The following is a 72,089-nucleotide window of genomic DNA, read 5'->3' on the forward strand; positions in this document are numbered from 1 at the left end:
TGCTACAGCCCCCCATCCTCCCACAGCCCCCCATCCTCCACACTGCTATACAGCCCCTCATCCTCCCACAGCCCCCCATCCTCACACAGCCCCCCATCCTCCCACAGCCCCCCATCCTCCACACTGCTGCAGCCCCCCCATCCTCCACACTGCTACAGCCCCCCATCCTCCCCTTCCCACACCGTCCTCCACACTCCTACAGTGCCTCCCACCCCTCTTCCATAATAAACCAGCACTTCCCCACCTTCATAGCATCCGCAACTGAAGCTGCAGCTCTCGACGGAGCGGCGGCGGGATCTCCTGCTGCTTACCGGTAGTAGCCGGGGCAGGGACACGTCCGTGACGTCGGGCGTGCATATGCGCAGACGTTTTAAAGCGACAGGGACAGGGGGGGTCCGCCAGTTGAGTACCCCTGGCCCTAGGTCTTATTTTCGGGGTAGGGTGTATTTTCGGGGAAACACAGTAGTAATAGTATAAAAATAATTATTAGACTAATAATAGTAATTATGATTATTGTTATTTGTATTACTTTTATTATCTGCTATTCATCTCTAAGATTAATCACTGATACATTATCTATATGAACGGAACTTTTTTATTCTGCGATATTATTAATCCCCTTGGAGAATAGATGTTTTGCCTGTGTCTATATGACAAACCTTCTCTACACGATTCCGTGGTTTCCTCATTGTCAAAGAAACAATTTATGCTATGTCATGACCACTAACTATTCCTCTCCAGATGCAGAAAGTGCCCCCTCGTCCTTTGGGGGGGTTTAACCTGGAACAGTTTTTCTCCATATTTTTTGTATGGGCCATTTATATACTTATATATGTTGATCATATCCGCCCTTAACGACAATGGACGTAAATGTACGTCATGGTGACGTGGTACTTAGCACACCATGACGTACATTTACGCGCCGCCATGATTGCGAGCACCGGAGCGGTGCTCGTGTCATGCCCGGCAGGTCCCGGCTGTTATCAGCAGCCAGGGATCCGCCGGTAATGGCGGACATCCGCGATCGCGCGGATGTCCACCATTAACCCCTAAGATGCCGTGATCAATACAAATCAGGGAATCTGCGGCAGTGCGGTACTTTGAATGGATGATTGGATCACCCGCAGCGCTGCCGCAGGGATCCGATCATCCAGCATGGCGGCCGGAGGTCCCCTCACCTGGCTCCGGCCGTCTCCCAGGGTCTTCTGCTCTGGTCTGAGATTGAGCAGACCAGAGCAGAAGATCACCGATAATACTGAGCAGTGCTATGTCCTATACATAGCACTGAACAGTATTAGCAATCAAATGATTGCAAAGAATAGTCCCCTATGGGGACATAAAAAGTGTAAAAAAAAAAAGTAAAAAAATGTAAAATAAAAAAGTTCAAAAAATTTGAAAAATCCCCTCCCCCAATAAAAAAGTTAAATGTCCGTTTTTCCCATTTTACCACCCAAAAAACATCCAAAAAATAGTTAATACACATATTTGGTATCGCCGTGTGAGTAAAAGTCTGAACTATTAAAATATATTGTTAATCATCCCGTACGGTGAACGGTGTAAACGTAAATTTTTTTTAAAAAGCCCCAAATTGCTGCTTTTTTGTCACATTTTATTCCAAAAAAAATTAATAAAAAATTAATAAAAAGTTAAACCTAAGCAAAATTGGTACTGATAAAAACTACAGATCACGGCGCAAAAAATTTGCCCTCATATCGCCCCATATACGGAAAAATGAGAAAGTTATAGGTGGTCAAAATAAGGCAATTTCGAACATACTAATTTTGTTAAAATGGTTTGAGATTTTTTTTAAGCGGTACAATTATAGAAAAGAATATAATCATGGGTATCATTTTATTCGTATTGACCCACAGAATAAAGAAAATATGTCATTGTTACCGGAAAGTGTACAGCGTGAAAACGGAACCTTCCAAAATTTGCTAAATTATGGTTTTCTTTTCACTTTTCCCACATAAATAACATTTATTTGGTTGCGCCGTACATTTTATGGTAAAATAAGTGATGTAATTACGAAGTACAATTGGTGACGAAAAAAAACAAGCCCTCATATGGGTCTGTGGATGGAAATATCCCATTTTACCCCCAAGCTGCAGGTTATTACTCCTTCATAGGACATGTAATGCTGCAGGTTATTATTTCCCCCCCAGGACCTATGAATCTGCAGGACATTACTTCCCCATAGGACATATGAAGCTGCAGTTTATTACTCCCCCTAGGCAGGGGTGTGCACAGACATTTTGGGGGGCAGGGGCTGAACTAAAAAGAAAAGGCCACTTGTTATAATTATTAATATAAATGCCCACATAATGATGCCAGACTGCTCATCAAAAGGGCATCAAAAGGGCATCAAAAGGGCATCAAAAGGGCAGGGGCTCAAGCCCCCTTACTAGTCAACCTGTACATGTCCCTGCCCCTAGGAGAGATGATGCTGCAGGATATTACTCCCTCTAGGACATATCATACTGCAGGTTATCACTCCCTCTAGGACATATCATACTGCAGGATATTACTCCCTCTAGGACATATCATACTGCAGGTTATTACTCCCTCTAGGACATATCATACTGCAGGATATTACTCCCTCTAGGACATATCATACTGCAGGTTATTACTCCCTCTAGGACATATCATACTGCAGGTTATTCTCCCCCCCCCCCCCCCAGGACATATGAAGCTGCATGTTATTACTCCCCTTTGACATATGATGCTGCAGATTATTACTCCCCTTTGACATATGATGCTGCAGGTTATTACTCCCTCTAGGATATATGAAGCTGCAGATTATTACTCCCTCTAGGATATATGAAGCTGCAGGTTATTACTCCCTCTAGGACATATGATGCTGCATGTTATTACTCCCCTTTGACATATGATGCTGCAGATTATTACTCCCCTTTGACATATGATGCTGCAGGCTATTACTCCCTCTAGGATATACGAAGCTGCAGATTATTACTCCCTCTAGGATATATGAAGCTGCAGGTTATTACTCCCTCTAGGACATATGATGCTGCAGGTTATTACCCAATCCAGGCCATATGATGCTGCAGATTATTACTCCCTCTAGGACATATAAAGCTGCAGGTTAGTACCCAATCCAGGACATATGAAGCTGCAGGTTATTTCTCCCTCTAGGACATATAAAGCTGCAGGTTAGTACCCAATCCAGGACATATGAAGCTGCAGATTATTACTCCCTCTAGGACATATGAAGCTGCAGGTTATTACTCCCTCTAGGACATATAAAGCTGCAGGTTAGTACCCAATCCAGGACATATGAAGCTGCAGGTTATTTCTCCCTCTAGGACATGAAGCTGCAGGTTATTACCCAATCCAGGACATATGAAGCTGCAGATTATTACTCCCTCTAGGACATATGAAGCTGCAGGTTATTACTCCCTCTAGGACATATGAAGCTGCAGGTTATTACTCTCTCTAGGACATATAAATCTGCAGGTTATTACCCAATCCAGGACATATGATGCTGCGGGTGCCTAATGTCTGTCCCTTCCTCTATGACAGTGTTTCCCAACCATTATGCTTCCAGCTGTTGCAAAACTACAACTCCCAGCATGCCCAGAGAGCTTTAGCAAACCAAAATTTTGGCTATCTCCAGTGACACTAATATATATATATATATATATATATATATATATATATATATATAATTTATGAACCTGACCCAGTATCCGCCCATGTAAAGGTGTGCACGTACAGAGGAGGAAACTATAGGAACCTCATGGTTATGGCTCTGGGCCAGGATACATATCTCCAGTCATCTATAAATACAGAGGAGCAGAGGGAAGAACATTCACAAGTCTCCAACATACAACTAAGTCAGGATGAGAACCGTGTGGACTCTGCTCATCCCTGCGCTCCTCCTGGGTCACCTCGTCTGTCTGCAAGGTATGTGCTCTATATACTGCTCCTATATATACTGCTCCTATATATACTCCTCCTGGGTCACCTCGTCTGTCTGCAAGGTATGTGCTCTATATACTGCTCCTATATATACTGCTCCTATATATACTCCTCCTGGGTCACCTCGTCTGTCTGCAAGGTATGTGCTCTATATACTGCTCCTATATATACTGCTCCTATATATACTCCTCCTGGGTCACCTCATCTGTCTGCAAGGTATGTGCTGTATATACTGCCCCTCCTGTATATATACTGCTCCTATATATACTCCTCCTGGGTCACCTCATCTGTCTACAAGGTATGTGCTCTATATACTGCCCCCCGTATATATACTGCTCCTATATATGCTCCTCCTGGGTCACCTCATCTGTCTGCAAGGTATGTGCTCTATATACTGCTCCTATATATACTCCTCCTGGGTCACCTCGTCTGTCTGCAAGGTATGTGCTCTATATACTGCTCCTATATATACTGCTCCTATATATACTCCTCCTGGGTCACCTCATCTGTCTGCAAGGTATGTGCTCTATATACTGCTCCTATATATACTGCTCCTATATATACTCCTCCTGGGTCACCTCATCTGTCTGCAAGGTATGTGCTCTATATACTGCCCCCCGGATATATACTGCTCCTATATATACTCCTCCTGGGTCACCTCGTCTGTCTGCAAGGTATGTGCTCTATATACTGCCCCCCGGATATATACTGCTCCTATATATACTCCTCCTGGGTCACCTCCTCTGTCTGCAAGGTATGTGCTGTATATACTACCCCTCCTGTATATATACTGCTCCTATATATACTCCTCCTGGGTCACCTCATCTGTCTGCAAGGTATGTGCTGTATATACTGCCCCTCCTGTATATATACTGCTCCTATATATACTCCTCCTGGGTCACCTCCTCTGTCTGCAAGGTATGTGCTGTATATACTGCCCCTCCTGTATATATACTGCTCCTATATATACTCCTCCTGGGTCACCTCCTCTGTCTGCAAGGTATGTGCTGTATATACTGCCCCTCCTGTATATATACTGCTCCTATATATACTCCTCCTGGATCACCTCCTCTGTCTGCAAGGTATGTGCTGTATATACTGCCCCTCCTGTATATATACTGCTCCTATATATACTCCTCCTGGGTCACCTCATCTGTCTGCAAGGTATGTGCTGTATATACTGCCCCTCCTGTATATATACTGCTCCTATATATACTCCTCCTGGGTCACCTCATCTTTCTACAAGGTATGTGCTCTATATACTGCCCCTCCTGTATATATACTGCTCCTATATATACTCCTCCTGGGTCACCTCATCTGTCTGCAAGGTATGTGCTGTATATACTGCCCCTCCTGTATATATACTGCATCTATATATACTCCTTCTGGGTCACCTCATCTGTCTGCAAGGTATGTGCTGTATATACTGCCCCTCTTGTATATATACTCCTCCTGGGTCACCTCATCTGTCTGCAAGGTATGTGCTGTATATACTGCTCCTCCTGTATATATACTGCTCCTGGGTCATCTCGTCTGTCTGCAAGGTATGTGCTGTATATACTGCCCCTCCTGTATATATACTCCTCCTGGGTCATCTCGTCTGTCTGCAAGGTACGTGCTGTATATACTGCCCCTCCTGTATATATACTGCTCCCATATATACTCCTCCTGGGTCACCTCCTCTGTCTGCAAGGTATGTGCTGTATATACTGCCCCTCCTGTATATATACTGCTCCTATATATACTCCTCCTGGGTCACCTCATCTGTCTGCAAGGTATGTGCTGTATATACTGCCCCTCCTGTATATATACTGCTCCCATATATACTCCTCCTGGGTCACCTCATCTGTCTGCAAGGTATGTGCTGTATATACTTCCCCTCCTGTATATATACTGCTCCTATATATACTCCTCCTGGGTCACCTCATCTTTCTACAAGGTATGTGCTCTATATACTGCCCCCTGTATATATACTGCTCCTATATATACTCCTCCTGGGTCACCTCATCTGTCTGCAAGGTATGTGCTCTATATACTGCTCCTATATATACTGCTCCTATATATACTCCTCCTGGGTCACCTCATCTGTCTACAAGGTATGTGCTCTATATACTGCCCCCTGTATATATATACTGCTTCTATATATACTCCTCCTGGGTCACCTCATCTGTCTGCAAGGTATGTGCTGTATATACTGCCCCTCCTGTATATATACTGCTCCTATATATACTCCTCCTGGGTCACCTCATCTGTCTACAAGGTATGTGCTCTATATACTGCCCCCTGTATATATACTGCTCCTATATATACTCCTCCTGGGTCACCTCATCTGTCTGCAAGGTATGTGCTGTATATACTGCCCCTCCTGTATATATATTGCTCCTATATATACTCCTTCTGGGTCACCTCATCTGTCTGCAAGGTATGTGCTGTATATACTGCCCCTCCTGTATATATACTGCTCCTATATATACTCCTCCTGGGTCACCTCATCTGTCTGCAAGGTATGTGCTGTACATACTGCTCCTCCTGTATATATACTGCTCCTATATATACTCCTCCTGGGTCACCTCGTCTGTCTGCAAGGTATGTGCTGTATATACTGCTCCTCCTGTATATATACTGCTCCTATATATACTCCTCCTGGGTCACCTCCTCTGTCTGCAAGGTATGTGCTGCATATACTGCCCCTCCTGTATATATACTGCTCCCATATATACTCCTCCTGGGTCACCTCATCTGTCTGCAAGGTACGTGCTGTATATACTGCCCCTCCTGTATATATACTCCTCCTGGGTCACCTCATGTGTCTGCAAGGTATGTGCTCTATATACTGCCCCTTCTGTATATATACTGCTCCTATATATACTCCTCCTGGGTCTCCTCATCTGTCTGCAAGGTATGTGCTGTATATACTGCCCCTTCTGTATATATACTGCTCCTATATATACTCCTCCTGGGTCACCTCATCTGTCTGCAAGGTATGTGCTGTATATACTGCCCCTCCTGTATATATACTCCTCCTGGGTCACCTCATGTGTCTGCAAGGTATGTGCTGTATATACTGCCCCTCCTGTATATATACTGCTCCTATATATACTCCTCCTGGGTCTCCTCATCTGTCTGCAAGGTATGTGCTGTATATACTGCCCCTCCTGTATATATACTGCTCCTATATATACTCCTCCTGGGTCACCTCATCTGTCTGCAAGGTATGTGCTGTATATACTGCCCCTCCTGTATATATACTCCTCCTGGGTCACCTCATGTGTCTGCAAGGTACATGCTGTATATACTTATATACTGCTTCTAGATATACTGCTCCATATATATATATATATATATATATATATATATATATATACACATTTTCTGCTCCATATTTGCTGATATGTATATTTCATGTATAAAAAATAGCCAAGAATGGTGTGAGCTCTACTGTATATTGTGCGATCAAGAGAGAAACCTGACAGACCCCATTAGAGTCAATAGGAAACATTGGGCACCATAAGAATATACATCATGTGACCAATCCAGGTCTGCCGTATGTGTGGTGGTCTGTGATAGAGCAAAACAACGGAAATAATACTACAAATGTGAATGGAGCTTAGGATAGAAAGATAGATATGTGGTAGCCCTTGGGGGGTGTTGGTAGTGGGGGCATTGTTTCGGTAGATGAGGGGTTAATGTTAACCCTATAGTTCGTGACGCCAGGCTGAGGGCTAGTATGCTGAGGTAATCCTCCGGCCTATCGCCGCCCTTCCCAGTAACGATAGGTGTATGTAATGAAATGACTGAAGGTCCACACTGTACTTGAACTTGAACTTGGGTAACTTTACTTAAGTGCTTGCTGTACATCCAATGAACAATAATAGTCTCAGGAATAGAGTCTTTATATAGCTCAATGACTGACAATTGTTGTGGACCTTGAGTGATATTAAAAGTCTCAGAATTGAGGGTAATTATTGCAGATCCGTCCGGATTTAGTGGATAGACAAGGTCCGGTGATCTTGCAGAGTGCGTGGGGATTGATACACTCAGTAATTAGAAGTTATCGGCCATTGCCGCAAGGTTCAGGACTTGACTCACTGATCTCAGCAGCGCAGATGCTTCTTTCTTGCTTGCACAGGAAACAGAGCGAACAAGAGAGCGAGAAGATGGCCGCCGCTCCCTTATATGGGCAGGGGGCGTGGCTAATCTGATTGGTCCGAACATCTGTCACTCATTGTTACAATGGGTGATGGGATTGACTACGTCACAAGGACCTCCAAAGGTCCTCAAGCAGAAATACCATAGAGTTCACCTAACCACGTGACCCGCAGGTCCTGCTACTCTATAGACAGGTAATTAACTATTTATAGGGCATTTATATAATATTTACATGCTTCCTAAGTAAGCTATTGGAGCAATAACCATCTGGATGAGAGGTGACTAGGGGTGAACTAGACCATGGGGACCCCGACGTCCTAGGGACTCTGGCTAAGGGGACCCACCCACGCAGGTACCGGATAGGATATGGTACCGAGACACCACAGATACATATGAGATTGATAGATAGATATGAGATAGATAGATAGATATGAGATAGATAGATATATGAGATAGATAGATATGAGATAGATAGATAGATATGAGATGATAGATAGATATGAGATAGATAGATAGATAGATATAAGATAGATATGAGATAGATAGATAGATAGATAGATAGATATGAGATAGATAGATATGAGATAGATAGATATGAGATAGATAGATATGAGATAGATAGATATGAGATAGATATGAGATAGATAGATAGATAGATAGATAGATATGAGATAGATAGATAGATAGATATGAGATAGATAGATAGATATGAGATAGATAGATAGATATGAGATAGATATATATGAGATAGATAGATATGAGATAGATATATATGAGATAGATAGATAGATATGAGATAGATAGGTAGATATGAGATAGATAGATAGATAGATAGATATGAGATATATATATATATATATATATATATATATATATATATATATATATATATGAGATAGATATCAGATAGATAGATATCAGATAGATAGATATTAGATAGATAGATAGATAAAAATGTAGATTTTATTCCATAACAGGTGTCAATACAGCAGCGACGTTTCAGTCAGCTCAACCTGACCTTTCTCAAGCAGTATATCCATAGTGTTAACCACATTTATATAGGGGTATCAATCACACCAGATACCAAATAGAATAAACAGCAATTAGTGAATAAAGTGCATCATAGTGCATAACCAAAGTGCATATAAAATATTCAATCACAAAAAATTAATCACACAATATATCAAAATTGTATACATAATTGTTAAAACCCACAAATATCATACAGTGCAAAAGATATTAAGATAAATGCTTAATCGCATTTAATTTAGACAAGTGATACACATGTGTAGAAAATAATAAAGATTAAAAAGGTGGGGGGAGTAAACACTCACCGGATGATCACATACTCAGCGCCATTACAGTAACTAGCGTGGGGTAATGCAGACTGCGCCTGCGTCACCTATTCAATGAGTGCTTGTCCATGTCTACGTAACTCAACCAATCGGTTACAGGCATTGTGGTTCCCACGGAGATGGGCGCAGCGTCACAGCACGCATGCGCACATCCCCATGAGTTCGACAGCGCCATCTTGAAAAAGGGAATGAAGCCTCCGTAATGCATATAGATGTACTAGTAAAAGAAATTTTTTTAATCTTTGTCTAGATAGATAGATAGATAGATAGATAGATATGAGATAGATAGATAGATAGATAGATATGAGATAGATAGATATGAGATAGATAGATAGATAGATAGATATGAGATAGATAGATAGATAGATAGATAGATATGAGATATATATGAGATAAATAGATAGATAGATATGAGATAGATAGATAGATAGATAGATAGATAGATAGATATGAGATAGATAGATGATAGATATGGGATAGATAGATAGTTATGAGATAGATAGATACATTTTGAGATAGATAGATATAGATAAACCATAAATATATAGATAGATTTGAGATAGATATATATAGATAGATATATAGATAGATATAAGATAGATATATAGATAGATTTGAGATAGAGATATAGATAGAAATATCGATAGATAGAGCCTCTTTTTTACACTTTTCACAGTGAAGTCAAACTGACATGTTATCTTGATTCTTTAGGGTGGTACAATTACAACAATACCCAGTTTGTATAATTTACGTTATGTTTTACTACTTTAAAAATTCAAAACTTTTTTTTACACTTTTTAATTTGAAGACTGGGAAAGGGGAGGGGGGGGGGGGAGGAATTTAAAATGTTATTATTAAGGGGTTAATTTATTGAGGGGTTAACACAATTGTGTTTTTTTGTTTTAGTCCCAATAGGGGACTTGTATGATTTATTATTAGATGGCTTATACATATCAATGCAGGACATATATATTGCATTGATCCATGCAATCCGTGTTCTATTGGTAGGGTCTGCCACAGACAGGCTCTATCTATAGGAGCAGATCGGCGGCCCACGGCAGCTCAGGTGAGCCCTGCGGCTGCCGGGACCATAAATCTCCTGGCAGCAATAGCGCCAAGGCAAGGAGATCAGACCGATAGCACCACCAAGGATACCTCTAACATGGATTTAAATGCCGCTGTCAACTTTGTCACCGGCATATAAAGTGTTAATAGCCGTCCGCTAAGTGATAATGGCTACATGTCAGGAGCCCGGTCTATACACCATAAGCAGCACAATCATGGGTCAGGAAGGGGTTAAATTCCTTGAGATGCTTCATCATAATTTGCAATGACAGGATAGAGTCTAAAGCCAAAATCGACTAGATGACTCCGTGAGTAGGGACCGTAATGAAAAGCACATGGTACAAGAATACACAGCAGCCTCACAGCAAACAGGGACTATTCCGGGACTGAAAAGGCCGAACATTTTATTGTATGTTTATTTTTACATTTATTTTTATTTATTTTTTATTATTAAATAAGAATAATAACAATAATAATAACTAAAATAATAATTATAATACAAGAAAAATAATTTAAAAAAAATATCACAATAATAATATAATCATAAGAAAAAGAAAAAGAATAACAACAGCAACAATAATTTTAATATCACAATAATAATTATAATAATAATATTATTATTATAAAAAAAAATCATAATATGTTATAATATTCTTCACATTATTTGATTCAAAAGTAAAAGAAGCGATCTGATTGGTTGCTATGGGAAGCCGCTCCCCTTTCCCTTCGCACAGGTTGTGATAAATCTCCCCCATTATACAGCATCTAGTGCAGAAATGTTCCTTCCGTTTTTGGGACCACACTATTAGGATAATAAACATGTATCCATTCAAATAAAGGGGTACTCCGGTGGAAAACTTTTTTTTTTTTTTTTTAAATCAACTGGTGCCAGAAAGTTAAACAGATTTGTAAATTACTTCTATTTAAAAATCTTAATCCTTCCAGTACTTATTAGCGGCTGCATATTACAAAGGAAATTATTTTCTTTTTGCAACACAGAGCTCTCTGCTGACATCATGAGCACAGTGCTCTCTGCTGACATCTCTGTCCATTTTAAGAACTTTCCAGAGTAGGAGAAAATCCCCAGCTACTCTGGACAGTTCCTAAAATGGACAGAGATGTCAGCAGAGAGCACTGTGCTCGTCATGTCACCAGAGAGCTCTGTGTTCCATCAAGAAAAGAATTTCCTCTGTAGTATTCAGCAACTAATAAATACTGGAAGGATTAAGATTTTTTTTATGGAAGTAATTTACATATCTGTTTACATTTCTGGCACCAGTTGATTTAAAAAAAGAAAAAAGTTTTCCACCGGAGTACCCCTTTAAAAGCTATATGCTGTTAAAGCAATACTCCGAGGTTCCCCGCACATATTATTGCTTGGAGTATTGGAGTATTGCTTTAATACTTGCGGCCCGCCGTCAATATGGACTCTAAGAAGGCGGCTGCAATGCCCCCCAGTGTGGGGACCCTAAAGGCGGAATCACTGTGGTGTAAAAGGTGAAATCTGCAGAAATCAAATTTAGACAGGACTGACCAGCTGGTCTAGGACCCGACCTGGGAAAGGGCCCACCGCTGCTATTGGGGATCCAGGACACCTGTTCAGAAGGCAAGAATATCCCCAAAGCGGCCATGGAGCAGATGAGAATAGCTCCAGCCGCCAACTTGACTCATCGAACCCCCGCGATCATGCTGCGGGTGGTCTGATGAGTCCCGCAAAGCTCTGCTAATACTTCAAATGCCGTGCTCACTTCATAGTCCGGATGAGATTAGGGATGTACATATATACGTCCTGGTGCACCTGTGTCCTCAAGGGGTTAAAAACACTTATTTAAAGGGGTAGTCCAGTGGTGAAAAACGTATCCCCTATCCTAAGGATAGGGGATAAGTTTGAGATCACGGGTGGTCCGACCGCTGAGGCCCCCTGCGATCTCTCTGTACGGGGCCCCGGCTCTCCGCCCAGATAGCGTGTGTCGACCTCCGCACGAAGCGGCGGCCGACACGCCCCCTCAATATATCTCTATGGCAGAGCCGGAGATTGCCGAAGGCAGCGCTTCGGCTCTGCCATAGAGTTGTATTGAGGGGGCGTGTCGGCCGCCGCTTCGTGTGGAGGTCGACACGCCCCCTTCCCGCGGGCTGTCGGGGCTCCGTACAGGAGATCGCAGGGGGCCCCAGCGGTCGGACCCCCGCGATCTGCAACTTATCCCCTATCCTTAGGATAGGGGATAAGTTGTTCACCACTGGACTACTCCTTTAAAAAATAAAAAGCATTCATAAACTGGGGTTAATAAACTGCAGTAGTGTCCTATGGCGCCTCTGTTTGCCTCATCCCTCAAATTTTTTTAATTTATTTTTTCCTATAAACACAATGCCTGATGTAAAGTAGTATCTGCCTGTCATCGGCTTTTAATTAATTTGTAAATTAATTACAGGCCATAAATAATGTGAGTGTGGACGCAGCCCTACAGGACATGTCAGGATGTGTTATCTGTATGATTCAGCTCAGGTAAAGTGGTTTCGCAGTAGTCGGTGATTTATTAGCTACAAAACTACAACTCCCAGCATGCACGGACAGCCGAAGGCTGTCCGGGCATGCTGGGAGTTGTAGTTTTGTAACAGCTGGAGGCACTCTTGTTGAGAAACACTGCTTGAAATGGAAGGTATATATGAGTTTCCAGGCCTCATCCCTTTATTAGGGCTCTTCCCTTTAAGGGGTACTCCGGTGTAAAACTTTTTTTTTTTTTTTTATAATCAACTGGTACCAGAAACTTAAACAGATTTGTTAATTACTTCTATTAAAAAAATCTTAATCCTTCCAGTACTTATTAGCAACTGAATCCTACAGAGGAAATTCTTTTCTTTTTGGAACACAGAGCTCTCTGCTGACATCACGAGCACAGTGCTCTCTGCTGACATCTCTGTCCATTTTAAAAACTGTCCAGAGTAGAAGAAAATCCCCATAGAAAACATATGCTGCTCTGGATAGTTCCTACAATGGACAGAGGTGTCAGCAGAGAGCACTGTGCTCGTGATGTCAGCAGAGAGCTCTGTGTTCCAAAAAGAAAAGAATTTCCTCTGTAGTATTCAGCAGCTAATAAGTACTGGAAGGATCAAGATTTTTTAATAGAAGTTATTTACAAATCTGTTTAACTTTCTGGAGCCAGTTGATAAAAAAAATAAAATAAAAAAAAATAAAAAGGGGAGGGGGGGGGGGTGCTAAACAACTTATCCCTTTTCAATAGGGTAGGGGATAAGATGTTAGATTGCGGGAATCCCGCCGCTGGGGACACCCGCGATCTCTCCTGCAGCACCCCCGTTTTTCAGATGCACAGAGCGAGGATCGGTCTGTGGCTGATGACGGGCGGTGCAGGGGACGGAGTATCGTGACATCACGTGATGTCTATGGGACTTGCATTTAGGGGGCGGGGCGTGACGTCATGAGGGGCGGAGCCACAACATCACATTACTCCGTCCCTGCATCGGCAGTCATCAGCCACAGAGCGATCCGTGCTCTGTGCAGCTGAACAACGGGGGTGCTGCAGGAGAGATTGCGGGGGTCCCCAGCGGCGGGATCCCCGCAATCTAACATCTTATCCCCTATCCTTTTGATAGGGGATAAGCTGTTTAGCACCAGAGTACCCCTTTAAGTCATACCTCTCAAACGTCTCGGTTCCGGCAGGACATTTCCGTTTTTGGGCTGTCCCGGTCCTGCCCCTGTGGTGGCATGCTGGGAGTTGTAGTTTTGCAACAGCTGAAGGCGCCCTGGTTGGGAAACAGTGCCTTAGCCTAAAGCAGTGCGTGTCTATGTATAATGAATAGGGGGAGATTTATCAAAGCCTGTGTAGAGGAAGAGTGGTGCAGTTGCCCATAGCAACCAATCAGATCGCTTCTTTCATATTTAACAAGGCCTCTGAAAAATGAAAATGAAAGTAGTGATCTGATTGGTTGCTATGGGCAACTCAGCAGCTTTTCCTCTGGACAGGTTTTGATAAATCTCCCCCTTTGTCTCTTAGAATGCGAGGAGAAAAAAAAACGAAAACGCAAAAAATCTAAATGATCCGTGTCCTCTAGGGATTAAAGAGATCGAAAAATTGGAGCAGAATTTGGCAGCAGAACCGATCCCCTTTCTGTAAGATAAATTCTCACAGTTAAAAAATAAGTTTAGATAATAAACTCCCAATGAGAACATTTCCCGTAATCTCCAGTGTCAGAAGCGATTCCTTATGTCAACATTCATTCACATCTCCTCTGCCAGGACTGAGGAAACCAGACGGAAGGTCCAGATAAACGTATCTCACCAGGTAGAGGCAAAAACACAAACATTAAAGGGGTACTCCAGGGGAAAACTTTTTTTTAAGTCAACTGGTGCCAGAAAGTTAAAGAGATTTGTAAATTATTTCTATAAAAAAATATGAATCCTTCCAATGCTTATCAGCTGCTGAATACTTCAGAGGAAATTCTTTTCTGTTTGGAACACAGAGCTATCTGTTGAATCACGAGCGCAGAGCTCTCTGCTGACACCTCTGTCCATTTTAAGAACTGTCCAGAGTAGGGGAAAATCCCCATAGAAAACATATGCTGCTCTGGACAGTTCCTAAAATGGACAGAGATGTCAACAGAGAGCTCTGTGTTCCAAAAAGAAAATAATTTCCTCTGTAGTATTCAGCAGCTAATTTGTACTGGAAGGATTAAGATAAGTAATTTACAAATCTGTTCAACTTTCTGGTACCAGTTGATTTAAAAAAAAAAAAGAAGTTTTGCAGCGGAGTACCCCTTTAAAGGAAAACTGTCACCAAGTTCCCCCATACTAATCCCAATACATAGTTAGGGTGAACAGGAGTCCATACAGGGGCCACTTACTTTTTTTATGCTTTTGTGTCGCCGCCACACCCCCTCCCATAGACTTGTATTGAGGGGGTGGGCTGTGACATTGCGAGAGGGCGGAGCTGTGACGTAACAATGCTCCGGCCCCTGTATTGCTCGTCATTACGCACAGAGGGAGTTTGCTCTGTGCAGTAATGATAGTGGGGTGCCGCAGCGGAGAGCCCGGGGGTCCCGAGTGGCGGGACCCCCGCAATCTCATATCTTTTCCCCTATCCTTTGGATAGGGGATAAGATGCTAGGGGCGGAGTTCCCCTTTAAGACAGCTTGGTGTCACCCATGTACGGCAAAAGTGAAAAATCCTTAATTGTGGGGGTAAACTGAAAAGGAAACTGTAAATATTGTTTATTTTTATTTTTACACAGTGCACTTTTTGGTTAAAAAAATGACGCATTCTCTTACTGTAGGTCAACGCATACTGTAGGTCAACGCATACTGTAGGTCAACGCAATTAAAACAATGCCCAATTTAGATTTCATTTTAGCATTTCCTTTTTTTCCTTACTTTGTTCTAAGAGGCATGACTTTTATTTTTCCATCCACAGTCCCATGTGAGGGGTTGTTTTCTGCACGACCAATTGTACTTTGTAATTACCGTATTTATCGGCGTATAACACGCACTTTTTAGGCTAAAATTTTTTGCCTAAAGTCTATGTGCGTGTTATACGCCGATATACCCCCAGGAAAGGCAGGGGGAGTGAGGCCGTCGCTGCCCGCTTTTCTCCCCCTGCCTTTCCTGGGGTCTAGAGCCCTGCTGCCGGCCCTTCTGTCCCCCTGGCTATCGGGGCCGCTGCCCGTTCTGTCCCCCTGACTATCGGTGCCGGCGCCCCATTGCCGGTGCCGATATCCAGGGGGAGAGAAGCGACGCCGACAGCCAGGTGGAGAGAAGGGGCAGCGGCACCCATTGCCGGCGCCGCTGCCTCGTTGCCTTCCCCCATCCCCGGTGGCATAATTACCTGTTGCCGGGGTCGGGTCCGCGCTGCTGCAGGCCTCCGGCGTGCGTCCCCCGCGTCGTTGCTATGCGCTGCACGGCGCGGCGCATGACGTCAGTGCGCCGCGCCGCCGCTTCTCTCCCCCTGGCTATCGGCGCCGCTGCCCGTTCTGTCCCCCTGACTATCGGTGCCGGCGCCCCATTGCCGGCGCCGGCACCGACAGAACGATAGCCAGGGGGAGAGAAGCGGCGGCAGCAGGGCTCTAGACCCCAGGAAAGGCAGGGGGAGAGAAGCGGGCAACGGTGACATATGTAGTGACATAGGGATATTATGATACCTATCTGTCTATCCTACAGGGTGGTATTTTATCCCTTATGTGTTGACATTGTTCTCTGTGATCTCTTCGCCCCGTAGTTTATACGTTTTGTGTTTTCTTTATGTTATTATTTATCTTGGCTGCTGATCACCTCAGTTTTCTGCTGCCCAATATTACTGTGCACCGTTGCCTCATTTTGCTTGATGTCCTGAACGGGATAAAGTTCAGATGATATTATCTCGTGCAGGTAAAACAAAAACATTACGGACTGGCTTATTTTGGGCCAATTTTGGGGAGTTTGTTTTTATAAATTAGTTTTTTACATTTGATATTTTGGCAGTTGTCAGACATCACCGCCCAAAATGAGGCAACGGTGCACTGTTGCCTCATTTGGGCGGTGATGTCTGACAACTGCCAAAATATCAAATGTAAAAAACGAATTTATAAAAACAAACTCCCCAAAATTGGCCCAAAATAAGCCAGTCCGTAATGTTTTTGTTTTACCTGCACGAGATAATATCATCTGAACTTTATCCCGTTCAGGACATCAAGCAAAATGAGGCAACGGTGCACAGTAATATTGGGCAGCAGAAAACTGAGGTGATCAGCAGCCAACATAAATAATAACATAAAGAAAAGACAAAACGTATAAACTACGGGGCGAAGAGATCACAGAGAACAATGTCAACACATAAGGGATAAAATACCACCCTGTAGGATAGACAGATAGGTATCATAATATCCCTATGTCACTACACTGACCACAATATGGCAACTGATAGAGATCAGTAAGCCGAGCCCGACGAATCTTGTATCGTTTAGAATGTTTGGGAAAAAGTGAATATTATATCGCCGAATATTAAAACTTTACCATTATCTTTATCATTAAAACTGAGCCTGGCCTCATTGCTAGCATAGGAGACGGGATGAGGAACACATGGTGTTTTGGTGTCATGTCAGCTTAGGATATGGAAATAACACTGAGATGATGTCTGAGTAGCCCAGAATACTTTGCAGCTAATAGCAAGATCACATGACCCCAAGGTTAGCCAATCATTGCTTGCAATATGTGACATACAGCTCCCAGGCCAATCAGGAGACAGCTAAGGGGTGGGTCTAAGAGACTAATAAGACCTCATGCACTGCATTGTGTCCGCCATCTTGGAGAGGAAGCTGTGCAGTGAGCAGCGCACAGAACTGTCTGTGGAACTACTGATCCCAGAAAGCCTTCACAAATACAATACAAAGCAATTTAAATAAAGCAGGGTAGGCTGACCTCAGGGACCTGCAATACTGTGTCCATTTGCTGCACTACAAATCCCAGCAGTGTCACTGCAGGACAAGACCATAAAAGCTATCCCACTACAATACAAAGGAGTACCCCAGCCATGTTCTCTGTCAGTAAGTATGTAGGTGGTAGTACCAGCACTGTGGGCACGACCTATTTGCCCAGGCCCAGTACAGGTAGCGGCAGCAACCAATTGCTGGTGGTAGTAGCAGCAGCTAACAGGTGCCTGGTGGTAGCACAGCAGCAAGCAAAAGTTGTCCACGTCTTTCAGAGGTTGTGTGGTTTTGGAGGATAATATTAGAAAGAAAATCCCGGCACTCGTTTGTTTTTCTGAAGAAGTGCTTTTTACTGTTTAAGATGCATAGATTTCATGTGTACAGTGTGTGTGTATGAAGCATGTACAGTATGTAATATGTACAGTATGTGTGTGTATGAAGCATGTACAGTATGTAATGTGTACAGTGTGTGTGTATGAAGCATGCATGTACAGTATGTAATGTGTACAGTGTGTTGTGTGTATGAAGCATGTATAGTATATAATGTGTACAGTGTGTGTGTATGATGCATGTACAGTATGTAATGTGTACAGTGTGTGTGTGTGTGTGTGTGTGTATGATGCATGTACATTATGTAATGTGTACAGTGTGTTGTGTGTATAATGCATGTACAATATGTAATGTGTACAGTGTGTGTGTGTGTGTATGATGCATGTAGAGTATGTAATGTGTACAGTATGTGTGTGTATGAAGCATGTAAAGTATGTAATGTGTACAGTGTGTGTGTTGTGTGTATGATGCATGTACAGTATGTAATGTGTACAGTATGTGTGTGTGTATGATGCATGTACAGTATGTAATGTGTACAGTATGTGTGTATGATGCATGTACAGTATGTAATGTGTACAGTGTGTTGTGTGTATGATGCATGTACAGTATGCAATGTGTACAGTATGTGTGTATGTATGATGCATGTACAGTATGCAATGTGTACAGTGTGTTGTGTGTGTATGATGCACGTACAGTATGTAATGTGTACAGTGTGTGTGTGTGTGTGTGTATGATGCATGTACAGTATTTAATGTGTACAGTGTGTGTGTTGTGTGTATGATGCATGTACAGTATGTAATGTGTACAGTACGTGTGTGTGTGTATGATGCATGTACAGTATGTAATGTGTACAGTATGTGTGTATGATGCATGTACAGTATGTAATGTGTACAGTATGTGTGTGTATGATGCATGTACAGTATGTAATGTGTACAGTGTATTGTGTGTGTATGATGCATGTACAGTATGTAATGTGTACAGTGTGTTGTGTGTATAATGCATGTACAATATGTAATGTGTACAGTGTGTGTGTGTATGATGCATGTAGAGTATGTAATGTGTACAGTATGTGTGTGTATGAAGCATGTAAAGTATGTAATGTGTACAGTGTGTGTGTTGTGTGTATGATGCATGTACAGTATGTAATGTGTACAGTATGTGTGTGTGTATGATGCATGTACAGTATGTAATGTGTACAGTATGTGTGTATGATGCATGTACAGTATGTAATGTGTACAGTGTGTTGTGTGTATGATGCATGTACAGTATGCAATGTGTACAGTATGTGTGTATGTATGATGCATGTACAGTATGTAATGTGTACAGTGTGTGTGTGTGTGTGTATGATGCATGTACAGTATTTAATGTGTACAGTGTGTGTGTTGTGTGTATGATGCATGTACAGTATGTAATGTGTACAGTACGTGTGTGTGTGTATGATGCATGTACAGTATGTAATGTGTACAGTATGTGTGTATGATGCATGTACAGTATGTAATGTGTGCAGTATGTGTGTGTATGATGCATGTACAGTATGTAATGTGTACAGTGTATTGTGTGTGTATGATGCATGTACAGTATGTAATGTGTACAGTATGTTGTGTGTATGATGCATGTACAGTATGTAATGTCTACAGTATGTGTGTGTGTATGATGCATGTACAGTATATAATGTGTACAGTGTGCTGTGTGTGTATGATGCATTTACAGTATGTAATGTGTACAGTATCTGTGTGTGTATGAAGCATGCACAGTATGTAATGTGTACAGTATCTGTGTGAATGAAGCATGTATAGTATGTAATGTGTACAGTGTGTGTGTGATGCATGTACAGTATGTAATGTGTACAGTGTAATGTAATGTGTAGTGTGTTGTGTGTGTATGAAGCATGCATGTACAGTATGTAATGTGTACAGTGTGTTGTGTGTGTATGAAGCATGCATGTACAGTATGTAATGTGTACAGTGTGTTGTGTTGAAGCATGCATGTACAGTATGTAATGTGTACAGTATCTGTGTGTGTATGAAGCATGCATGTACAGTATGTAATGTATACAGTGTGTTGTGTGTATATATAATCCATGCAGTGGCAGATCCAGGGGGGGGGGGGGGAAACGAGGCAATTGCCCCATCCCGTGCGTGCGCCCATTGGAAAGCAACACGGAGGAGCGGAGCAGCAAACAGGACATGCGCTGGCCAGCATGGTAAGTGACCAGCGGCACATCAGCTTCAGCGCTCCGACCACCGCTCCTCCAGTCCCAGGACCTACTGCTATGGTGGCCGGACCAGAGGAGCAGTGGTCGGAGAATTGAAGCAGGGCAGTAAACAGGCATACAGCCTCCAGCCATACACTGTATGGCTGGAGGCTGTATGTCTGTGGGGGAACATACTACACCTAATGTGGGGACTATACTGCACCTAATGTGGGGTAAACTATACTGCCAACCTAATGTGGAGAACTATACTGCACCTAATGTGGGAAACTATACTGCACCTAATGTGTGGGAACTGTACTGCATCTAATGTGGAGAACTATACTGCACCTAATGTGGGGAACTATACTGCACCTAATGTGGAGAACTATACTGCATCTAATGTGGGGAGAACTATACTGCACCTAATGTGGGGAACTATACTGCACCTAATGTGGGGAGAACTATACTGCACCTAATGTGGGGAGAACTATACTGCACCTAATGTGGGGAGAACTATACTGCACCTAATGTGGGGAGAACTACACTGCACCTAATGTGGGGGACTATACTGCACCTAATGTGGGGAGAACTATACTGCACCTAATGTGGGGGACTATACTGCACCCAATGTGGGTAGAACTATACTGCACCTAATGTTGGGGAACTATACTGCACCTAATGTGGAGAACTATACTGCACCTAACGTGGGGGAACTACAGCCTAATGTGGGGGGAACTATACTGCCCCTAATGTGGGGAACTATACTGCACCTAATGTGGGGAACTATACTGCCTAATGTGGGGAAACTATACTGCACCTAATGTGGGAAACTATACTGCACCTAATGTGGGGAACTATACTGCACCTAATGTGGGGAACTATACTGCCTAATGTGGGGGAACTATACTGCACCTAATGTGGGGAACTATACTGCCTAATGTGGGGGGAACTCTGCTGCACCTAATGTGGGGGGAACTCTGCTGCACCTAATGTGGGGGGAACTCTGCTGTACCTAATGTGGGGGGAACTCTGCTGTACCTAATGTGGGGGGAACTCTGCCGCACCTAACGTGGGGGGGAACTGTGCCACACCTAACGTGGGGGGGAACTGTGCCACACCTAACGTGGGGGGGAACTGTGCCGCACCTAACATGGAGGGAACTGTGCCGCACCTAACATGGAGGGAACTGTGCCGCACCTAACGTCGGGGGGACTGTGCCGCACCTAACGTGGGGGGGGACTGTGCCGCACCTAACGTGGGGGAACTGTGCTGCACCTAATGTGGGGGCCTAGTATAGACATTCGCTCACGTCGCGCTCCCAGCATTCAAGGGCCGGCGTTGCTACGTCCTGACGCCGGCCCTAGAGCGTGACGTGCGTGAACATCAGGGGGGGGGGGGGGCCTCCATGTCCATTTTGCTTGGGCCCCCAAATTTCTTCAAACGGCCCTGGCTGTAAGGCACCATGGTGGATATGCTCAGGGGGAGCAAAGACATCAGAAATTCATGCAAGTTTATTAGTGGGCGGGACGATGAGGAGTTTGCTGATGACGATGTAGTGTTGGACAGGGACCTGGTGAGGAGGAGGTGACGAGTTCAGAGCAGGAGGGTAGTGGTAGCCAAGAAGAGCAGAGCTGAGATAGGGCCAGAACGTCTGTCAAATGTACCAGAGGTAGGCCTGCTGGTATGATCAGCTCAGGAGTGGTGTTGAGCTTGAATCTTCGCAATTCGAATATTTATTGCAAATATGCTACTAGAGCATACTAGACTGGAGAGCGAATATTTGCCAATATGCAAATATCATCACTAAAATTAGATCAAAAGTGTGGGCACCCCAGGTAAAAATGTATATTAATGTGCATAAAGAAGCCAAGGAAAATGGAAAAATCTCCAAAAGGCATCAAATTACAGATTAGACATTCTTATAATATGTCAATAAAAGTTAGATTTTATTTCCATCATTTACACTTTCAAAATAACAGAAAACAAAAAAATGGCGTCTGCAAAAGTTTGGGCACCCTGCAGAATTTATAGCATGCACTGCCCCTTTGCAAAGCTTAGACCTGCCAGTGTCATGGATTGTTCTCAATCATCATCTGGGAAGACCAGGTGATGTCAATCTCAAAGGTTTTAAATGCCCAGACCCATCTGACCTTGCCCCAACAATCAGCCCCATGGGTTCTTCTAAGCAGTTGTCTAGAAATCTGAAACTGAAAATAGTTGACGCTCACAAAGCTGAAGAAGGCTATAAGAAGATATCAAAACATTTTCAGCTGTCAATATCCTCTGTTCGGAATGTAATTAAGAAATCGCAGTCATCAGGAACAGTGGAAGTTAAAGCAAGATCTGGAAAACCAAGAAAACCATCAGACAGAACAGCTTGCAGGATTGTGAGAAAAACAATTCAAAACCCACGTTTGACTGACCAATCCCTCCAGAAAGATCTGGCAGACACTGGAGTTGTGGTACATTATTCCACTGTAAAGAGATACGTGTACAAATATGGTCTTCATGGAAAAGTCATCAGAAGAAAACCTCTTCTACGTCCTCACCACAGAAATCAGTGTTTGAACTTTGCAAATGAACATATAGACAAGTCTGATGCATTTTGGAAACAAGTTCTGTGGACCGATGAGGTTAAAATTGAACTTTTTGGCCGGAATGAGCAAAGGTACGTTTGGAGAAAAAGGGGAACAGAATTAAATTAAATGAACCTCTGTCCAACTGTTAAGCATGGGGGTGGATCAATCATGCTTTGGGGTTGTATTGCAGCCAGTGGCACAGGGAACATCTCACGAGTAGAAGGAAAAATTGATTCAATAACATTTCAGCAAATTTTGGATGCTAACTTGATGCCATCTATGAAAAAGCTGAAGTTAAAGAGAGGATGGCTTCTACAAATGGATAATGATCCTAAGAACACCTCGAAATCCACGGGGATCACATCAAGAGCCGTGAACTGAAGGTTTGTCCATGGCCTTCACATCTCCTGACCTCAACATAATTGAAAATCTATGGATAGACCTTAAAAGAGCAGTGCGTGACAGGCAGCCCAGAAATCTCAAAGAACTGGAAGACTTTTGTAAGGAAGAATGGGCAAAGATACCTCAAACAAGAATTGAAAGACTCTTTGCTGGCTACAAAAAGCATTTACAAGCTGTGATACTTGCCAAAGGGGGCAGTACAAGATATTAACTCTGCAGGGTGCCCAAACTTTTGCAGATGCCATTTTTTTGTTTTCTGTTATTTTGAAAGTGTAAATGATGGAAATAAAATCCAACTTTTGTTGACATATTATAAGAATGTCTAATCTGTAATTTTATGCCCTTTGGAGATTTTTCCATCTTTCCTTGGCTTCTTTATGCACATTAACCCCTTCACGACGAGCGACGTACATGTACGGCGCCGCGAAGTGTCACTTTGCGTGCGGCGACGTACATGTACGTTGCGGGGTTCCGGGAGCGCCGCGTCACCGGTAGCGGTGATCGGGCCGGGATGACTGCTGTTATCTAACAGCAGGCATCCCGGCACATCACCGAGGGGGGTCCTGAGACCCCCCATGACCGCGATGCGTGCAAATCGCAGGTCAATTCAGACCTGCGATCTGCGCGATTCCGGGTCATACGGGTCACTGGTGACCCGGTGACCTGGAAAATAAGAGGGATCGTAGGTGTCCGAGACACCCTCGATCCCCCTAAAGGGATAGGAGTTTGGTGGCAGGGGTGCCACCCCTCCTATCCCTGCTATTGGTCGGCCGAGCGACCGACCGATAGCAGACCGGGGGAGGGGGGGTTAAAGTTCGGTAAAGTTCGGTCCCCCAGCTTTGCCCACCTATCGGTGTCCGGGCAAAACGGGGGAACCGTCCAGGGAAGGTCGGCGCCGAAGGTCCCTACCTGGATCCCGGATCCCGGATCGCGATCCTCCATGCGGGGATCCCCCACGTGCGTCGGCGGCTTCCGGGTCCTGCTAGGTGAGTTGTTGCCGAGCAACATCCGGAGGGCCAAAGTTTACAGTGGTCTCTAAACCGTGGCCCTCCAGATGTTGCAAAACTACAACTCCCAGCATGCCCAGACAGCTGTTTGCTGTGTGGGCATGCTGGGACTTGTAGTTTTGCAATATTTAGAGGGGTTCAGGTTGTAGATCACTAAGTGGTCTCAAACTGTAGCCCTCCAGATGTTACAAAACTACAACTCTCAGCATGCCCAGACAGCAGTTTGCTGTCTGGGCATGCTGCGAGTTGTAGTTTTGCAACATCTGGAGGGCCACAGTTTTGAGACCACTGGACAGTGATTTACAACTTGAACCCCTCTAAATCTTGCAAAACTACAACTCCCAGCATTCAGGAACAGCATAAGGCTGTCTTGGCATGCTGGGAGTTGTACTTGCGTGCCTCCAGCCATTGCATAACTACATCTCCCAGCATGCCCTTCCGCAATCAGTACATGCTGGGAGTTGCAGTTTTGCAACAGCTGGAGGCACACTGGTTGGAAAATACTGAGTTAGGTCATAGAACCTAACTCAAGGTTTTCCAGCCAGTGTGCCTCCAGCTGTTGCAAAACTACAACTCCCAGCATGCATGGTCTGTCAGTGCATGCTGGGAGTTGTAGTTTTGACCCCCCTCCCGTGTGAATGTACAGGCTACATTCACACTGGCGGCAGATTACAGTGAGTTCCCCGCTACAAATTTGAGCTGCGGCAAATTTTCCGCCGCAGCTCAAACTCCTAGCGGGAGACTCAGTGTAATCTGCCGCCAGTGTGAATGTAACCTAAAAACACTACACTACACTAACATAAAATAAAGAGTAAAACACTACATATACACACGTACACTGCCCCCCCACCACCCCCCTCCCCAATAAAAATGAAAAACGTATTGTATGGCAGTGTTTCTAAGATGGAGCCTCCAGCTGTTGCAAAACAAAAACTCCCAGCATTTCTGGACAGCAATTGACTGTCCAAGCATGCTGGGAGTTTAGCAACAGCTGGAGGCACCCTGTTTGGGAATCACTGACATAGAATACCCCTATGTCCACCCCTATGCAAGTCCCTAATTCAGGCCTCAAATGCGCATGGCGCTCTCACTTTGGAGCCCTGTTGTATTTCAAGGAAACAGTATAGGGTCACATATGGGGTATCGCCGTACTCGGGAGAAATTGCCTAACAAATTTTGGGGGGCTTTTTCTCCTTTTACCCCTTATGAAAAGGAACAGTTGGGATCTACACCAGCATGTTAGTGTAAAAAAATGAAAAATTTTACACTAACATGCTGGTGTTGCCCTATACTTTTCATTTTCACAAGAGGTAAAAGGGAAAAACGCCCCCCAAAATTTGTAACGCAATTTCTCCCGAGTACGGAGATACCCCATATGTGGGTGCAAAGTGCTCTGGGGGCGCACAACAAGGCCCAGAAGGGAGAGTGCGCCATGTACATTTGGGTGATTTGCACAGAGGTGGCTGATTGTTACAGCGGTTCTGACAAACGCAAAAAAAAAAAACACACCCACATGTGACCCCATTTTGAAAACTACACCCCTCACGGAATGTAATAAGGGGTGCCGTGAGAATTTACACCCCACAGGTGTCTGACGGATCTTTGGAACAGTGGTCCGTGAAAATGAAAAATTTTGCACAGCCCACTGTTCCAAAGATCTGACAGACACCAGTGGGGGGTAAATGCTCACTGTACCCCTCATTACATTCTGTGAGGGGTCTAGTTTCCAAAATGGTATGCCATGTGGGGGTTATTTTGCTGTTCTGGCACCATAGGGGCTTCCTAAATGCGACATGCCCCCCGAGCAAAATTTGCTCTCAAAAAGCCAAATATGACTCCTTCTCTTCTGAGCATTGTAGTTCGTCCGCAGTGCACTTCAGGTCCACTTATGGGGTACCTCCATACTCAGAAGAGATGGGGTTACCAATTTTGGGGGGTCTTTTCTGCTATTAACCATTTAAAAAATTTGAAACTTGGGGGGAAAACCAACATTTGTTTTTTTTTTTACATATGCAAAAGTCGTGAAACACCTGTGGGGTATTAAGGCTCACTTAATTCCTTGTTACCTCCCTCAAGGGGTCTAGTTTCCAAAATGGTATGCCATGTTTTTTTTTTTTTTTTGCTGTTCTGGCACCATAGGATCTTCCTAAATGCGACATGCCCCCAAAAACCATTTCAGAAAAACGTACTCTCTAAAATCCCCTTGTCGCTCCTTCCCTTCTGAGCCCTCTACTGCGCCCGCCGAACACTTTATATAGACATATGAGGTATGTGCTTACTCGAGAGAAATTGGGCTACAAATATAAGTATACATTTTCTCCTTTTACCCCTTGTAAAAATTCAAAAATTGGGTCTACAAGAACATGCGAGTGTAAAAAATGAAGATTTTGAATTTTCTCCTTCACTTTGCTGCTTTTCCTGTGAAACACCTAAAGGGTTAAAACATTTACTGAATGTAATTTTGAATACTTTGGGGGGTGCAGTTTTTATAATGGGGTCATTTATGGGGTATTTCTAATATGAAGACCCTTCAAATCCACTTCAAACCTGAACTGGTCCCTGAAAAATTGCGAGTTTGAAAATTTTGTGAAAAGTTGGAAAATTGCTGCTGAACTTTGAAGCCCTCTGGTGTCTTCCAAAAGTAAAAACTCGTCAATTTTATGATGCAAACATAAAGTAGACATATTGTATATGTGAATCCCAAAAAAAATTATTTGGAATATCCATTTTCCTTACAAGCAGAGAGCTTCAAAGTTAGAAAAATGCAAAATTTTTAATTTTTTCCTCAAATTTTGGGATTTTTCACCAAGAAAGGATGCAAGTTACCACAAAAATTTACCACTATGTTAAAGTAGAATATGTCACGAAAAAATAATCTCAGAATCAGAATGATAACTAAAAGCATTCCAGAGTTATTAATGTTTAAAATGACAGTGGTCAGATTTGCAAAAAAGGGCTTCGTCCTAGTGGTGAAAACGGGCTCCGTCCTTAAGGGGTTAATACAAATTTTTACCTGAGGTGCCCAAACTTTTGATCCCCACTGTAGATAGAGGACGATATTCCTGAATATGACATGACAATATTCAAAATGAAAAATGTCATAGACCCATTATCACTTCTGTATAGACCAAGAATATTAGGAGATATAGATAGATAGATATGAGATAGATAGGAGATAGATAGTTATGAGATAGATAGATAATATAGATAGATATGAGATAGATACATAGATAGATAGATAGATAGATATGAGATAAATAGATATGAGATAGATATGAGATAGATAGATATGAGATAGATAGATATGAGATGGATAGATATGCGATAGATAGATAGATAGATAGTAGTGTTGCTCGCGAATATTCGCAATACGAATCTTATTCGCGAATATCGCATATTCGCGAATTCGCGAATATTCGCAAATATAGCACTATATATTCGTAATGACGAATATTGTTTTTTTTTTTTGTTTTTTACATTTTTTCACAGTACACATCACAGTGATCATCCCTCTCTGCTTCCAGCTTGTGTGGTGTAAAGAAGGCTCTAATACTACCGTGTGAGACTGGTGCACGAATTTTCGCATATGCGAAAATGTACATATGCTAATTTTTCGCATGTGCGAATATTTACATATGCGAAAATAAAATGCGAATATCCGCGAATATATCACGAATATTCGTCCATATATTCGCGAATATTCGCAAATTCGAATATGGCCTATGCCGCTCAACTCTAATAGATAGTAGATAGATAGATAGATAGATAGATAGGAGATAGATAGATATGAGATAGATAGATAGATAGACACATAGATAGATAGATAGATAGATAGATAGATAGATAGATAGACAGGCTCGAGAAGAAAACTTTCCAGAGGAGGGGCACAGCCAGATGTTGATGTACATTGTGCCATCTCCTTTCTTCCGGCTCCTTCGACCTGTCTGCAGTTGCCAGAAGTGGTCGGAAAAGCCGAAGGCAGCCGAAGCGGGGAAGTTAAGCAATTTGTGTAACTCCTGTTGATGTTAATAGGAGTTAAGCGAAAAACATAGCCCCGTGGGCTGCTCTATTTACGTAACTCTGTGAGTCTCTGCCAGGTCACTTGTCCACCGTGCCCGAGTTGACTTGGAAGCCGAAGTTGTATTTTAGAATGACTGATGGAGTTGTCACAGTGTTTTGCTTCATAAGTTACCATTTATCAGCCCGTAAAATAAACACCGATGCCAAGTTTATCTTTCTAGAAGATATGGATACAGGCCGAGGGATAATTGGTTCCAGCTTTAGGTTTCTGTTTTGAGCACAGAACATGTCCAAAGAAATGAACTTGATTTTAGACTTTTGCCAACTATTTTAAAATAAACATAAATAATTTTAGATAAAAAAAAAAAAAGTAATTTATATTTTTCTATTCTTTTTGATTGTAGTGTCTGGAATCATAAAATGTGTAACAATATACCGTATTTCATACTCCAGTAAACATTAGTATGACCCAAAAGACCAGATGCCCAATTGACCTTTATAATCTGTTTATAGTCCTCTGATGGACTTGGAGATGATGATTGCAAAATTCCAGATGCCCTTCTGTAGTGTCCTGGAGACCCCTTTTTTACCTGCATAAATCTGTGTATTGGTTACTGTGAGGTAACTTGTAAAACTGTTTTATATATTGCATTGCCTTAGATATGATGTGAATGTAAAAGCTAAACTTTTGTATAATGCTGTGATGTGCTGATGCCTTGGTCACATCACATTCCCTAGCTATTTTCTATGCAGAGACTTCTATAAGGCTGTCAGAGAAGTCCGTAATCCAAACCTTTCTCCCTAGAGGTCTGGACCCAAACCAGTTCTGTCTAAGGGTGCGTTCACACTGAGTAATTCAAGAAGAATTTACTCGAGTAATTCCTCTTGAATTCTCCAAATATCGATAATTAACATCTGTTTTTTCATTGACTTCAATGTATTTTACTCTGCACTGTTCACACTGCGTAAATTCCGCTAGAAGAAAGAACATGTTCATTTTTCTTGCGGAATACAAGAGCAGAAGTTCATTGAAGTCAATGGTTAAAAAAATTCCGCTTGAAATCGTTTCCACGTGGAATTTATGCAAAATTCGTGTGGAAATTCTGCATGAAAAAATAAATAAATAAAAAGGGAAATTCCAATTGGTGGTTGTAGTCCAGCAAAAAAAAAAAACAGTTTCCTCCTATATTCCGTGTGGAAAATCTGTGCAGAATTCCGCGTTAATTCAGCGCGATTTTCACACAAATTTTGCACACAAAATTCGTAAATTCCATGGCGGAATTTTTACACGAGGATTCCTCTCCTATTACTCAGTGTGAACACACCCTAAGTCTGGCTTATGCCAGCAAAATGTAAGGCGATCACTGCACTGTAGGGAGGTTGGAGGGTTCGTCCACACTGTGAAGGCAAAATGCTCAAGTTTCCATCCCCAAGAAGGAGTATCATTTAGTCAGAGGAGAAGAAAGCAGGACAAGGGCCCCTCTGCTTACACTAATCTCTTTAAACAGAGCTGTTATTAGTTGAGTTAGATTGTGTTCGTCTATAATTTTGAGCACAGCAGGACAGGACTGCTCCAGTCATCTTTTTGCTATCAGCCAGTGACATTGGAGCAACTCCATGTAATGTTCCTCTTTAACCAACAAATGGCAAACAGAATTCAAGGGAAACTCCAGTTTGTAAAAACATTTCTGCTTTCCTGTGGTTAGGGAATAAGTGTCAGATCGAAAGGGGGTCCAACAGCTGGGACCCCTAGCAATCTCCAGAATGGGGCCAGTTTCACTTTTCTGAGCGTTCCGGCTCCCACTTTCCAAGACAAATTGTTCTCGTGAGTGATGACTCGCTCCACCAATCACCAGCTGAGGTGGGACCGGTGCGATCGGTGGCTTGTCACTGGCGACACTAGTTTTTCTTAGAAGGTAGGGGCCGGAGCGCCACGGGAGGTGAGTAAGGACCCATCCTTGAGATTGCAGGGGGTTGGACACCCCCGATCAAGCAATTATCCCTTATCCACAGGAGTTCTCCTTAAAGGGGTATTCCGGACTAAAACGTTTTATTTATTTATTTTTTTTTTTTTAATGAACTGGTGCCAGAAAGTTAAACAGATTTGTAAATTACTTCTAATAAAAAATCTTCCTCCTTTTAGTACTTTTTAGCAGCTGTATGCTACAGAGCAAATTCTTTACTTTTTGAATTCCTTTTTTGTGTTGTCCACAGTGCTCTCTGCTGACACCTCTGTCCGTGTCAGGAACTGTCCAGAGCAGCATAGGTTTGCTATGGGGATTTCCTCCTGCTCTGGACAGTTCCTTATACGGGCATCAGGTGTCAGTAGAGAGCACTGTGGAAAACAAAAAATATAATTTAAAAAATAAAGATTTTCCTCTGTAGCAAACAGCTGCTAAAAAGTCCTGAAAGGATAATTTTTTGTGTTGTCCACAGTGCTCTCTGCTGACACCTGATGCCCGAATCAGGAACTGTCCAGAGCAGGAGAAACTCCCCATAGCAAAACTATCCTGCTCTGGACAGTTCCTGACATGGACAGAGGTGTCAGCAGAGAGCACTGTGGACAACACAAAAAAGGAATTCAAAAAGTAAAGAATTTCCTCTGTAGCATACAGCTGCTAAAAAGTACTAAAAGGATTAAGATTTTTTTAATAGAAGTCATTTACAAATCTGTTTAACTTTCTGGCACCAGTTCATAAAAAAAAATAAAATAAAAAATTCACCGGTGTACCCCTTTAACCCCTTAAGGACGCAGGACGTAAATGTACGTCCTGGTGCGGTGGTACTTAACGCACCAGGACGTACATTTACATCCTGTGCATAACCGCGGGCATCGGAGCGATGCCCGTGTCATGCGCGGCTGATCCCAGGTGCTGATCGCAGCCAGGGACCCGCCGGCAATGGCCGACGCCCGCGATCTCGCGGGCGTCCGCCATTAACCCCTCAGGTGCCGGGATCAATACAGATCCCGGCATCTGCGGCAGTGCGCGATTTGAATGAATGATCGGACCGGGGATCAGATCATTCAGAACGCCGCACGGAAGTCCCCTCACCTTCCTCCGTCCGGCTCCCGGTGTCTCTTGCACTGGTCTGAGATAGAGCAGACCAGAGCAGAAGATGACCGATAATACTGATCTGTTCTATGTCCTATACATAGAACAGATCAGTATTAGCAATCATGGTATTGCTATGAATAGTCCCCTATGGGGACTATTCAAGTGTAAAAAAAATTAAAAAAAAATTTAAAAGTAAAAGTAAAAAAAAGTGAAAAATCCCCTCCCCCAATAAAAAGTAAAACGTCCGTTTTTTCCTATTTTTTTTTCCTATTTTACCCCCAAAAAGTGTAAAAAAATTTATAGACATATTTGGTATCGCCGCGTGCATAAATGTCCGAACTATTAAAATAAAATGTTAATGATCCCGTACGGTGAACGGCGTGAACGAAAAAAAAAAAAAAAGTCCAAAATTGCCACTTTTTAATACATTTTATTTAAAAAAAATTATAAAAAATGTATTAAAAGTTTTTTATATGCAAATGTGGTATAAAAAAAAAGTACAGATCATGGCGCAAAATATGAGCCCCCATACCGCCACTTATACGGAAAAATAAAAAAGTTAGAGGTCATCAAAATAAAGGGATTATAAACGTACTAATTTGGTTAAAAAGTTTGTGATTTTTTTTAAGCGCAACAATAATATAAAAGTATGTAATAATGGGTATCATTTTAATCGTATTGACCCTCAGAATAAAGAACACACGTCATTTCTACCATAAATTGTACGGCGTGAAAACGAAACCTTCCAAAATTAGCAAAATTGCGTTTTAATTTCCCCACAAAAATAGTGTTTTTTGGTTGCGCCATACATTTTATGATATAATGAGTGATGTCATTACAAAGGACGACTGGTCGCACAAAAAACAAGCCCTCATACTAGTCTGTGGATGAAAATATAAAAGTTATGATTTTTAGAAGGCGAGGAGGAAAAAATGAAAACGTAAAAATTTAATTGTCTGAGTCCTTAAGGCCAAAATGGGCTGAGTCCTTAAGGGGTTAAACAAACGTGAGTTCCCCTTTAACTACACTCTATATGAACTGTCTAAATAGCCAGAGAAAGACATCAGGTATCAGTATACATCAGTATACAATGTGATCAAACTGTACAAACCCACTTGCCACTCCACAGTCATCTGATTCAAGTGGGTCCCTAACTTAAATGATGAGGTGTTTCAGAAGGTAACCACCATTGTTACAATGCCAATGCCCAAAGGGGAACTACCCAGTGGGGTGGCTTGTAACGGAGCCAAGGGGCTAGGTCTGGCATTGGTGGGGCTGCTGAACCACTGAGGCACAGGCTTGGACAAAGTCCAGGAAGTGAGGGCGGGACTAACACTCCTCTGTGCTCACTCCTGTCCTATCAGACTGCAGCATGAAAACAGAGAGGAAGGTGTTACAGAGCAGCCTTCAGTGATTGGAGAATGAGACTCAGCACAGCACAGCAGAGAAAGTGATTGCCTGGTGAGTGAGGGCGGGGGCGCAGTGACACGCCCCTTCATGAGCAGTGCATTTCAGAAGGAGTGAGCAGCAGAACAGAGGGCTTTGTGAGCCAAATACAGAAGCTAGACACGTGTAAAAGACATGTAAAGCATCTGCATGACCCAGTGAGGAACGTATAGAAGTAGAGATGAGCGAACTTACAGTAAATTTGATTCGTCACGAACTTCTCGGCTCGGCAGTTGATGACTTATCCTGCATAAATTAGTTCAGCCTTCAGGTGCTCCGGTGGGCTGGAAAAGGTGGATACATTCCTAGGAAAGAGTCTCCTAGGACTGTATCCACCTTTTCCAGCCCACCGGAGCACCGGAAAGCTGAACTAATTTATGCAGGAAAAGTCATCAATTGCCGAGCCGAGAAGTTTGTGACGAATCAAATTTACTGTAAGTTCGCTCATCTCTATATAGCAGCATTATTCTTTTTTTTATTTATTTCTGTGATAGGACAGGTACGCTTTAAAGAAAAATAGAAAGATAATACAGATATAGTCAGTCATAGCTGCTAGAACAGTGTTTTCCAAACAGTGTGTCTCCAGCTGTTGCAAAACTACAACTCCCAGCATGCCCGGACAGCCTTTGGCTGTCCGGCCATGCTGGGAGTTGTAGTTTTGCAACAGCTGGAGACACACTGTTTGGAAAACACTGTGCTAGAAGCTGTAAATGACTTTATACATAGAGGATAGGAGTGTTATGTAATGGTCCCCAGAGGCGACGGAACAATACTGCCCATGTGATCGGCGCCTCCAATGTACAATATATCCCATTCAGTCCTCACCTTCCTCTTCAGCTGATAACGTAATCTAAATTGCTTTTCATTAGTGATTCCCAGGTTCCCTATAATGATCTCTAGACTATGGCGGTATTGTTCCCTCTTCTCATTACGCTTTTATAACAATCTTTATATCAAAGACAAACAGTCAATATTAGGTCATAAGAACAGGAACGAATGTTACTTCATGGAAACATGGTCATTATAGAACCATAGAGGTGGAGACCCTCATCCATCTTAATCAATTTTTTTTTTAAATTAATTTACAATAAAAGAAAAATTATACATATACACATATATATATATATATATATATATATATATATATATATGTATATATTATAAAATATAGTAAATTACCAAATTATAAAAGAAATAAGTTGAGCAAACATATTAATAATCATAAATGAATACAGTGGGGATCAAAAGTTCTGGCACCCCAGGTAAAAATTTGTATTAACCCCTTAAGGACGCAGCCCTTTTTCACCTTAACCCCTTAAGGACCGGTGTTTTTTCCGTTTTTACATTTTCGTTTTTTGCTCCTTGCCTTTAAAAAATCATAACTCTTTCAATTTTGCACCTAAAAATCCATATGATGGCTTATCTTTTGCGCCACCAATTCTACTTTGTAATGACGTCAGTCATTTTGCCCAAAAATCTACGGTGAAACGGGAAAAAACATCATTGTGCGACAAAATTGAAAAAAAAAACGCAGTTTTGTAACTTTTGGGGGCTTCCGTTTCTACGTAGTACATTTTTCGGTAAAAATGACACCTGATATGTATTCTGTAGGTCCATACGATTAAAATGATACCCTACTTATATAGGTTTGATTTTGTCGCACTTCTGGAAAAAATCATAACTACATGCAGGAAAATTAATACGTTTAAAATTGTCATCTGCTGACCCCTATAACTTTTTTATTTTTCCGCGTATGAGGCGGTATGAGGGCTCATTTTTTGCGCCGTGATCTGAAGTTTTTAACAGTACCATTTTTGCATTGATAGGACTTATTGTTCATTTATTGTTCACTTATTGTTCATTTTTAAATTATATAAAAAGTGACCAAAAATGCACTATTTCGGAATTTTTTTGCGCGCACGCTATTGACCGAGCGGTTTAATTAATGATATATTTTTATAATTCCGACATTTCCACACGCGGTGATACCATATATGTTTATTTTTATTTACACTGTGTTTTTTTTTTTTTATTGGAAAAGGGGGGTGATTCAAACTTTTAAAAGGGGAGGAGTTAAATGATCTTTATTCACTTTTTATTTTCACTTTTTTTTTGCAGTGTTATAGCTCCCATAGGGACCTATAACACTGCACACACTGATCTCTTACACTGATCATTGTTATCCCATAGGGACCTATAACACTGCACACACTGATCTCTTACACTGATCATTGTTATCCCATAGGGACCTATAACACTGCACACACTGATCTCTTACACTGATCATTGTTATCCCATAGGGACCTATAACACTGCACACACTGATCTCTTACACTGATCATTGTTATCCCATGGGGACCTATAACACTGCACACACTGATCTTCATCATTGATCACTGGTTTCTCATAGGAAACCAGTGATCGACGATTTTGCCGCATGACTGCTCATGCCTGGATCTCAGGCACTGAGCAGTCATTCGGCGATCGGACAGCGAGGAGGCAGGTAGTTCTGTAAGCTGTTCGAGATGCCGCGATTTCACCGCGGCTATCCCGAACAGCCCACTGAGCTAGCCGGCAACTTTCGGTTTCGCTTTTAGCCGCGCGGCTCAGCTCTGAGCGCGCGGCTAAAGGGTTAATAGCGCGCGGCGCCGCGATCGGCACTGCACGCTATTAGAGGCGGGTCCCGGCTTCACTATGACGCCGGGCCCGCCGTGATATGACGCGGGGTTACACAGTTATATCAGGAGAGCAGGACCAAGGACGTACCGGTACGTCCTTGGTCCTTAACCCCTTAAGGACGCAGGACGTAAATGTACGTCCTGGTGAGGTGGTACTTAACGCACCAGGACGTACATTTACGTCCTAAGCATAACCGCGGGCATCGGAGCGATGCCCGTGTCATGCGCGGCTGATCCCGGCTGCTGATCGCAGCCAGGGACCCGCCGGCAATGGCCGACGCCCGCGATCTCGCGGGCGTCCGCCATTAACCCCTCAGGTGCCGGGATCAATACAGATCCCGGCATCTGCGGCAGTTCGCGATTTAAATGAACGATCGGATCGCCCGCAGCGCTGCTGCGGGGATCCGATCATTCATAACGCCGCACGGAGGTCCCCTCTCCTTCCTCCGTGCGGCTCCCGGCGTCTCCTGCTCTGGTCTGTGATCGAGCAGACCAGAGCAGGAGATGACCGATAATACTGATCTGTTCTATGTCCTATACATAGAACCGATCAGTATTAGCAATCATGGTATTGCTATGAATAGTCCCCTATGGGACTAAAAAGTGTAAAGTTAAAAAAAAGTGAAAAATCCCCTCCCCCAATAAAAAAGTAAAACGTCCGTTTTTTCCTATTTTACCCCCAAAAAGCGTAAAAAACATTTTTTATAGACATATTTGGTATTGCCGCGTGCGTAAATGTCCGAACTATTAAAATAAAATGTTAATGATCCCGTACGGTGAACGGCGTGAACGAAAAAATTTTTTAAAAAGTCCAAAATTCCTACTTTTTTAATACATTTTATTTAAAAAAAAATTATAAAAAATATATTAAAAGTTTTTTATATGCAAATGTGGTATCAAAAAAAAGTACAGATCATGGCGCAAAAAATGAGCCCCCATACCGCCACTTATACGGAAAAATAAAAAAGTTAGAGGTCATCAAAATAAAGGGATTATAAACGTACTAATTTGGTTAAAAAGTTTGTGATTTTTTTTAAGCGCAACAATAATATAAAAGTATATAATAATGGGTATCATTTTAATCGTATTGACCCTCAGAATAAAGAACACATGTCATTTTTACCATAAATTGTACGGCGTGAAAACAAAACCTTCCAAAATTAGCAAAATTGCGTTTTTCGTTTTAATTTCCCCGCAAAAATAGTGTTTTTTGGTTGCGCCATACATTTTATGATATAATGAGTGATGTCATTACAAAGGACAACTGGTCGCGCAAAAAACAAGCCCCCATACTAGTCTGTGGATGAAAATATAAAAGAGCTATGATTTTTAGAAGGCGAGGAGGAAAAAATGAAAACGTAAAAATTTAATTGTCTGAGTCCTTAAGGCCAAAATGGGCTGAGTCCTTAAGGGGTTAAGGGGTTAAAGGGGTACTCTGGTGAAAACCTTTTTTCTTTTAAATCAACTGGTGGCAGAAAGTTAAACATATTTGTAAATTACTTCTATTAAAAATTCTTAATCCTTCCTGTACTTATTAGCTGCTGAATACTACAGGGGAAATTCTTTTCTTTTTGGAATGCTCTCTGATGACATCACGAGCACAGTTCTCTCTGCTGACATTATTATAATAATAATAACGCTTTATTTATTTATTGTTGTTCTTAGTGGGATTTGACCCCAAGTCCCCAGCACTGCAAGACAGTAGTGCTAACCACTGAGCCACCATGCTGCCCTTAGCAAATATCTGCTATGCACGGTTGCTAAAATGGACAGAGATGTCAGCAGAGAGCACTGTGCTCGTGATGTCATCAGTGTTCCAAAAAGAAAGGAATTTCCTCTGTAGCATTCAGCAGCTAATAAGTACTGGAAGGATTAATATTTTTTAATAGAAGTAATTTACAAATATGTTTAACTTTCTGCCACCAGTTGATTTAAAAGAAAAAAGGTTTTCACTGGAGTACCCCTTTAAGGACTGAGCCCTTTTTGGCAATTCTGACCACGGTCACTTGTTAAAACTCTAAAACACTTTTACCGAATATTCTGATTCTGAGATTGTTTTTTCGTGACATATTCTACTTTATTTTGGTGGTAAATTTTCGTCATTACTTGCATCCTTTCTTGGTGAAAAATACAAAAATTTCATGAAAATGTTGAAAATTTTGAATTTTTCTAACTTTGAAGCTCTCTGCTTGTAAGGAAAATGGATATTCCAAATACATTTTATTTTTATTCACAAATACAATAAGTCCACTTCATGTTGGCATCATAAAATGGACATACTTTTGCTTTTTGCAAAAATTTCATGAAAATTGCTAAATCTGAAGGGACAGATGTTACAGAACTACAGCTCCCAGCATGCCTGTGTAGTCTAGGCATGCTGAGAGTTGTAGTTTGGCAACATCTGGAGGGCTACCGTTTGGGCACCACTGTAACAGTGGTCTCCAAACTGTGACCCTCCAGATGTTGCAAAACTACAACTGCCAGCATGCCGGGAGTTGCAGTTTGGCCTTCCTGGTGGTCCTGCAGTAAAGATCACTTTACTTTCATTTTCAATTCCCCCCCCACCTCCGTCACTTCCCTACCTGAGCCAGGATCCAGCAGTCTCCAGCGAAGATCCGGGGTCCCCAGGCATCTTCTTTGTAGGTACCAGTCCTCCATCTTCTGTCCATGTTCCCCTCGACATCCAGGGGTGGGCAGAACAGGAGGTTGCCATGGCAACCCACTGTCCTGCTCTGCCATTGGTCAGAATCAGTTCTGACCAATGGCAGGGGATAGGAGGAGATCGCAGCACTCCGACCTCACTCCTAGCCCTCAGGATGATCGGGGCTGTCTCTGACAGCTCCAATCATCCCTATTTTCCGGGTGATCGGGTCACCAGAGACCTGATCAGCCCGGAATAGCAGAAAATCGCATGTCTGAATTGACATGCGATTTTCTGTGATCGCCGACATGGGGGAGTCTCAGGACCCCCCTGGGAGATGTGCCGGGATGCCTGCTGAATGATTTCAGCAGGCATTCCGGTCTGGTCCCCAACCGGCTAGCGGCGGGGACCAGAATTCCCACGAGCGTATGCATACGCCCCCCATCCTTAAGGACTCGAAATGCAGGGCGTATGCATAAGCCCGGCGTCCTGGACAGGTTAAAGGGTTTCTCCATTGAGCGGACCAGAGAAGTAGATCGCAGATAGCACTGATCAGTATTAGCAATCTAAAGATTACACTAATAAAAATGAATAAGCCTCTCCCCTAATGAAAAAGAAAACGTGCATAAACGTGAAAAAAAATCCCAAAGTCCAAAAATATAGATTTTTAATCACATCATATATCAGAAAAAAAACTGTGTAAAAATAAAAAAAAGTTACAAAACTGCAGTTTTCTCTTCAATTTTCCACCACAAATAATAAATTTTTTGGGGTTCGCCATACATTTTATGGTAAAATGAAAAGTGTCATTACAAAGTACAATTAGTCACGCAAAAAACCAACCCTCATATGGGTCTGTAGGGGGGAAAAGTTATGGCTCTTAGAAGGCGAGGAGGAAAAAACGCAAAAACTTTTTTTTTCTAAATCAACTGGTAGAAGAAAGTTAAACAGATTTGTAAATTACTTCTATTAAAAAATCTTAATCCTTCAAGTATTTATTAGCTGCTGAATACTACAGAGGAAATTATTTTCTTTTTGGAACACAGAGCTCTCTGCTGACATCATGACCACAGTGCTCTCTGCTGACATCTCTGTCCATTTTAAGAATTGTCCAGAGTAGGAGAAAATCCCCATAGAAAACATATGCTGCTCTGGACAGTTCCTAAAATGGACAGAGATGTCAGCAGAGAGCACTGTGGTCATGATGTCAACAGAGAGCTCTGTGTTCCAAAAAGAAAATAATTTCCTCTGTAGTATTCAGCAGCTAATAAGTACTGGAAGGATTAAGATTGTTTAATAGAAGTAATTTACAAATCTGTTTAACTTTCTGGTACCAGTTGATTTATAAAATAAAAAATAAAAAAAATAAAAAAAAAGTTTTCCACCGGAGTACCCATTTAAGGGGTTAAAGAGAAAATGTTGGAAAATTATTGATTTATAAATCATCCGTTTATGTTAAACCAACTTTCCCCAAAAAAATCTTTGTGTTTTTAAATTTTTTTATTTTTTTCAATTTAAGTAACACATATGGGGAAATAATTGAAGCTAACTGGTGAGTCATTATAGTAGTGTTGTCCAAAGAGTGTGTCTCCAGCTGTTGCAAAACTACAACTCCCAGCATGCTGGGAGTTGTAGTTTTGCAACAGCTGGAGGCACACCGTTTGGAAAACTGCGTTCACACTAAGTAATTCAAGAGGAATTTTCTCGAGTAATTCTTCTTGAATTCTTCGCTCCAAATTAATTCACATCTCCTCTGTCCATTGACTTTAATGTTTTTTCCGCTGTCCTGTTCTCACTGCGGAAATTCTGCATTCATTCTTCTAGTGGAATCTACAAGCAGAATCCAATAGAAGTCAATGGTAAAAAAAAAAAAAAAAAATTCCGCCCGACATCGTTTTCACGTGGAATTCAGAAAAGTAGAATTAAATAGTCTCCTCCTTAATTCCTCTTCGCTTCTGCTTGGAACTTCCATTCGAATTCCGCTTGATGGATAAAATGACAAAAGGCAACAATTTCCTGACCGAAATTATTCCTCGTGAATTCCTCAGCGTAAACACACAGGAAATTACTGTATGTTCTTTATTGGCCACCAGATGGCGCTGTAATTCCATATAATGGTTATATTAGTAAATATTGTAAATGTAAATATTAGTATATGTATCTCCTATGTATATTAAAGTAACATACACATATCTGGCATCCCCATAACGTCAACAACTTTATTTACACTTATTCTGAACATAACTTTAAATCGTACGTTACTTGTTTCTATGAAGTTTGCAATTTAAGGCAAATCTCCAAATATTAGGATCGAAACTGAGTATCAACTAAATTTCTAGTAAATTTTTACAGTGGTCAGAGCTCCAAAATCCCCGGACACAGATAGGCCCAGCCATGGATATAGCAGATAACATGGCGCCACTTCACGCTGAATAACATCATAGAATGACTAATACTTATAAAACGTGTAAATGTATCTTATGTGCTTTCAAAACTCAAAAATTAATTAATTAATTCATTCATTCATTCATTAAAAACATGATGGCTGCTTTACTGCATATTGGCCCAGATTTATCACACTGTGTGAGAGAAAAAATGGAGGGATTTTCCCACAGCGACCAATCACAGCTCAGGTTTCACTTTACCAGAGCTCGATAACTGAGCTGTGATTGGTTGTTGTGGAAAAATCCCTCTCACAAAGTTTGATAAATCTGGGCCATTGTGTCTGAATACAGTTCAATGTATAACAATGTGCAGTGAGCTCCCTCTAGTGGCACGTTACCCTACTATCATTTTATAGTTTTTCCTAGATTTTAACCAGGTTTTTTTTTTTTTTTTTTTTGCTTAGGTTTTTTTTTTTCTTCACACTTTTCATTGTTTAACCGCCAAGAATTTTTTTTTTCATTGACAGAACAGATGTGTAATCTTTTTATTCATGTTTTATGGGATCACGGAAAAAAAAAACATACATTTTTAGTTTGATTTACTCCCCCCCCCCCCCCCCCGCCAAGATGTGCCATGCAGAAAAAGTTTCGCTTGGACCTTTCTGCATGTCGCAATACCAATAATGCTTCATATTTATTAAGTTTTTATTTTATTTCATTCAATGCTTCATTTATTCATTTATTTATATTTTGTAAGTTTTTAAAGGGGTACTCCACTGGAAAACATTTTCTTTTAAATCAACTGGTGCCAGAAAGTTAAACAGATTTGTCATTTACTTCTATTAAAAAAATCCCAATCCTTCCAGTACTTATCAGCTGCTGTATAATACACAGGAAGTTCTTTTGTTTTTGAATTTCCTTTCTGCCTGACCACAAGTGCTCTCTACTGACACCTCTGTCAATTTAAGGAACTGTCCAGAATAGGAGCAAATCCCCTCTCTTGCACTGGACAGTTGCTGACATAGACAGAGGTGTCAGCAGAGAGCACGTGTGGTCAGGCAGAAAGGAAATTCAAAAAGAAAAGAACGCTTCCTGTGGAGCGTACAGCAGCTCATAAGTACTGGAAGGATTGGGATTTTTTTTAATAGAGGTCATTTACAAATCTATTTAACTTTCTGGCACCAGTTACTTTAAATGAAAATGTTCTCCCCTTTAAGTTGTCTATGGTTTGCTGAAGGCCTGTGAGGAGTTGTTTTTGTCTTCTGTCTTCACCATGAAGGGCCACCCATTGCTTTTAGTGTCACATGATCATGCTAGGCCAGTGTTTTCCAAAGAGTGTGCCTCCAGCTGTTGCAAAACTACAACTCCCAGCCTGCCAACGGCTGTCCGGGCAGGCTGGGAGTTGTAGTTTTGCCACAGCTGGAGGCACACTCTTTGGAAAACACTGGCCTAGCATGATCATCAATTTACTTCTATTTAAAAAATCCCAATCCTTCCAGTACTTATCAGCTGCTGTATAATACACAGGAAGTTCTTTTGTTTTTGAATTTCCTTTCTGCCTGACCACAAGTGCTCTCTACTGACACCTCTGTCAATTTAAGGAACTGTCCAGAATAGGAGCAAATCCCCTCTCTTGCACTGGACAGTTGCTGACATAGACAGAGGTGTCAGCAGAGAGCACGTGTGGTCAGGCAGAAAAGGAAATTCAAAAAGAAAAGAACGCTTCCTGTGGAGCGTACAGCAGCTCATAAGTACTGGAAGGATTGGGATTTTTTAATAGAGGTCATTTACAAATCTATTTAAAGGGGTTATCCAGGAAAAAACTTTTTTTATATATCAACTGGCTCCAGAAAGATAAACAGATTTGTAAATTACTTCTATTAAAAAATCTTAATCCTTTCAGTACTTATGAGCTTCTGAAGTTTAGGTTATTCTTTTCTGTCTAAGTAATCTCTGATGACACGTGTCTCGGGAAACGCCCAGTTTAGAAGAGGTTTGCTATGGGGATTTGCTTCTAAACTGGGCGGTTCCCGAGACACGTGTCATCAGAGATTACTTAGACAGAAAAGAACAACCTTAACTTCAGAAGCTCATAAGTACTGAAAGGATTAAGATTTTTTAATAGAAGTAATTTACAAATCTGTTTAACTTTCTGGAGCCAGTTGATATATATAAAAAAGTTTTTTTCCTGGAATACCCCTTTAACTTTCTTGCACCAGTTACTTTAAATGAAAATGTTCTCCCCTTTAAGTTGTCTATGGTTTGCTGAAGGCCTTTGAAGAGTTGTTTTTGTCTGCTGTCTTCACCATGAAGGGCCACCCATTGCTTTTAGTGTCACATGATCATGCTAGGCCAGTGTTTTCCAAAGCGTGTGCCTCCAGCTGTTGCAAAACTACAACTCCCAGCCTGCCCGGACAGCCAACGGCTGTCCGGGCAGGCTGGGATTTGTAGTTTTGCAACAGCTGGAGGCACACTCTTTGGTAAAAAAAAAAAACAGCTCTAGGTAGGTTCAGATCAGATGGTGCATTGTGGACAAGTAATAAACGCAACAACATGGTTGTCTACCATCTCTAGAATGATATGACATCACTATTACATCACCGGCAGTAGCGATCTGGTGATCTCATGGCGGTTTTCCTTACATTTTAGGTGCCGGACAACCAGTGCAGGATTGCTGTCTACTGACAAGTGCCAGACGGATCCCCTTTAATTCCATCGCTGGTTATGAGATACAGTCAAGGGACAAAGGATGCCCCATAGATGCCGTGATGTAAGTCCTATGTAGTGATAAAACTAAGACAGTGCCCAGTCATGTGACCAGAGGAGGGCGGTAAACTGGTGACAGTAAGGGCCCAATCCGACGGCGGAATATCCGTCCGAAAAAGTCAATCAGTCAACGCTAGGACCGCTCGGATATACGTTGTCTCCATAGACGTCAAAGCACGTCTGAGCGGATTCTGCCGAAAGAATGAACATGTTTAAAGGGGTACTCCAATGGAAAACAATCAACTGGTGCCAGAAAGTTAAACAGATTTGTAAATTACTTCTATAAAAAAAAATCTTAATCCTTCCAGTACTGATCAGCTGCTGTATGCTCCACAGGAAGTTCTTTTCTTTTTGAATTTCTTTTCTGCCTGACAACAGTGCTCTCTGCTGACAACTCTGTACATGTCAGGAACTGTCCAGAGTAGGAGCAAATCCCCATAGAAAACCTCTTATGCCCTGAGCAGTTCCTAATATGGACAGAGGTGTCAGCAGAGAGCACTGTGGTCAGACAGAAAATAAATTCAAAAAGAAAATCACTTCCTGTGGAGCATACAGCAGCTGTTAAGTACTGGAAGGATTACGATCTTTTAATAGAAGTAATTTACAAATCTGTTTAACTTTCTGGCACCAGATGATTTAAAAAAATAGTATTCCACCAGAGTACCCCTTCAAATGGGTTCTCTGGGGGAAAACTATTTTTTTTTTTTTTTTTTTTTTATCAACAGGTGCCAGAAAGTTAAACAGATTTGAATATTACTTCTATTAAAAAATCTTTATCCTTCCAGTACTTATTAGCGGCTTTATATTACAGAGAAAGTTTCTATCTCTTTGGATTTCTTTTTTTTTCTGTCCACAGTGCTCTCTGCTGACACCTCTGCCCAAATCAGGAACTGTCCAGAGCAGCATAGGTTTGCTGTGAAGATTTGCTCCGGCTCTCAACAGTTCCTGATACGGACAGAGGTGTCAGCAGAGAGCACTGTAAACAGAAAAAAAAAAGAGGTCCAAAAAGAAAGGAACTTTCTCTGTAATATACAGGCGATAATAGGTACTGGAAGGATGAAGATTTTTTAATAGAAGTAATTTACAAATCTGTTTAACTTTCTGGCACCAGATGATTAAAAAAAAATTTTCCCCCGGAGTACCCTTTTAATCTTTGGATGGAATTCCGCCATGTGCTTGGGCGCTAGGAGCATCTACCCCAGGAGGTAGAAGGAATTTTGTCATCTTGGCGGATAACATTGAAGGGATAATGACGGGGGCTCTCTGTTTCTCTGCAGATTTGAGACGAATTCCAATCCATCCAGGAAGCTCTGCGCCACGTCCGGCATTTCATGGGTTAATAAATGGATCAAAAAACTAGACAAACGTAAAAAAGTAACGAAGACTGAGAAGAAGCCGAAGAGATCTGCGAGACCTCAGCCGGAATAAGACGAGGTGCGAAGTAAAGTATACAGAATTTATGTGTCTTAGGCTATGTTCACACAGCGTCATTTTTGCACAATGGCCGTCCGGAAAATTTCCAGCCAGACATTCCATCCATGGCAGGTGCTAAATCAGTAGGAGCTAGGACCGCTGGGAAATGCGTCGTAACCAAAGACTACGCATTTTGTAGAATAAAATGGGTGTGGCCTAATTACACGCCAAAGTTACTACACTGTATGCGACAGAGCTAGCGCGTACAGTACCTGGAATCTACACTAGCTCTAAGTATGACATGCGTCGGCTAATACCAGGGCTCAAGTACTGCAGGAATGCATGGGAACTGAGTTCCTGCACTTTTTTTTTACAGCAGGAACACCGTTCCCATAAGCAGGAGCCCTGCAGGACCAGCCCTTGAGTGGAAATCTTGGGTGAGTTCTCTTTTTTCCCAGGACTTGACCCCTGGGTATTAAACACCATCTTGTCATTTTACTTTCACCGCCACCTCCTTCCTTTTTTTTGGCCACCAGGAAAGGTCAGAAAGGCTGGAAGAAGCCGAAGCAGGAAAGTTAAAGGGGTACTCCGGTGGAAAACTTTTATTTATTTATTTTTTAAATCAACTGGAGAAGAAAGTTAAACAGATTTGTAAATTACTTCTATTAAAAAAATCTTAATCCTTCCAGTACTTATTAGCTGCTGAATACTACATAGGAAATTATTTTCTTTTTGGAACACAGAGCTCTCTGCTGACATCATGAGCACAGTGCTCCCTGCTGACATCTCTGTCCATTTTAGGAACTGTCCAGAGCAGCATATGTTTGCTATGGTGATTTTCTCCTACTCTGGACAGTTCCTAAAAATGCACCAGTTGATAAAAAAAAAAAAAAAAAGTTTTCCACCGGAGTACCCCTTTAAACAATTGGCAAAACTCCCATTGGTTCTGTGCAGGGGCAGGGAGATGGCATGGCTGCGCTGTTGCAGTATGGAGTGCAAGGAGGACCAGCAGCCTGTGCTGGGGCTTCAGGAGACTGGGAAAGCTAGGTGGCACACATTGTGTGTGCCACCCAGCTTTCCCAGTCTCCTGAAGTGCTTTAATATGACTGCTTTACCAGACAAATATACTGTTTCTACACTGGGAAAGCTGAGTGGCACACATAACACAATGCATGACTAACAGTTGTCTCTACGCTTTCCCAGTCTTCTGAAGAGATCATCGGTCTGGTGAAGCAGCCATTTTGCAGACATGAAGAGAAGAAGCAAATGTCACTTAGCTGCTGCATTTCCTTATTGGTTGATTAATTTAAGATGTGGACATTATTGAAATGAAACATAAAGCTTTAGTCCAAGTGCAATAAGAGGCAAAAAAAAATAAATAAAATTAAATGAAAAGGACTACATTTCCACTCCTTCAAGGTTTAGGTAGGAAGATAGGGCAATGCAGGGTACTCAGCTAGTTTAAAATAAAGTAAAAATAAATTAATTAATTAAATAAGTACATACAAACATAAATAAATACATTAATAAATAAATAAAAACATATATAAAATAAATACATAATATAAATAAAAAATAAATAAATAAAATAAATAAATAAATGAAGGATTGAATAAAATAAATAAATATGAAGCATTATTGGTATTGCTCCAAGTGAAACTTTTTTGCGTAGCACACCGTGGGGGGGGGGGGGGGGGGGACTAAAATTTATGTTTTTTTATTCCTTGATCCCATAAAACATGAATAAAAGATTACACATCTGTTCTGTTAATTAAAAAAAATTACAATTCTTGGGGGTTAAATAATGAAAAGGGTGAAAAAAATCTAAGCAAATATATATATATATATATATATATATATATATATATATATATGAATAAATGGAAAAAAAAAAAAAGTTAAAATCTAGGAAAAACTTTTGAATGATAGTAGGGCAACCTGCCACTAGAGGGAGCTCACTGCACACTGTTATGCATTGAACTGTAGTCAGACACAATATGCAGTAAGGCATCCATCATGTTTTTTTTTTTGTTTTTTTTACAGATTTTTGAAAGCACATAAGTTACTTTTACACATTTTATAAGTATTAGTCATTCTATGATGTTATTCAGCGTGAAGTGGCGGCATGTTATTTGTTATATCCACAGCTGTGTTTATCTGTGTCCTGGGATTGCGGAGTTCTGACCACTGTAAAAATTTACTAGAAAATGAGTCGATACTCAGTACTAATATTTGGAGATTTGCCTTAAATTGCAAACTTCATAGAAACAAGTAATGTACGATCTAAATTTATGTTCCACCGAGGGCCCTATGTATATGACAGAGGTTGGAGGGAAATTGACTCATGCAGTGCTAACTTTTTGGGATTAAAGGGTTTTTCCATTTTTGATTTTTTTTTAAATAAATGTAATTCATAATTAAGAAATATTCTACAACTTACCGTAATACTCTGTGTCTCAATTCCTCAGGGAGGGGTACTGGAGCTATCACCAATAACCCCTAGACCAGTGTTTCCCAACCAGGTGCCTCCAGCTCTCACAAAACTACAACTCCCAGCATGCCCAGACAGCCAAAGGCATGCTGGGAGTTGTAGTTTTGCAACAGAAGCTTCTGGGTCTTGATTGAAGTGTATAATGTTCTTAGGGCACAGATACAATTAAACTACCAAGTGAGTGAGCACTCAGATCCCTGGTCGAATTATGAGGGCATAGCATAAATAATTAGCAGCATTGGGTTATATTCAGGTGGTGCAGTGTGTGGCAGGGTTATATTCAGGTGGTGCAGTGTGTGGCAGGGATATATTCAGGTGGTGCAGTCTGTGGCAGGGTTATATTCAGGTGGTGCAGTGTGTGGCAGGGATATATTCAGGTGGTGCAGTGTGTGGCAGGGTTATATTCAGGTGGTGCAGTGTGTGGCAGGGTTATATTCAGGTGATGCAGTGTGTGACAGGGTTATATACAGATGTGCAGTGTGTGGCAGGGTTATATTCAGGTGGTGCAGTGTGTGGCAGGGTTATATTTAGGGAATGCAATGTGTGGCAGGGTTATATTCAGGTGGTGCAGTGTGTGTCAGGGTTATATTTAGAGAATGCAGTGTGTGGCAGGGTTATATTCAGGTGGTGCAGTGTGTGGCAGGGTTATATTCAGGTGGTGCAGTGTGTGGCAGGGTTATATTCAGGTGGTGCAGTGTGTGGCAGGGTTATATTCAGGGAATGCAGTGTGTGGCAGGGTTATATTTAAGGGGTGCTATGTGTGGCAGGGTTATATTTAAGGGGTGCTATGTGTGGCAGGGTTATATTCAGGGGGTGCAGTGTGTGGCAGTTTTTTTTTCAGGGGGTGCAGTGTGTAGCAATATTGTATTCAGATGCTGCAGTGTGTGGCAGTATTAAATTCAGGGACAAGATATGTAGCAGCATTATATTAAGGTGGTGCAGTGTGTGGCAGATATTATATTCTGGGGCAAAGTGTGTAACAGTATTATATTCAGGGACAAAGTGTGTAGCATAATTTTTTTCAGGGGGTGCAGTGTGTAGCAGTTTTTCTCTTAGGCGTTGCAGTGTGTGGCAGTATTTTAATCGGGGGTGCAGTGTGTGGCAGTATTATATATTTTAGAGGGTGCATTGTATGCCAGTATTATATATTTAGGAGGGTGCAGTGTATGGCAGTATTATGTTTAGGGGGTGCAACACATCTTCCTGCTAAGTTTAATGCAGCACAGTGGCTCAGTGGTTAGCACTATTGCCTTACAACACTGGGGTCTTGGGTTTGAATGTTTGTGCGTGTTTCCTCTGTGTACTCTGGTTTCCACACTTCAAAACATACTGATAGGTTTAGATTGTGAGCCCCAATGGGGACAGGGACCAATTTGAGTGGACAGCTTTGTGTGTGTTATATAAAATAAAGAGCTACAAGAAAAATTATACTGTGCAAAGTGTGTAGCAGCATTATATTCAGGGGTACAGTGTGTGGCAGGGTTATATTCAGGGGTACAGTGTGTGGCAGGGTTATATTCAGGGGTACAGTGTGTGGCAGGGTTATATTCAGGGGTACAGTGTGTGGCAGGGTTATATTCAGGGGTACAGTGTGTGGCAGGGTTATATTCAGTGGCAAAGTATGTAGCAGCATTATATTCAGGGGTACAGTGTGTGGCAGGGTTATATTCAGTGGCAAAGTATGTAGCAGCATTATATTCAGGGGTACAGTGTGTGGCAGGGTTATATTCAGGGGCAAAGTATGTAGCAGCATTATATTCAGAGGTACAGTGTGTGGCAGGGTTATATTCAGGGGTACAGTGTGTGGCAGGGTTATATTCAGGGGTACAGTGTGTGGCAGGGTTATATTCAGTGGCAAAGTATGTAGCAGCATTATATTCAGGGGTACAGTGTGTGGCAGGGTTATATTCAGGGGCAAAGTATGTAGCAGCATTATATTCAGAGGTACAGTGTGTGGCAGGGTTATATTCAGGGGTACAGTGTGTGGCAGGGTTATATTCAGGGGTACAGTGTGTGGCAGGGTTATATTCAGTGGCAAAGTATGTAGCAGCATTATATTCAGGGGTACAGTGTGTGGCAGGGTTATATTCAGGTGGTGCAGTGTGTGGCAGGGTTATATTCAGGTGGTGCAGTGTGTGGCAGGGTTATATTCAGTGGCAAAGTATGTAGCAGCATTATATTCAGGGGTACAGTGTGTGGCAGGGTTATATTCAGTGGCAAAGTATGTAGCAGCATTATATTTCGTGACATTACTAAAACATTGCTCATGGGGCCGGCGCTCAGTGTGAGGGTAAATGCACATGCACTTTTGTTTCCTCTGCTGCTGTATTTCACTTGAGAGCTTCAAACTGGCAAAGATTTCAACTACGGTTTACAAACGATAGCAGAAGTAGACGGAAGTAAATTTGGCGCATTGGGTTGACCAAGTCACTCCTGTCCTAATTCCCTCTCACTTGGCGAGTGCAGCGGAGAATAACAAAAAGTAAAAAAATTTTGCTCTAACTATGCAGTTTCCACAAAAAGTGTCAACTTTTTGGTGAAATACACTCGGCCCAGATTTCATGTCGCCCTTAGTTGTTCCATACCTCGTACGGAGGTGCCAGTTGCACTTTAATGTATAGTTTTCCTTTGTGAACATTTGAAAAATCTAATTGCAAAAATAATGTGACAACTTGTCTTATATTATTCTCACGTCACATCCAGAACACTGAGCACGTGGAACTGAGCTGCAGAACCACACCCAACCTGGAGACAGACAGGGAGTGGTTTTGGAAAGAAATTACCTCTGTTTTTCTGGGCCTGGATAACCCCTTTAAGATCGATCCAAGTAAAGCAGCAGCTCATTTCATATAACAACCAGCTATATAGTGGAAGGAGCATTGGCCAAAGATAAATGTAAATAATCAAAACAAAAGGGTAAAAGTTAATAAAATAAAAAAACTAAACAAAAAAAAAAAACATTCCCTTAAAAGTGCATAGTGTTTATGTATACTTTCTGATGGGATTTCTTAAAATTTTCCTTCCTGTCATGTAACTGTGGCAGAGGGTGTGATGAGGGCAGATGGAATTACCCTAGGGGCAGATAGCATTAACCTCTTGTATTCGTGATGCCAGGACGTGGTTTATCCTCAATACCACCAGAAGGTATACCGCTGGATCCTGGGCTAGGCACAGGGGCAATAATGACTCCAATGCCAAGTTATGGACAACGGTAGCTTTACTGAGTGACAGATAGAATAGTCTATACAGCTCAGCCAGGCCCACGGAGGTGACCAGTGACTTCAGAGACCTTAGGGCTTGCTGGGACTTGTAGGGGACTGGGACAATATTGATGCAGGCCACGCTGACTTAAGACAGATGACTTTAGCTACTTGAGACTGACAATGCTCTGGTTTTAGCTTACTTGTAGAATTGTGGCTGCTGGACTGACTTGAGGCCTCCTAAGGACTCCAGACACACTCCTAGGACTTGACCGCGCTGGACCTCTGCAAAGACTAAGAGAGAGAGAGAGAGAGCAGAGACTCCACCCAGGGCTTATATGGGGGAGACTCTACGGGGTCCCATAGGTCACCCTAAGGTCACATGGTCACTGATACCTCATTGGGTTACACTCACATGACAACTGGTAATCACATGTTAAAAATGTTTAAAGTTATAACATCTTTTATAAACATTATACAAGATAATACAGGCAAAATAATATATATATATATATATATATATATATTAAGCCTCAACGTAGGTGAAACGTGTCAGACCTTTTTCTGTATGTGAATCGTGTCAAGATTTGTGAATAAAGGAAAGCTTATTTTTATCCTCTACCTAACGTGCCAGACCTTCTTCTTTTGTTGATTGGAATTTTGGCCGAGGGCGGTACCGGCCGGTCCCGGGCACAGGTGAGCCACCTGGATGTTCAGTGAGAGCGGACTCCACAGCATTCATTGCATATATATATATATATATATACACACACGAGGGGACCGGTGGAGAGGGGGCCCAGGGGTCACTGTAGGCTGCCGGACAGGGCAGCAGGGGTACTGGGGTACAACACCCGTACTGGGCCATCACATAACATTTTACCACTGTGCTATATGCACTGAGGACAAGCAGAGATCTGTACATTGAGGGATCACTGTATGGAGGCTGCTGGTCAGGGCAGCAGTGGTATGGTGGTACAACTTCCGTAGTGGGCCACCCCAAACTCCCCCTCTTAAACACAGCCTTCCTCGGTGCCCAGTCCTGGAGGGCGGACAACCATAAGAGGCCACTGGGGCCAGGTGTCAACAGTTCCTGGGGCATTGTTTCCGAATGTCCTTCACAGGTCTGAATAGATAATGACAAAGAACTATGGAAGAGTCCATGTAACATTGGGTGAAAATGTCCATACATTCTCCTTTGTTTTGGGGTATTAACATATGGGGTTGATGAACCTTGTAACTGCATCCTTAACACGTTTAATACACTTGAGCCTGATCGGGCTACTGGAAGCTCTCTACCCCATGCCTTAGCTGCTGGGGCCATTGGCAAAAGCTACTCCCCAGAACGCTATACATACTTTGACAACATTACAACATTACCTTTGTACATAACTCTGTCACTATATGTGCTTTACTTATATCTTAGGGGAACCCTCTGGCCAGTAGAGTACCCTGTACACGAGGACAGGAAAAAACATTAGACAGGTGAACAGTTGACATTATGGACTGGAAATATACATTGTAGCTGCAGTCCTAACTAGGCATTAGCAATTCACAAGTCCCAGCGGTCGGCACTCAACCTCCATTCACTGACTGAGTATATGGATATGAGCCTGTCAGCTATCCTAGGCACACATGGGTAACAGCATAGATGTACCTGTAGGGGTGCGGTAAATCCAGAAAGCAAAGTTTCCAATAGAATCCAGTACAGTAGAAGAAATGGATCGCACTCACAACTTCAGGTGCAAAAAACTTGAACTTTCTTTATTTCAACGGTGCAGATAACATACAAAATGTTGCAGGGCGCTGCCGGTGAAACAGCCTCAGGTGACAGCTGTTGCGCGTGCGTCTGCACGCTTCATCAGGCCCTTCACCTAACTAGGCAAGGCATTACTTATGACTAGCCTACATCCAAAACTCTATGTACATCACTGAATTGGTTCTATGTAAGCTGACTAAATTGGACTATATATTATACTGACAACTTTATATACGGTACTATGACTTATTCTCTGTACTTAGCTGGTGTCCTGGCAGTGAGGTAATGGATACGCTTCTCCTGACCTAGTCAGGATACCTCCTATACAAATTTCCATAGACACACAGAAACATTTTAGACATTTTTGTCATACATGTCATATACACTTTATTACAACACACCATAAACAATATAGTAAAAGAAACGTGTGCATTCAGTTGTGAAAAAATATATTACTCTGACAGTATATATATATATATATATATATATATATATATATATAAATTATTTCTTTTTTTCTTCATACCGCTCCACAGTTCTGGTAAGGATCACAGCTAAAAGCCGGGCACATGCTTACGTATATGGTTGCAAATAAACTTCTTGAGAAGTTCGTTAGGCACTTCTTCTTAAACGATGCATACCCTGTAACAACAACAATGCTTCCGCATAAAACACAGTTAGTCTTATAGGAAGCATTTCAAGCACTGCAGCCTGGCAACTTTTGAATCCCAACCCTCGACTGTCAGCTTGTTTTCTAGGCTGTGACATGTACCTAGGACCACGAGATTGTGCCCTTCCATAGGGCTGACGTTGGTATTCCATGACACATGTGATAAACTGGAATCAATGATGGTCGGGCTCACGGCGACCACCACTTGTACAGCAGCAGCTTGCGCCACTGAGGGATCATGTGTAGGTGCCTGTTGGGCCGGCCAAACCTCCTCCTCAGCAGGAGTGGGCCGAGGCACTTTGGTTGGGTATTTTTTGACCCAAAAAATACATATTTTTAAGCAATGTACATTACAAAAATACATATAATGGTATTATCTACATCATATAAGTAGTTTTTGCTAATAACCAGTACACTTTAAGACTGCAGAATTACTATCTTGAATAACTCACCTTAACCTGAAATTCTAGAGTCCCAGTTGTTGTTTTATTCAACATGAGAGCAACACTAACTTCTAATAAAAACAATAAAAAAAAAAGGAACCCCACGTTTCCAGTCAAACGTCTTTGATAAAAAATAAATAAATAAATAAAATACTTTACTGGCAAAACACCAAGTTTAATAGCGTGCTGAGGCCAAAGCAGTGCAGAGACCTTTGATCTCACATCCAGTTTTGCTTCCAGTACAAGCATATGTTGGAAGTATTAATCAAGGGGGAATAACACATCGTATTATACAAGGGGAAGTAAAACATCTTACTCAGACTCACTATATCCGCTGATCATTAAGACAGGGAAGGTTTACAAATGTACAAGAATATAACTACTATAATACTGGCCTCTATGTACAAGAATATAACTACTATAATACTGCCCCCTATTTACAAGAATATAACTACTACAATACTGCTCCTATATACAAGAATATAACTACTATAATACTGCCTCCTATATACAAGAATATAACTACTATAATACTGCCTCCTATATACAAGAATATAACTACTATAATACTGCTCCTATATACAAGAATATAACTACTATAATACTGCTCCTATATACAAAAATATAACTACTATAATACTGCCTCCTATATACAAGAATATAACTACTATAATACTGCTCCTATATACAAGAATATAACTACTATAATACTGCTCCTATATACAAGAATATAACTACTATAATACTGCTCCTATGTACAAGAATATAACTACTATAATACTGCCCCTATATACAAGAATATAACTATTATAATACTGCCCCCTATATACAGGAATATAACTAATATAATACTACTCCTATATACAAGAATATAACTACTATAATACTGCTCCTATATACAAGAATATAACTACTATAATACTGCTCCTATGTACAAGAATATAACTACTATAATACTGCTCCTATATTCAAGAATATAACTACTATAATACTGCCTCCTATATACAAGAGTATAACTACTATAATACTGCCTCCTATATACAAGAATATAACTGCCATAATACTGCTCCTATATACAAAAATATAACTACTATAATACTGCCTCCTATATACAAGAATATAACTATTATAATACTGCTTCCTATATACAAGAATAAAACTACTATAATACTGCCCCCTATATACAAGAATATTACTACTATAATACTGCCTCCTTTATACAAGAATATAACTACTATAATACTGCTCCTATTTACAAGAATATAACTACTATAATACTGCTCCTATATACAAGAATATAACTACTATAATACTGCTCCTATATTCAAGAATATAACTATTATAATACTGCTCCTATATACAAGAATATAACTACTATAATACTGCTCCTATGTACAAGAATATAACTACTATAATCCTGCTCCCTATTTACAAGAATATAACTACTATAATACTGCTCCTATATACAAGAATATAACTACTATAATACTGCTCCTATATACAAGAATATTACTACTATAATACTGCTCCTATATACAAGAATATAACTACTATAATACTGCTCCTATATACAAGAATATAACTACTATAATACTGCTCCTATGTACAAGAATATAACTACTATAATACTGCTCCTATATTCAAGAATATAACTATTATAATACTGCTTCCTATATACAAGACAAGAATTCAACTACTATAATACTGCTCCTATATACAAGAATATAACTACTGTAATACTGCCCCTATATACAGGAATATTACTACTATAATACTGCTCCTATGTACAAGAATATAACTACTATAATACTGCTCCTATGTACAAGAATATAACTACTATAATACTGCTCCTATTTACAAGAATATAACTACTATAATACTGCCTCCTATATACAAGAATATAACTACTATAATACTGCTCCTATGTACAAGAATATAACTACTATAATACTGCCTCCTATATACAAGAATATAACTACTATAATACTGCTCCTATATACAAGAATATAACTACTATAATACTGCTCCTATGTCCAAGAATATAACTATTATAATACTGCTCCTATATACAAGAATATAACTACTATAATACTGCTCCTATGTACAAGAATATAACTACTATAATACTGCTCCTATGTACAAGAATATAACTATTATAATACTGCTCCTATATACAAGAATATAACTATTATAATACTGCCCCCTATATACAAGATAAGAATTCAACTACTATAATACTGCTCCTATATACAAGAATATAACTACTGTAATACTGCCCCTATATACAGGAATATTACTACTATAAGAATTCAAATAGAGAAAACAACAGACATGGTCACACAACTAAAACATGCACAATGATCTAAAGCTTCTCTGCAATATTCATTAATCTAACAGGTCCTTAGTGTACTTTATGATCATAAAGTGCAAGCCAGCTAGCCACATATAGGGCAATAGGGTCCTATTCTTTCTGGCAGTTTCCCGGTCTATGACTGGGAGTATATGGTAAGTGAGCTTTTACACCTGCTCCCTCTGGTGCTGTGCGGCGTCCATTGTTGCCGTGGTGCCATGTCTGTGGGGAGGCGCGGCCCAGGGACTGGTTCGAGTGGCATTGGGGCTGCTCTGCCAGTGGGTCATTCCCCCTGTGGTCACGGGTGTTGCGGCGGTGGTGGGCAGCGCCATTTTATGCTAGGGATGTTAGGGACCCGCTATGTACAGGTGGCCGTGACGTGGCTAGTGGGCTTGAACTTCTGTACTTGAATTCACATATAACTACTATAATACTGCCCCCTATGTACAGGAATATAAATATTCTATATTATTACTTTCTTTCCCATAGATCCTCGTGTGTTTGTCATGAACGATGAAGACTGGAAACATCGGACGGAATCTACTCCCATCTTTCTTTTATTATGGATTGTTCTGGAATGGTGGATAGCGGAGACACCATAAGATGTTATACGGAACGTTCCTCCTCTTCCTTCCTCGTTGCTATCGTCTCTTTCATAGTTATGTGTAGAGTATTTTATGTAGAACATATAGTAACCATGTTATCCTGTACAAATTACTATTTCAGACCAAAGATATATGAGGTAAAGGGTTCGCTATCCCCATATACACAGTGGGGGAGATTTATCAAAACCTGAAAAGAGGAAAAGTGGCTGAGTTGCCCATAGCAACCAATCAGATCGCTTCTTTTATTTTTATTTTAAGGCCTGTGACAAATGAAAGAAGCGATCTGATTGGTTGCTATGGGCAACTGCACCACTTTTTCTCAACACAAATTTTGATAAATCTCCCCCATTGTGTATTTCCTTGTACTGAGGAAAAGTCGACCAGTTGCCCATAGCAACCAATCAGATCGCTTCTCTCATTTTTAGAAAAGGCCTCTGAAAAGTGAAAGAAGTGATCTGATTGGTTGCTATAGGCAACTGGTCAACTTTTCCTCTGCACAGGTTTTTATGAATCTTCTCCCATGTGTATAAAGAAGAGTTATATTTTTATATATATATCAGGCTTGTTGAATGTATACTATAAGGGTAGGGGTCAAACGTAACGGATCCACATAGTATTTTACGCCGGGGATCTGCCGGTGACCTGACCCATAGTGAGCCTCCAGCTGTTGCCCTGGCTCGCCCCTCCACCTTGCCTGCTCGCAGCAGTAATCCGCTGCTCCGAGCAGCCACACATGGGCCTGTAAGTTGCTGAGTGCACTGCAGTGTACTCAGACATGGCAGAGCAGCCGTGATTAGAGATGAGTGAACTTACAGTAAATTTGATTTGTCACGAACTTCTCGGCTCGGCAGTTGATGACTTATCCTGCATAAATGAGTTCAGCTTTCAGGTGTTCCCGTGGGCTGGAAAAGGTGGATACAGTCCTAGGAGACTCTTTCCTAGGACTGTATCCACCTTTTCCAGCCCACCGAAGCACCTGAAGGCTGAACTAATTTATGCAGGATAAGTCATCAACTGCCGAGCCGAGAAGTTTGTGACAAATCGAATTTACTGTAAGTTCACTCATCTCTAGCCGTGATGTCTGAGTACACTACGCATGCATTCAGCGACTCGTAGGCCCCTGTGTGGATGCTTGGTGCGACGGATTACTGCTGCGAGCAGGCAAGGTGGAGGGGCGAGCCGAGGCAACAGCTGGAGGCACACTATGGGTTGGGTCACCAGCAAATCCGCAGTGTAAAATACGCTGAGGAACATTACGTGTGACTTTACCCTCAGGCAGCGCTTCCCAACCAGGGTGCCTCCAGCTGCTGCAAAACTACAACTACCAGCCTGCTGAGAGTTGTAGTTTTGCAACAGCTGGATTTGCACTGGTTGGAAAACACCATCCTTGGATCGAACCTGCAGTTATTGTTGCAAAACTACAACTCCAAGCATACCCGGACACATACCTCCCAACTTTTGTAGAGCGCCTGGAGGGATAAGCCACTCCCCTACCCTATCAGGTGACTGACAACAACCCCCATCATTACACTACAGACCATATAAGAGATTACATACAGTTATATCAGGTGACTGACAACAACCCCCATCATTCATTACCACTACAGACCATATAAGTTATTACATACAGTTATATCAGGTGACTGACAACAACCCCCATCATTACCACTACAGACCATATAAGTGATTATATACAGTTATATCAGGAGACTGACAACAACCCCCATCATTACCACTACAGACCATATAAGTGATTACATACAGTTATATCAGGTGACTGACAACAACCCCCATCATTACCACTACAGACCATATAAGTGATTACGTACAGTTATATCAGGTGACTGACAACAACCCCCATCATTACACTACAGTCCATATAAGCGATTACATACAGTTATATCAGGTGACTGACAACAACCCCGATCATTAACACTACAGACCATATAAGTGATTACATACAGTTATATCAGGTGACTGACAACAACCCCCATCATTACACTACAGACCATATAAGAGATTACATACAGTTATATCAGGTGACTGACAACAACCCCCATCATTACACTACAGACCATATAAGTGATTACATACAGTTATATCAGGTGACTGACAACAACCCCCATCATTACCACTACAGACCATATAAGAGATTACATACAGTTATATCAGGTGACGTCTTCTCTGATCAGAGTCAGTCACTTTCCTTTTTCTTCTGTAGCTCAGATGCCATGATGATTTCTTCCGGCTACGGCTCCTCTCTGGAGAACATGGCGGGAAAAACAAATTTCCAGCTCCACACTTTTCCCACAACTATAATGCCCCAAACTGTAATAATGCCCCCTTAGTAGTCGAAATGTTCCTCCCATTGCATAGTTAGGTCACTCCAGTAAGTACACAGGTCCTTTCAGGTAGTTACCCCATCACATAAGTGCCCCAAGTAGGTAGGGCTCCCCCAGAGAAAGTTGTCTCAGTAGGTAAATCCCCAGATAGCTGTTCCCTGTATAAAAACTCTCATATGAAGGTAATAGGTAGCCCACCCCTATTAGCTTGGTAGTTAGTCTCCATAATAGCATAGTAGGCAACAGTTTCCCCCTTAGTAGGCAGCAGCAGTTTCCCCCATAGTAGGCAAAGGTCCCCCATAATAGTCAGCAACAGGTCCCCCCCATATTAGGCAGCAGCAGTTCCCCCTTAGTAGGCAGAGGTCCCCCATAATAGGCAGCAGCAGGTCCCCCATAATAGGCAGCAGTTCCCCCTTAGAAGGTAGAGGTCCCCCATAATAGGCAGCAGCAGTTCCCCCTTAGTAGGCAGAGGTCCCGCATAATAGGCAGAAACAGTTCCCCCTTAGTAGGCAGAGGTCCCCCATAATAGGCAGCAGCAGTTCCCCCATTGTTGGCAGAGGTCCCCCATAGTAGGCAGAGGTCCCCAATAGTAGGCAGAGTTTCCCACACAGTGGCAGCAGTACCCACATTGTAACAGCAGCTCCCCCTTCATAGCAACAGTTCTCCCATAGTAAGCAGCAGAGTTCCCACCCCCCCCCCCCCCCTTCCAGAGTAGGCAGCAGCCTGGTCCCCCTTAGAAGAAATCAGCAGCCAAATGGCATTCCCTACCCGGCATACATACCTTCTTCATGGTCGGCTCCTGCGACTGTTGTCCTCTTCCTCTGCCGGCTCCTACAGCTCAGCAAGGCTGCTTCTTCTTCTCTTCTTTCCTCTGCGCTCCGGCATCTGATGACGTCACTTATGCGCCAGACCGCAGAGGAAGGGTATAGCCTCTCGCATCTGCTGGCTTACTGTAGCCAGGGACACAAGAGGGATTGACAGGGTGAGGAGCCAATGGCTCTTCACCCTGTCAAACTTTTCACCGAGCGGCACATTTAACTGTAGATGCCTCATAAGAGGTATTTACAGTTAAATGCGGGACATGTGGGGGTCGTTCCGGGACGGCGGGACATCACCACAAAAGCGTGAATGTCCCGCCAGATCCAGAACAGTTGGAAGGTATGCGGACAGCAAAAGGCTTTCCGGGCATGCTGGGAGTTGTAGTTTTGCAACAGCTGGAGGTGCACTGGTTGGGAAACACTAACCTTGGATCACACCTGCAGTCACTGAGGGTTTTATTCGCAGGCTGTGTATACACTCCTACATTTTCCTAAGTTTTCTTTGGTCCACATTTTGAGCCATGTTTTGCCCAAGGCACAGTCTATTCATCCGGTGGTTTATGCTATTAGGCCATTTTCATAATTTTTTTTAGCAATTTTTGAACCAAAAATAGCCCAAAATACCGTGTGCAAGAATAGCCTCTTAGGCCCTTGTTCACGCGGCCAAATTTTCAAGCGGAATCCAGCGGAAAAATTCTGCTTTGGAATTTCTATTGTTTTTAGCAGGATTCTGCTGCAGCGCGCACAGGGTGGAATTTCCGTGCCGGAAACATTTGGTGCAGAAATTTTAATTCCGGCCTCTGCAGAAAGAATTCACACGTCATTTTGCGCAATCCGCTAGGAATTTATTTGGTGTCACATTTTACCGCCGGCGATTCCTTGAAGATTCCGTCATTTGAACATGGCCTTGGGTGACTTTTGGTTTGTTTGTTTTTTCGCCTGCGTGGCGCTGGTGCAATTGATCGTCATTTATCAAGATGTCTGCACCTTTGGATAAATGCCGACTAATGTCTAATCGCGACTTTTGGATGGTTGGGGTGGCACAAATTGACAAATGGCACCACCGCCCCCCGCCTTAGTTCCCGTCCAATCTATGTTCACACTCTGTCTTTTTTTTTTTTTTCTTTCATCCAAAAACAACTAAACAATTTTACCCTTTTTCATCAGGTTTCTTTTTTTCTTCTTAATTTAATTTAATTTTTTTTTACTTTTTTTGATGGCTGAATAAATGGAAACAAAACATATCCTAAGGCAGTGTTTCCTAACCAAGGAGCATTTGGCTGTCCGGACATGCTGGCATGCTGGGATTTGTAGTTTTGCAACAGCTGGAGGCACACTTGTTGGGAAACACTGTTACAGAGCTTCACATTGTTATTGATCAGGTTACTCTGACCTTTTGTTATTCTCCATGGTATCTCTGCCTTCTGCCGTTATAAGAATGTGACACAGCCTGAAGGATCCCTGTAAGATGTGAAATGATAGAATATGTGAATTTTTTATACTGACACAAACAATGATGTGAATTGTGGTTTTGTTACTTGTGATACATTGTGAGTAAACATTGGAGGTTCCCCTGTTCAGGAGGTGGACCCCCCATCTATCAGCCAGATTGTAAAGTGACTGCAAAGAGTGTGCCTTAATCTAGAAGACCCATCGAATGCTGTGATGGGCTTATTATAAGAGGCTCTATGATTGGACAAAAGATGAAAACCCCTTTAGGGGTACTCTGGATTTCAAATCAACTGTTGCCAGAAAGTTATACAGATTTGTAAATTACTTTATTATATAAATATTAATCCTTCCAGTACTTAGCATCTGCTGTGTGCTCGGGAGGAAGTTGTGTAGTTCTTTCCGGTCTGACCACAGTGCTCTCTGCTGCCACGTCTGTCCGTGTCAGGAACTGTCGAGAGCAGGAGCAAATCCCCATGGCAAACAACAGTTCCTGACACGGACAGAGGTGTCAGCAGAGAGCACTGTGATTAGACTGGATTTTTTCCCCGGAGTACCCCATGACAGGGAATCTGTCAAGTGTATTTGCTGCTAAGAACTGCATACACTATTGGATAGCCGTTAGGGTATAAAAGATAACTTTACCTATCCTGGAGGTGGCTGCGGAACTTAAAAATGTAACTTTTTCTTCTCAGTCAAGGGTCAAGAAGGTGGAGTCAAGCTTCTCAAGTGCCCAAGACTGGCACACCTCCTTATTAGCCCTCCCAACCCATCCTAAACAGGGCTCTGTACATCAATCAAGGAGGGGTTGAAAGGTCATAGCAAGTGAGAAGGCATGCCAAGCTGTGGCACTTAAGCAACTCAGCTCCACCTCCTTGACACTTGGCTGAGAAATAAAAAGGTTAATTTATAAATTCTACAGCCACCATCATTTCCAGGGAAGGTATCGCCTGCTTTTATACCCTAACAGCTATCCAATGGCATCTGCAGCTCTTAGCAACGAATAGGGCCGACAGATCCCTATAAATGGGTATTCCCATCTCAAACATATACGGCATGTCTGCTCACACCTATTTACCATAAATTCCTTTGTTTCCTTGTATAGGAATAGACTTCCAATGAGTTAAAAGTTCTACAATAACCTAAAATATCCGTTTATATGCTTTACTGTCCTCTGGCTTTCTCGGAAACCCATTGACAGCGACGATCCTGATGCCAGGAAGGCTGACAGAATGAATGACACGCAAATGGTGATTTGCTTGTGGCATATAAGGAGCTAAACTACCAGGATCGGAGGTTTCTCTGTTCATGGTGGAGCGGAAGCCCAGGTTTTCAGCTGATAGCCGAGCTCCCGTGATCTCCACATGGGTTACCCAAGCGGTCTTATATATGAACTAGGACCCTCAAGACTGCCAGCATATTGATTAAAGGAGTATTCCAGGCAAAAACATTTTATCCCCTATCCAAAGGATAGGGGATAAGATGTCTGATCGCGGGGGGCCCCGTTGCTGATAACCCCCGCGATCTCCCTGCAGCACCCGCATTCTGTGTGGGTGCTGAATCTCCAGTTTCAGAAACCTCCGGGTTTCCAGGACTGGGGACGTTACGCCACTCCACGCCCCCTCCATTCATGTCTATGGAGGGGGCGGGGCCCCCTCCATAGACATGAATGGTGGGGGCGTGGCGTGACATCCCCAGTCCTGGAAACCCGGAGGTTTCCGAAAATGGAGATTCAGCACCCGCACAGAATGCGGGTGCTGCAGGGAGATCGCGGGGGGTCTCAGCAGCGGGCCCCACGCAATCAGACATGTTATCCACTATCCTTTGGATAGGGGATAAACATTTTTTGCCCGGAATACCCCTTTAAGAGTTTAAATAAAGCACCACCATAAAGTGTAAAACTAACCATTAACTTTTTTTTTGCCTCTCTTGAGTATTGCAACCACTAAGATTGTTGTACAATTATATATAAAAAAAGGTTCAGTAAACTTGTTTGTTTGGATTTTATCAGTCTGTCTCTTCATTTTAGGGGTCCAAACCCCAAGCTGCGCGCCCCCGCTGCTCCCCCAGCGTTGCCTATATCTCTCCTCCAGCCTAAAATACAGCAGATGACTAGTGGACTCTAACTTCTAGCAGAAAGAAGAAGGAGCCCCCACCCCCCCATCCTCATCCTACCAGACATCATCCTATATCCCAGACCCCTGTCTCTCTCCCCATCCTGCCAAACATATCCTCATATTCCCAGCCCCCATCTTTTTACAAATCCCACTTTCGTTTTTCCCCAGACAAGATGTAAAATTCCCTTCATTCTCTCACTGATTTCCAGTACGTTGGTGTTTCCCGTCACTTTTCTTAGATAATACAAGACTGGATCAGGGGAATATTTGACATGTGGAATTGTATGAGAAGTTGTTCCTGTATATTAACCCCTAGTGCGGGGCCCCTTTTAGGACTGTGCACATCCTAATTTATTCAAATGATTTTTTTTATGTCACTGTTTGTTTAGTTTCCATGTTTGTTTGTCACATTATATAATTAGGGTGCGGTGCCCTTTGGGAAGTATTTTCGGGGAGTTCTGGGGGAGTGACCATCAACAACCCTGCAACCCCCGCTCCCCCGATCAATTTATAACTCCTAGATGAACTCAAAATTATTTTACAGTTTTCTGTGTATAATAAATAAATAAAAACTCTAGATAATTAACTTTGTATTGTAGCAGGAAAAAGAAGTAACACGTAGCAACTCACCACTTGTGTAGAAACTTGTTTAATAGTGCAGGTTGGCGTGCGGCTGACACATAACAACGGGAACGGTGTGCAGGGAGGGCTAGACGTGGCGGGGGGAGCTCGAGACGATGGATCCTATTTCGTGTCCAGTGACGCTTCTTCCGACCTCCTTAGAGGACCGGAAGAAGCGTCGCTGGACGCGAAATAGGATCCATCGTCTCGAGCTCCCCCCGCCACGTCTAGCCCTCCCTGCACACCGTTCCCGTTGTTATGTGTCAGCTGCACGCCAACCTGCACTATTAAACAAGTTTCTACACAAGTGGTGAGTTGCTACGTGTTACTTCTTTTTCCTGCTACAATACGAATGTACTTATCTCCCACACACGCATAGCACCGCGCTTCACCGGTCGGGAACGGATAGGTCTCATAACTCCGCCACAGATTGAGAGCCATTAGTCAGCTGTGCCAGGTCCTTCTGCCTCTTATCTACAGACATTGTCTAGATAATTAACAAATAACAAATGTTTCTGTGCAAAAAACTAAAATAACACTGACGAACTATACAAGGAAAAATAATATTGTTACACAATAACCACATATTACTGCCACATAGTGACAAATATTACCGTACTGTTACTGAATAAAAATTACTTCCTGCTGAGTTAAAAAGGGAAAGTGTTGAGCTTTTGTAAATGACTGTGTATGTTGGCGTCTCTGCAAGATCCACTTGGTACTTACAGTCCTTGTCCATGTCTACCTCCTTCAATTGACAGAACCTGCAGGCCTACCATCCACGTCAGGACAGGCTATTTCCTCACACACTTGCGCCACGTGCCTGCCCTTCTGCTACAGACTCCTCAACTTCTCCTGGGCTGTATTTGCCATTAGGGAAACGTTCATTTACCACAAAGGTAAATATTGGCCAAACCTGGTAACACAGCGTCAACGCCATGTGAGAATTGGAGAAGGAAGAAGGAGTACATGGCATTGGTGCCATTTGAGCATAGCCGCAGGAAGTAGCAATATAGATATGACGTCAGGGTAGCCCAAAATACTTTGCAACTAGCAAGATCACATGACCTCAGATAAACCAATAATGGTTTGAATACAGCTCCCAGCCAATTAGGAAACAGAATAGGGGTGGGACAAAGGCACCAAATGCACAGAGCTGCGGCCTCCAGTGCCGGGCTTATGGGCTGCATTTGCCTTGTCGGGTCAGAAGATCTCCGAGGGACGGTTAGTGTGTGTTCAGAGTCACAAAACCATTTCTGCAGTCCTTGTACAATATCAAAGCACTATAGCAGCTGCCTTGTGGAGGCCATTTGCTTTGTTAGGGTCAAGAAAAAGCTATGAAAAGTGTGCCAGTTTTTAGGGTGGCACACAGAAGAAAAAAGTTGCGCAAACAAGGGTTTGGTGTCACATTTTCACACAGATTCAAGTGCTAGTGGCTCACACATATTGGTGGGGTACATAAGTTATGAATCCCACATCAGTTCAGAAAACACATCTTATCCAACATCTTATCCCCTATCCAAAGGATAAGATGTCTGATCGCGGGGGTCCCACCACTGGCTGTCAGCAATAAAAAGCCAAGGCAGGGCCACAACATCTGCAAACCGTCCCAGACACAGGTCTGCTGGTGGTCAGTTCAGGAACAGGCTGCATTTGTAGGCTCCAGAAAAAAAGCCTTCAAGAGGGGGGGCACAGTTGGGTGATGGTGTATGGTACTCTAATGTGTGCCCATTCATCTGTACCTTCCCAAAGGAAGAAAACTAGGCACAGTGCTGGATCTGCAAGCAGAAGGTAAGGTATGGCCAGGGCACAAGTTAAAGGGAACCAATCATCAGATTTTACCCTATATAACGCTTGGCAAAGCGTTATATAGGGTAAAATCTTTATTTTCACCATTCCCGGGGGACGCTCCTTCTCCCAGGGATGGTGAAGATATGAAGTTATAAACTAGTCACCGCCGCCGCCGTAAGTAGTCACCTGGGCGGGGAGCTCTTCTCATCTACTCCCGTTCTTCGGCCGGGAGCGACGCCCCCTCCGCTTGATTGATGGGCCGCGTCATTGTTCCGCTCACTAAACAGACGGAGCAGAGTGATGATGCGGCCCATCAATCAAGCAGAGGGGGCCGAAGAACGGGAGTTGGTGAGAAGAGCTCCCCGCCCAGATGACTACTTACGGCGGCGGCGGTGACTAGTTTATAACTTCATATCTTCACCATCCCTGGGGGCAGGAGCGTCCCCCAGGAATGGTGAAAATAAAGATTTTACCCTATATAACGCTTTGCCAAGCGTTATATAGGGTAAAATCTGATGATTCGTTCCCTTTAAGGAACCTTGGCTCTAGGTAAGCCCATTGAGCAGCATCAAGATATTGCTGCTCCCAGTGCAGTCTAGTAACCAGGCCTCATCCACTGGCAGTACTGTCTCCTTGTTGTCATCTAGTGTTCCTCCTCCTCAATCTCATCATTTATCCATAATGGAATCTATATTCTGCGAACAACAGCATGCACCCACTTATCTATTTGTTGTGTGGCTGAATTCATACCTGGCCAAGTCACTGCCATACCATCTGGTTGAATCCACCACCTTTAGGCAACTAATGGGGTGTGCCCAGCACAGGTGGTGCATACCCAGTTACCAATACTTTAAAAAAGCCATCCTTGTCTTGCACAATAATGTGGAGGAAAGATTGGGCCACTCGTTGCAGTTGTCGGTGTGCAAAACAGTGCATCAACATCAATCACGCCCCAGGATGTATGAGAAAGTTAGTCAACGTATCAACAAATATCCCAAAGGGGTTAACAATTGTATTTTTCCTAAATAGTTGGATTGGGATATAGTATCTTATACCCCTATAACTACCTAGTGCTATTCTGACCCATATAGGGAAGCCCAATTAAGGTGATATATATAAGTAAAGGAGAACACAATCAGGGTGACATATATATAGGAGTATATGGAAATAAGGAGCTCCTATGAGTTATGTTGAGGACGGCACTGCTGGTTGGATGCCATCTTGTATATGAGTACACAGAGAATGCGATTTCAATTCACTCTTTATACTCACCTTTACTAGGAAATGTATTTACTCTTTAATTAAGGTTATTATGAGGTGACCCAGTACAGAATCTGTACAGAATATAGCATCCTGCCCATCCTGTGTGGCAGATGTTGCCTTCAGTGTCCGTCTTTGGCCCACGCTACTCAGGACTCTATATATTGTGGTGGCCCAGTACAGGAGTTGCACCCCTGTACCCTTGCTGCCCTGTCAGGCAGACTCCATCTATGTCTGCTGTCTCTACTAAAGTCAAGACACTGATCAAGTCTATTCTAGTCTGCATGGCTGATCTAAAGTCTATTATAATCTATAAAAATAACTACAAGTCCCAGCAAGCTGCAGGGCCCTTTCCGTGCTACTGGTCTACTCTCTGGGATTCTGGCCTAGCTGTGAAGATAATAACACCTATTTTAACTCAGTAAAGCCTCCATTAAACCATAACCTGGTTGTGGGCTCTCCTTTCACTGCCTAGCCATTGGAATAGTGGAGATATCGTTAGTGTGGTTCCGGTACACAAAAAACACTCTGGCGTCACGAACATTAAGGGTTAATAATGTGGTGAACCAGGAGAGTTGTGGTGTCTGGGGTGTTGTGGTGATGTGAGTGCAAGGTCTGGTGGTATTAACCCTTAGAAGTTGTGACGCCAGGGTGAGGTTTGCTTAGAGTTAATGGTCCTATTGCCAACCGGCCCAGAAACGGTAGGGAGAATAACGGAATGTCCACAACAGACTTTATGAATAAACTGAAAAACTTTACTTGAGGATTTTATACAACAGTCTCCAAACATAACAGTCTCTTAAGAGTGAACCGGGATACAGGTTCCTCACAGGTTTTGCTGGGACTCTGAAGTAATGAGCTTTGATGCAGGCCACTGTGCTACTTATTATAATCTTTTAGCTGGTAGTAGTCACACAGGATTTGATAGATTGAGCTTTGTAACTCACGGTTTAGTGGCTGCAGGTTCTTAGGCTTTGGCCTAGATGAATTGAGATTTTTGCTGAGATGTTTGTGCTCGCTTGATAATCCGACAGGAAGAGAGAGAATTTAGTGGCTACAGACCTTTATATAACAAGGGGCTGGACTAAGCTCATTGGTCAGCAAACCTGTAAGTTATGAACCCAGTGAACTCTGGGTTCATCACATGACCCTGGAAGGTCCTTAAGCAATTATACATTACAACTGTACGTCACGTGACCCCGGAAGGTCCTATACATATATATCCTATACATTTATATTATTTATATATATTAACCAATATACAATTCATATGAGGCGACCAGGGGTAAGCCCTGCAGGAGAGCCCTATGTGAATGAAGGGACTCTGGCTGAGTGGACTCCAGACAGGGACAGGACCAGGTCCTGTACCGGGACACCACAATAGCACCTTGCCCCTGGGGTTAATACCGTCTTGCCCCATTCCACCTACACCGTTACACCCCATGGTCCCGCCATCACCGTGGGTCACCACAAGTGTCTGGTGTCCTAAGGAGGCCTAAAACCTACCAGCCACGCATCCACAACCCCACAGGTGAACGTCAAAACCTGGTAAGCTACAAGCGGGGTGAAGTGTGTCTAGTCAGTCCCAGTCAAGTCAGTCAAGATCAATCTGTGTCAAGTCAGCGTGGCCCTGCATCAAATTGTCCAAGTCCACTACAAGTCCCAGCGATCCCAAAAGTCTTTGAAGTCACTGGTCACCTCCTTGGGCCTGGCTAAGCTGTTAAGACTGTTACATCTGTCTGACTCAGTAGAGCTGCCGTTGTTCCGTAACTTGGCATCGGAGTCATTATTTGTCCCCGTGCCTAGCCCAGGATCCAGCGGTATACCTTCGGGTGGTATAGAAGTTAAACCACTGGCGTCACGAACACAAGGTCTTAATGCCATCTGCCTTTATCACACCCTCACCACAATTTCATAATGTTATGTCATCTGTTGTCATTTATTGTGCACCTGTTACTTTAAAGATCCTGTTATCATAAACCTTGTTGTTAGGGGAGTGTGCAAGAGGTGAACCATGTGACGCATCTGCCCAAAAGGGATGCTCCAAATCTTGGTGTAAAACACTAAAAGCCTGTGACACATGAGCTACTTTGTTTTTTAAGCTATTGTCTATGTTTGGGTGCTGTCCCTGGCTTTTCTAAGTATTACACAACAGTCTTGGAAGTTCCCTCACTTTTCCTTGCCGTTTCCTCTTCTTCTTTCTAAGTAAATTCTTCATACGAGTAGAAAGAATTTCTATGGATGACACAGGCTAAAGACCTTAGAAATCCTCTTACTAGAGCCAACGAAGACCTTAGAAATCCTCTTACTAGAGCCAATGAAGACCTTAGAAATCCTCTTACTAGAGCCAACGAAGACCTTAGAAATCCTCTTACTAGAGCCAACGAAGACCTTAGAAATCCTCTTACTAGAGCCAATGAAGACCTTAGAAATCCTCTTACTAGAGCCAACGAAGACCTTAGAAATCCTCTTACTAGAGCCAAGGAAGACCTTAGAAATCCTCTTACTAGAGCAAATGAACACCTTAGAAATTATATTACTAGAGCCAATGAACAGCTTAGAAATCCTCTTACTGGAGCCAATGAAGACCTTAGAAATCCTCTTACTAGAGCCAATGAACACCTTATAAATCCTCTTACTAGAGCCAATGAAGACCTTAGAAATCCTCTTACTAGAGCCAATGAACACCTTAGAAATCATATTACTAGAGCCAACGAAGACCTAAGAAATCCTCTTACTAGAGCAAATGAACACCTTAGAAATTATATTACTAGAGCCAATGAACAGCTTAGAAATCCTCTTACTGGAGCCAATGAAGACCTTAGAAATCCTCTTACTAGAGCCAATGAACACCTTAGAAATCCTCTTACTAGAGCCAACAAAGGCCTTAGAAATCCTCTTACTAGAGCCAATGAACACCTTAGAAATCCTCTTACTAGAGCCAATGAACACCTTAGAAATCCTCTTACTAGAGCCAATGAACACCTTAGAAATCCTCTTACTGGAGCCAACTACTATAGATGTTCATACCACAAGGTTCCTTTCAGGCCAGTTTTACATGCAGCATTTTGATGCTTTTTTAGTGCCCTTTTGTGCCCTTTTTTGTTTAAAAACACTACAGACAGATATCTGTAAACTCTTGTGGCTGGTGCGCACCACGGAAAATACACTTGGAAGCAGAATTGGCACCTAATGGCACGGGCATTAGCACCTTAACCCCAAAGGTAGGCCCTGGTTGCACTCGAGCTAAGCATACTTCATACCCAGTGAGTAACGGCTGTTCTCAGCTGCCAGGACTCACCGCTAATGCCAGACATCAGTGTGATCACCAATGTCTGGAATAGACCCTTCAGATGCCATATTGAACCCCTCCCGGAAATGGACGTATATACGTCTATTTCCTATCACGGCGCCGCGAGTGTGCAGGCGGTGATCGGCGGCTGGGGCAGTTAACTCCTTCATTGCTGCGGTCAATGTGACTGCCGCACTGATCGCGGGTGACAGAGGGAGCTCTCCCTGTTCACCAACGGCGGCGCCGCAACACAATCACAGGTCGCCGTTGGTTGCTATGGCAGCAGGAGGTCAGATGATGACTAGAGATGAGTGAATCGAAGCTGAAAAACCCGAATTAGTTACGAATTTCATGAAATATTCGATTTGCAACTAATGCGAATATCGCCGCGATTCTATGGCACAAATCGCTTCATTAATCTTCATTTTACAGCGTTCCAAGCTATTGGAGACCTAAAATGGTGGATCCACATGTGAGTACATGGGGCAGGGGATTATGGGAGGGCAGGAAACAGCGGCGGGTATGAAGGTAGGCAGGATGACCCTGAAACACATGTGAGATTCAGCCTATCAGTGTTCACTGACCCCTGTGATGTCACAGCCCCTATATAATCGGCAGCCATCTTTCATCTCTTCATTTCTTCTATGCACTCAGATGGAGAGGATGGGACTGTGTGTGTGTGAATAGCTTATACCACAGCGTTACACTGCAACTGCTAGTCACGTTAGCATTAGGGAAAGACAGGAGTGCAGAGTGCTGTGCTGTTACTCTGAGAAGGATCATTGATTGCTAAACCTCCTATTCACGTTATTGAGCATTGCAGCAGAGAGGGGCAGATAGCTGTTAGCTGCCTAATACAGATCAACAAGCTGCATGAACTTTATCAACCATCTTACCACCTAATTTTTCTGCGCAATTCAGTTTTTTTTTTTGCTCCACAAATCATCTGCTGCTCAGAATTGTGTGACAGAGTGCAATTTAGGGTTTAATCCCTGTATTTTTTTTATTGTGGTGCTGCACTGTTGGGTCCTGCTGCTGTTCACAAATACGTTACTTTTCAGCGGACTGTAGTGCATTTGTCTGCCCTCATACGTGCATAACACATGCCTACATCAAAGCAGTCTACTATTCTGTATCTGTAACAAGTCTAGATACAGGGAAAGTCCTGACTCCTGGCAAAAGTAATCAGCTGCTGGTGTTCTTAAAAAATAATTATTTTTTTCTGCGTATTGTTGCGCATATTATTGCCCTCATCAGTGCATACCGCATATGTACATCCAAGTATTGTACCATTTAGTACCTGTTAATCTGTCAAGGTGCTCCATACTGTCAAAGTCCAAACAATAGTATTCACCGGCTGGTGTTTTTCAAAAATACAGAGTTTTTTCTGCGTATAGTTGCGCATATTACTGCCCTCATCAGTGCATACCACGTACATCCAAGTATTGTACCATTTTTTTTACCTGTTAATCTGTCAAGGTGCTCCATACTGTCAAAGTCCAAACAATAGTATTCACCGGCTGGTGTTTTTCAAAAATACAGAGTTTTTTCTGCGTATAGTTGCGCATATTACTGCCCTCATCAGTGCATACCACGTACATCCAAGTATTGTACCATTTTTTTTACCTGTTAATCTGTCAAGGTGCTCCATACTGTCAAAGTCCAAACAACAGTATTCACCGGCTGGTGTTTTTCAAAAATACTGAGTTTTTTCTGCATATAGTTGCGCATATTACTGCCCTCATCAGTGCATACTGCATAGGTACATCCAAGTATTGTACCATTTAGTTCCTGTTAATCTGTCAAGGTGCTCCATACTGTCAAAGTCCAAACAATAGTATTCACCGGCTGGTGTTTTTCAAAAATACAGAGTTTTTTCTGCGTATAGTTGCGCATATTACTGCCCTCATCAGTGCATACCACGTACATCCAAGTATTGTACCATTTTTTACCTGTTAATCTGTCAAGGGGCTCCATACTGTCAAAGTCCAAACAATAGTATTCACTGGCTGGTGTTTTACAAAAATACAGAGTTTTTTCTGCGTATAGTT

General features: G+C 42.3%; 1 protein-coding gene across 1 annotated transcript; it reads left to right on the top strand.

Annotated features, from left to right (window-relative positions):
* The first annotated feature begins 3,860 nt into the window (after positions 1 to 3,860).
* Positions 3,861 to 56,517, top strand: LOC130296168 (regakine-1-like). Its single transcript, XM_056547406.1, has 4 exons — positions 3,861 to 3,924; positions 43,304 to 43,424; positions 44,698 to 44,854; positions 56,233 to 56,517. The coding sequence occupies exons 1-3, from the start codon at positions 3,861 to 3,863 to the stop codon at positions 44,846 to 44,848; spliced, it is 336 nt and encodes a 111-aa protein (XP_056403381.1). The 3' UTR covers positions 44,849 to 44,854; positions 56,233 to 56,517.
* The last annotated feature ends 15,572 nt before the right edge of the window (positions 56,518 to 72,089 follow it).

Source organism: Hyla sarda, chromosome 1, assembly GCF_029499605.1.
Source record: "Hyla sarda isolate aHylSar1 chromosome 1, aHylSar1.hap1, whole genome shotgun sequence".
NCBI lineage: Eukaryota > Metazoa > Chordata > Amphibia > Anura > Hylidae > Hyla > Hyla sarda.

Coding starts and splice junctions, on each gene's coding strand:
- LOC130296168 (XM_056547406.1), top strand. CDS start 3,861: ATGAGAACCGTGTGGACTCTGCTCATCCCTGCGCTCCTCCTGGGTCAC. Junction 3,925..43,303: donor TCACCTCGTCTGTCTGCAAG/GTATGTGCTCTA, acceptor CTTACATTTTAG/GTGCCGGACAACCAGTGCAG. Junction 43,425..44,697: donor TGCCCCATAGATGCCGTGAT/GTAAGTCCTATG, acceptor GTTTCTCTGCAG/ATTTGAGACGAATTCCAATC.